We start from the raw sequence: 72,089 nt of genomic DNA, 5'->3' as shown, positions 1-72,089 counted from the left end.
TTCACCCCCACGATTAGACCGTAGGAACTTGATCTTCTTGTTACGATGATTTTCCACTTCACTCTGAAATTGCTTGAACTTTTCAAATGTTTCAGACTTGTGCTTCATCCAGTAGACATAACCATATCTACTTAAATCGTCAGTGAAGGTGAGAAAATAACGATATCCGCCGCGTGCCTCTACGCTCATTGGACCACACACATCGGTATGTATGATTTCCAACAAGTCACTTGCACGCTCCATTGTTCCGGAGAACGGAGTCTTAGTCATTTTGCCCATGAGGCATGGTTCGCACGTGTCAAGTGAATCAAAGTCAAGTGACTCCAAAAGTCCATCAGCATGGAGTTTCTTCATGCGCTTTACACCAATATGACCCAAGCGGCAGTGCCACAAAAATATGGCGCTATCATTGTTTACTCTTACTCTTTTGGTCTCAATGTTATGTATATGCGTATCTCTATCAAGATTCAATATGAACAATCCTCTCACATTCGGTGCATGACCATAAAAGATGTTACTCATAGAAATAGAACAACCATTATTCTCAGACTTAAAAGAGTAACCGTCTCGCAATAAACAAGATCCAGATATAATGTTCATGCTCAACGCAGGCACTAAATAACAATGATTTAAGTTCATCACTAATCCCTATGGTAGTTGAAGTGACACTGTGCCGACGGCGATTGCATCAACCTTGGAACCGTTTCCTACGCGCATCGTCACTTCGTCTTTCGCCAGCCTTCGTCTATTCTGCAGTTCCTGCTTCGAGTTGCAAATGTGAGCAACAGAACCGGTATCGAATACCCAGGCACTACTACGAGAGCTGGTTAAGTACACATCAATAACATGTATATCAAATATACCTGATTTTTCTTTGCCCGCCTTCTTATCTGCCAGATACTTGGGGCAATTGCGCTTCCAGTGACCCATACCCTTGCAATAGAAGCACTCTGTTTCAGGCTTAGGTCCAGCCTTGGGTTTCTTCGGCGGATTGGCAACAGGCTTGCCGCTCTTCTTCGAATTGCCCTTCTTGCCTTTGCCGTTTCTCTTGAAACTAGTGGTCTTGCTCACCATCAACACTTGATGCTCTTTACGGAGTTCAGACTCTGCGACTTTCAGCATCGCAAACAACTCGCCGGGAGACTTGTTCATCCCTTGCATGTTGTAGTTCAATACAAAGCCTTTGTAGCTTGGTGGCAGTGATTGAAGGATTCTGTCAGTGATAGCTTCTTGCGGGAGTTCAATCCCCAGTTCAGCTAGACGGTTTGAGTACCCAGACATTTTGAGCACATGTTCACTGACAGACGAGTTTTCCTCCATCTTGCAAGCATAGAATTTATCGGAGGTCTCATACCTCTCGATCCGGGCGTTCTTCTGAAAGATAAACTTCAACTCCTGGAACATCTCAAATGCTCCATGACGCTCAAAGCGACGTTGAAGTCCCGGTTCTAAGCCATACAAGACTGCACATTGAACTATTGAGTAGTCCTCCTTACGCGCTAACCAAGCGTTCTTAACATCCTGATCAGCCGTAGCGGGTGGTTCATCTCCTAGCGCAGCATTAAGGACATAATCCTTCTTTCCAGCTTGTAAGATTAGCTTAAGATTACGAGCCCAGTCTACAAAGTTGCTTCCATCATCTTTCAACTTAGCTTTCTCTAGGAACGTATTAAAATTCAGGATGACACTTGCGTGAGCCATGATCTACAACACAAATATATTCAAAGTGGACTTAGACTATGTTCAAGATAATTAGAGTTCAACTTTAATCAAATTATATGCTAAACTCCCACTCAAAAAGTACATCTCTCTAGTCATTTGAGTGGTTCATGATCCACTTACACTATCCCAAGTCCGATCATCACGTGAGTCGAGAGTAGTTTCAGTGGTAAGAATCCCTATGCTAATCATATCAACTATATGATTCATGATCGACCTTTCGGTCTCATGTGTTCCGAGGCCATGTCTGCACATGCTAGGCTCGTCAAGCTTAACCCGAGTGTTCCGCGTGCGCAACTGTTTTGCACCCGTTGTATGTGAACGTTGAGTCTATCACACCCGATCATCACGTGGTGTCTCGAAACGACGAACTGTAGCAACGGTGCACAGTCGGGGAGAACACAATTTCGTCTTGAAATTTTAGTGAGAGATCACCTCATAATGCTACCGTCGTTCTAAGCAAAATAAGGTGCAAAAAGGATTAACATCACATGCAATTCATAAGTGACATGATATGGCCATCATCACGTGCTTCTTGATCTCCATCACCAAAGCACCGGCACGATCTTCTTGTCACCGGCGCCACACCATGATCATCCATCAACGTGTTGCCATCGTGGTTGTCGTGCTACTTATGCTATTACTACTAAAGCTACATCCTAGCAAAATAGTAAACGCATCTGCAAGCACATATGTTAGTATAAAGACAACCCTATGGCTCCTGCCGGTTGCCGTACCATCGACATGCAAGTCGATATTTCTATTACAACATGATCATCTCATACATCCAATATATCACATCACATCGTTGGCCATATCACATCACAATCATACCCTGCAAAAACAAGTTAGACGTCCTCTAATTTTGTTGTTGCATGTTTTACGTGGTGACCAAGGGTATCTAGTAGGATCGCATCTTACTTACGCAAACACCACAATGGAGATATATGAGTTGCTATTTTAACCTCATCCAAGGACCTCCTCGGTCAAATCCGATTCAACTAAAGTTGGAGAAACCGTCACTTGCCAGTCATCTTTGAGCAAAGGGGGTTACTCGTAACGATGAAACCAGTCTCTCGTAAGCGTACGAGTAATGTCGGTCCAAGCCGCTTCAATCCAACAATACCGCGGAATCAAGAAAAGACTAAGGAGGGCACCAAAACGCACATCACCGCCCACAAAACTTTTTGTGTTCTACTCGAGAAGACATCTACGCATGAACCTAGCTCTGATACCACTGTTGGGGAACGTCGCATGGGAAACAAAAAATTTCCTACGCGCACGAAGACCTATCATGGTGATGTCCATCTACGAGAGGGGATGAGTGATCTACGTACCCTTGTAGATCGTACAGCAGAAGCGTTAGAGAACGCGGTTGATGTAGTGGAACGTCCTGACGTCCCTCGATCCGCCCCGCGAACAATCCCGCGATCAGTCCCACGATCTAGTACCGAACGGACGGCACCTCCGCGTTCAGCACACGTACAGCTCGACGATGATCTCGGCCTTCTTGATCCAGCAAGAGAGACGGAGAGGTAGAAGAGTTCTCCGGAAGCGTGACGGCACTCCGGAGGTTTGTGATGATCTTGTCTCAGCAGGGCTCCGCCCGAGCTCCGCAGAAACACGATCTAGAGGAAAAACTATGGAGGTATGTGGTCGGGCAGCCGTGAGAAAGTCGTCTCAAATCTGCCCTAAAAGCCCCATATATATAGGAGGAGGGAGGGGGACCTTGCCTTGGGGTCCAAGGGATCCCCAAGGGGTCGGCCGAGCCAGCGGGGAGGACTCTCCCCCCCCCCAAACCGAGTCCTACTTGGTTTGGTGGGAGGGAGTCCTTCCCCCTTCCCACTTCTTCCTTTTTTTTCCTTTCTTTTGATTTTTTCTCCCTTGGCGCATAGGGGATTGGTGGGCTGTCCCACCAGCCCACTAAGGGCTGGTGTGACCCCCCCAAATGCCTATGGGCTTCCCCGGAGTGGGTTGCCCCCCTCCGGTGAACCCCCGGAACCCATTCGTCATTCCCGGTACATTCCCGGTAACTCCGAAAACCTTCCGGTAATCAAATGAGGTCATCCTATATATCAATCTTCGTTTCCGGACTATTCCGGAAACCCTCGTGACGTTTGTGATCTCATCCGGGACTCCGAACAACATTCGGTAACCAACCATATAACTCAAATACGCATAAAACAACGTCGAACCTTAAGTGTGCAGACCCTGCGGGTTCGAGAACTATGTAGACATGACCCGAGAGACTCCTCGGTCAATATCCAACAGCGGGACCTGGATGCCCATATTGGATCCTACATATTCTACGAAGATCTTATCGTTTGAACCTCAGTGCCAAGGATTCGTATAATCCCGTATGTCATTCCCTTTGTCCTTCGGTATGTTACTTGCCCGAGATTCGATCGTCAGTATCCGTATACCTATTTCCACCTCGTTTACCGGCAAGTCTCTTTACTCGTTCCGTAATACAAGATCCCACAACTTACACTAAGTTACATTGCTTGCAAGGCTTGTGTGTGATGTTGTATTACCGAGTGGGCCCCGAGATACCTCTCCGTCACACGGAGTGACAAATCCCAGTCTTGATCCATACTAACTCAACTAACACCTTCGGAGATACCTGTAGAGCATCTTTATAGTCACCCAGTTACGTTGCGACGTTTGATACACACAAAGCATTCCTCCGGTGTCAGTGAGTTATATGATCTCATGGTCATAGGAATAAATACTTGACACGCAGAAAAACAGTAGCAATAAAATGACACGATCAACATGCTACGTCTATTAGTTTGGGTCTAGTCCATCACGTGATTCTCCCAATGACGTGATCCAGTTATCAAGCAACAACACCTTGTTCATAATCAGAAGACACTGACTATCATCGATCAACTGGCTAGCCAACTAAAGGCATGCTAGGGACGGTGTTTTGTCTATGTATCCACACATGTAAATGAGTCTTCATTCAATACAATTATAGCATGGATAATAAACTATTATCTTGATACAGGAATTATAATAATAACTATACATTTATTATTGCCTCTAGGGCATAATTCCAACACTCTTAACCTTCTCTTTGAACAACTTGGCATTCTCATATGCCTGAGTTCTCCACTCATCAAGCGAGCTAATATCAAATAACCTCTTCTCACCGGCAAGTTTGAAATCAAAGTTGAGCTCTTTGATTGCCCAATAAGCTTTATGCTCTAGCTCAAGAGGTAAATGACATGCTTTACCATACACCATTTTGTACGGAGACATGCCCATGGGATTCTTATAGGCAGTTCTATAAGCCCACAGTGCATCATCGAGCTTCTTAGACCAATTCTTTCTAGACCTGTTGACAGTCTTTTGCAGAATCAATTTAATCTCTCTATTACTTAGCTCTACTTGACCACTGGACTGAGGGTGATAGGGAGACGCAATTCTATGGTTGACCTCGTACTTAGCAAGCATTTTACGGAAAGCACCATGAAAGAAGTGTGAACCACCGTCAATCATTAGATATCTAGGGATTCCAAATCTAGGGAAGATAACTTCTTTCAGCATCCTGATAGAGGTGTTGTGATCAGCACTACTAGTGGGGATTGTTGGGGAACGTCGCATGGGAAACAAAAATTTTCCTACGCGCACGAAGACCTATCATGGTGATGTCCATCTATGAGAGGGGATGAGTGATCTACGTACCCTTGTAGATCGTACAGCAGAAGCGTTAGAGAACGCGGTTGATGTAGTGGAACGTCCTCACGTCCCTCGATCCGCCCCGCGAACAATCCCGCGATCAGTCCCACGATCTAGTACCGAACGGACGGCACCTCCGCGTTCAGCACACGTACAGCTCGACGATGATCTCGGCCTTCTTGATCCAGCAAGAGAGACGGAGAGGTAGAAGAGTTCTCCGGCAGCGTGACGGCGCTCCGGAGGTTGGTGATGATCTTGTCTCAGCAGGGCTCCGCCCGAGCTCCGCAGAAACACGATCTAGAGGAAAAACCATGGAGGTATGTGGTCGGGCAGCCGTGAGAAAGTCGTTCCAAATCTGCCCTAAAAGCCCCATATATATAGGAGGAGGGAGGGGGACCTTGCCTTGGGGTCCAAGGGATCCCCAAGGGGTCGGCCGAGCCAGGGGGGAGGACTCTCCCCCCCCAAACCGAGTCCTACTTGGTTTGGTGGGAGGGAGTCCTTCCCCCTTCCCACTTCTTCCTTTTTTTCTCCTTTCCTTTGATTTTTTCTCCCTTGGCGCATAGGGGATTGGTGGGCTGTCCCACCAGCCCACTAAGGGCTGGTGTGACCCCCCCCCCCCCAAATGCCTATGGGCTGCCCCGGAGTGGGTTGCCCCCCTCCGGTGAACCCCCGGAACCCATTCGTCATTCCCGGTACATTCCCGGTAACTCCGAAAACCTTCCGGTAATCAAATGAGGTCATCCTATATATCAATCTTCGTTTCCGGACTATTCCGAAAACCCTCGTGACGTCCGTAATCTCATCCGGGACTCCGAACAACATTCGGTAACCAACCATATAACTCAAATACGCATAAAACAACGTCGAACCTTAAGTGTGCAGACCCTGCGGGTTCGAGAACTATGTAGACATGACCCGAGAGACTCCTCGGTCAATATCCAACAGCGGGACCTAGATGCCCATATTGGATCCTACATATTCTACGAAGATCTTATCGTTTGAACCTCAGTGCCAAGGATTCGTATAATCCCGTATGTCATTCCCTTTGTCCTTCGGTATGTTACTTGCCCGAGATTCGATCGTCAGTATCCGTATACCTATTTCCACCTCGTTTACCGGCAAGTCTCTTTACTCGTTCCGTAATACAAGATCCCGCAACTTACACTAAGTTACATTGCTTGCAAGGCTTGTGTGTGATGTTGTATTACCGAGTGGGCCCCGAGATACCTCTCCGTCACACGGAGTGACAAATCCCAGTCTTGATCCATACTAACTCAACTAACATCTTTGGAGATACCTGTAGAGCATCTTTATAGTCACCCAGTTACGTTGCGACGTTTGATACACACAAAGCATTCCTCCGGTGTCAGTGAGTTATATGATCTCATGGTCATAGGAATAAATACTTGACACGCAGAAAAACAGTAGCAATAAAATGACACGATCAACATGCTACGTCTATTAGTTTGGGTCTAGTCCATCACGTGATTCTCCCAATGACGTGATCCAGTTATCAAGCAACAACACCTTGTTCATAATCAGAAGACACTGACTATCATCGATCAACTGGCTAGCCAACTAGAGGCATGCTAGGGACGGTGTTTTGTCTATGTATCCACACATGTAAATGAGTCTTCATTCAATACAATTATAGCATGGATAATAAACTATTATCTTGATACAGGAATTATAATAATAACTATACATTTATTATTGCCTCTAGGGCTTCCAACAGTCTCCCACTTGCACTAGAGTCAATAATCCAGCCCTCACATCACCATGTGAATTACATTGTAATAAATCTAACACCCATACAGTTCTGGTGTCGATCATGTTTTGGCCGTGGAAGAGGTTTAGTCAGCGGGTCTGCAACATTCAGATCCGTGTGCACTTTGCATATATTTACGTCCTCCTCCTCGACGTAGTCGCGGATGAGGTTGAAGCGTCGTTTGATGTGTCTGGTCTTCTTGTGAAACCTTGGTTCCTTTGCTAAGGCAATGGCACCAGTGTTGTCACAGAACAAGGTTATTGGATCCAGTGCACTTGGCACCACTCCAAGATCCGTCATGAACTGCTTCATCCAGACACCCTCCTTAGCCGCCTCCGAGGCAGCCATGTACTCCGCTTCACATGTAGAATCTGCTACGACGCTTTGCTTGGAACTGCACCACCTTACTGCTCCCCCATTAAGAATAAATACGTATCCGGTTTGCGATTTAGAGTCGTCCGGATCTGTGTCAAAGCTTGCATCGACGTAACCTTTTACGACGAGCTCTTCGTCACCTCCATACACGAGAAACATCTCCTTAGTCCTTTTCAGGTACTTCAGGATATTCTTGACCACCGTCCAGTGATCCACTCCTGGATTACTCTGGAACCTACCTGCCATACTTATGGCCAGGCTAACATCCGGTCTAGTGCACAGCATTGCATACATGATAGAGCCTATGGTTGAAGCATAGGGGACGGAGCGCATATGCTCTCTATCTTCATCAGTTGCTGGGCACTGAGTCTTACTCAATCTCGTACCTTGTAACACTGGCAAGAACCCTTTCTTGGACTGTTCTATTTTGAACCTCTTCAAAACTTTATCAAGGTATGTGCTTTGTGAAAGCCCTATCAGGCGTTTTGATCTATCCCTATAGATCTTAATGCCTAGTATGTAAGCAGCTTCTCCTAGGTCCTTCATAGAGAAACTTTTATTCAAGTAACCTTTTATGCTCTCCAAAAGCTCTACGTTGTTTCCAATCAGTAATATGTCATCCACATATAATATTAGAAACGCCACAGAGCTCCCACTCACTTTCTTGTAAATACAAGATTCTCCAACCACTTGTATAAACCCAAATGCTTTGATCACCTCATCAAAGCGTTTGTTCCAACTCCGAGATGCTTGCACCAGTCCATAAATGGATCGCTGGAGCTTGCACACCTTGTCAGCATTTTTAGGATCGACAAAACCTTCGGGTTGCATCATATACAACTCTTCCTTAAGGAAACCGTTAAGGAACGCCGTTTTGACATCCATCTGCCAGATTTCATAATCGAAAAATGCAGCTATTGCTAACATGATTCTGACGGACTTAAGCATCGCTACGGGAGAGAAAGTCTCATCGTAGTCAATTCCTGGAACTTGTGAAAAACCCTTTGCCACAAGTCGAGCTTTATAAACGGTCACATTACCGTCAGCGTCCGTCTTCTTCTTAAAGATCCATTTGTTCTGAATAGCCTTGCGGCCCTCAGGCAGTATCTCCAAAGTCCACACTTTGTTCTCATACATGGATCCTATCTCGGATTTCATGGCTTCTAGCCATTTGTTGGAATCTGGGCCCACCATTGCTTCTTCATAATTTGCAGGTTCATTGTTGTCTAACAACATGATTGATAAGACGGGATTACCGTACCACTCTGGAGCAGCGCGTGATCTCGTCGACCTGCGTGGTTCAACAGAAACTTGAACTGGAGTTTCATGATCATCATCATTAACTTCCTCCTCAACCGGCGTCGCAATGACAGAGGTTTCCCCTTGCCCTGCGCCACCATCCAGAGGGATGAGAGGTTCGACAACCTCGTCAAGTTCTATCTTCCTCCCACTCAATTCTCTCGAGAGAAACTCCTTCTCGAGAAAAGTTCCGTTCTTAGCAACAAACACTTTGCCCTTGGATTTGAGATAGAAGGTGTACCCAACTGTCTCTTTTGGGTAACCTATGAAGACGCACTTTCCGCTTTGGGTTCCAGCTTTTCAGGCTGAAGCTTTTTGACATAAGCATCACATCCCCAAACTTTAAGAAACGACAACTTTGGCCTTTTGCCATACCACAGTTCGTATGGTGTCGTCTCAACGGATTTCGATGGTGCCCTGTTTAAAGTGAATGCAGCTGTTTCTAATGCATAACCCCAAAACGATAACGGCAAATTAGTAAGAGACATCATAGATCGCACCATTTCTAACAAAGTACGATTACGACGTTCGGACACACCATTACGCTGTGGTGTTCCAGGCGGTGTTAACTGCGAAACAATTCCACATTGTCTTAAGTGAGTACCAAACTCAAAACTCAGATATTCACCCCCACGATCAGACCGTAGGAACTTGATCTTCTTGTTACGATGATTTTCCACTTCACTCTGAAATTGCTTGAACTTTTCAAATGTTTCAGACTTGTGCTTCATCAAGTAGACATAACCATATCTACTTAAATCGTCAGTGAAGGTGAGAAAATAACGATATCCGTCGCGTGCCTCTACGCTCATTGGACCACACACATCGGTATGTATGATTTCCAACAAGTCACTTGCACGCTCCATTGTTCCGGAGAACGGAGTCTTAGTCATTTTGCCCATGAGGCATGGTTCGCACGTGTCAAGTGAATCAAAGTCAAGTGACTCCAAAAGTCCATCAGCATGGAGTTTCTTCATGCGCTTTACACCAATATGACCCAAGCGGCAGTGCCACAAAAATATGGCGCTATCATTGTTTACTCTTACTCTTTTGGTCTCAATGTTATGTATATGCGTATCTCTATCAAGATTCAATATAAACAATCCTCTCACATTCGGTGCATGACCATAAAAGATGTTACTCATAGAAATAGAACAACCATTATTCTCAGACTTAAAAGAGTAACCGTCTCGCAATAAACAAGATCCAGATATAATGTTCATGCTCAACGCAGGCACTAAATAACAATGATTTAAGTTCATCACTAATCCCTATGGTAGTTGAAGTGACACTGTGCCGACGGCGATTGCATCAACCTTGGAACCGTTTCCTACGCGCATCGTCACTTCGTCTTTCGCCAGCCTTCGTCTATTCCGCAGTTCCTGCTTCGAGTTGCAAATGTGAGCAACAGAACCGGTATCGAATACCCAGGCACTACTACGAGAGCTGGTTAAGTACACATCAATAACATGTATATCAAATATACCTGATTTTTCTTTGCCCGCCTTCTTATCTGCCAGATACTTGGGGCAATTGCGCTTCCAGTGACCCATACCCTTGCAATAGAAGCACTCTGTTTCAGGCTTAGGTCCAGCCTTGGGTTTCTTCGGCGGATTGGTAACAGGCTTGCCGCTCTTCTTCGAATTGCCCTTCTTGCCTTTGCCGTTTCTCTTGAAACTAGTGGTCTTGCTCACCATCAACACTTGATGCTCTTTACGGAGTTCAGACTCTGCGACTTTCAGCATCGCAAACAACTCGCCGAGAGACTTGTTCATCCCTTGCATGTTGTAGTTCAACACAAAGCCTTTGTAGCTTGGCGGCAGTGATTGAAGGATTCTGTCAGTGATAGCTTCTTGCGGGAGTTCAATCCCCAGTTCAGCTAGACGGTTTGAGTACCCAGACATTTTGAGCACATGTTCACTGACAGACGAGTTTTCCTCCATCTTGCAAGCATAGAATTTATCGGAGGTCTCATACCTCTCGATCCGGGCGTTCTTCTGAAAGATAAACTTCAACTCCTGGAACATCTCAAATGCTCCATGACGCTCAAAGCGACGTTGAAGTCCCGGTTCTAAGCCATACAAGACTGCACATTGAACTATTGAGTAGTCCTCCTTACGCGCTAACCAAGCGTTCTTAACATCCTGATCAGCCGTAGCGGGTGGTTCATCTCCTAGCGCAGCATTAAGGACATAATCCTTCTTTCTAGCTTGTAAGATTAGCTTAAGATTACGAGCCCAGTCTACAAAGTTGCTTCCATCATCTTTCAACTTAGCTTTCTCTAGGAACGTATTAAAATTCAGGATGACACTTGCGTGAGCCATGATCTACAACACAAATATATTCAAAGTGGACTTAGACTATGTTCAAGATAATTAGAGTTCAACTTTAATCAAATTATATGCTAAACTCCCACTCAAAAAGTACATCTCTCTAGTCATTTGAGTGGTTCATGATCCACTTACACTATCCCAAGTCCGATCATCACGTGAGTCGAGAGTAGTTTCAGTGGTAAGCATCCCTATGCTAATCATATCAACTATATGATTCATGATCGACCTTTCGGTCTCATGTGTTCCGAGGCCATGTCTGCACATGCTAGGCTCGTCAAGCTTAACCCGAGTGTTCCGCGTGCGCAACTATTTTGCACCCGTTGTATGTGAACGTTGAGTCTATCACACCCGATCATCACGCGGTGTCTCGAAACGACGAACTGTAGCAACGGTGCACAGTCGGGGAGAACACAATTTCGTCTTGAAATTTTAGTGAGAGATCACCTCATAATGCTACCGTCGTTCTAAGCAAAATAAGGTGCAAAAAGGATTAACATCACATGCAATTCATAAGTGACATGATATGGCCATCATCACGTGCTTCTTGATCTCCATCACCAAAGCACCGGCACGATCTTCTTGTCACCGGCGCCACACCATGATCATCCATCAACGTGTTGCCATCGTGGTTGTCGTGCTACTTATGCTATTACTACTAAAGCTACATCCTAGCAAAATAGTAAACGCATCTGCAAGCACATATGTTAGTATAAAGACAACCCTATGGCTCCTGCCGGTTGCCGTACCATCGACATGCAAGTCGATATTTCTATTACAACATGATCATCTCATACATCCAATATATCACATCACATCGTTGGCCATATCACATCACAATCATACCCTGCAAAAACAAGTTAGACGTCCTCTAATTTTGTTGTTGCATGTTTTACGTGGTGACCAAGGGTATCTAGTAGGATCGCATCTTACTTACGCAAACACCACAATGGAGATATATGAGTTGCTATTTTAACCTCATCCAAGGACCTCCTCGGTCAAATCCGATTCAACTAAAGTTGGAGAAACCGTCACTTGCCAGTCATCTTTGAGCAAAGGGGGTTACTCGTAACGATGAAACCAGTCTCTCGTAAGCGTACGAGTAATGTCGGTCCAAGCCGCTTCAATCCAACAATACCGCGGAATCAAGAAAAGACTAAGGAGGGCAGCAAAACGCACATCACCGCCCACAAAACCTTTTGTGTTCTACTCGAGAAGACATCTACGCATGAACCTAGCTCTGATACCACTGTTGGGGAACGTCGCATGGGAAACAAAAATTTTCCTACGCGCACGAAGACCTATCATGGTGATGTCCATCTACGAGAGGGGATGAGTGATCTACGTACCCTTGTAGATCGTACAGCAGAAGCGTTAGAGAACGCGGTTGATGTAGTGGAATGTCCTCACGTCCCTCGATCCGCCCCGCGAACAATCCCGCGATCAGTCCCACGATCTAGTACCGAACGGACGGCACCTCCGCGTTCAGCACACGTACAGCTCGACGATGATCTCGGCCTTCTTGATCCAGCAATAGAGACGGAGAGGTAGAAGAGTTCTCCGGCAGCGTGACGGCGCTCCGGAGGTTGGTGATGATCTTGTCTCAGCAGGGCTCCGCCCGAGCTCCGCAGAAACACGATCTAGAGGAAAAACCATGGAGGTATGTGGTCGGGCAGCCGTGAGAAAGTCGTTCCAAATCTGCCCTAAAAGCCCCATATATATAGGAGGAGGGAGGGGGACCTTGCCTTGGGGTCCAAGGGATCCCCAAGGGGTCAGCCGAGCCAGGGGGGAGGACTCTCCCCCCCCCCCAAACCGAGTCCTACTTGGTTTGGTGGGAGGGAGTCCTTCCCCCTTCCCACTTCTTCCTTTTTTTTCTCCTTTCCTTTGATTTTTTCTCCCTTGGCGCATAGGGGATTGGTGGGCTGTCCCACCAGCCCACTAAGGGCTGGTGTGACCCCCCCCAAATGCCTATGGGCTTCCCCGGAGTGGGTTGCCCCCCTCCGGTGAACCCCCGGAACCCATTCGTCATTCCCGGTACATTCCCGGTAACTCCGAAAACCTTCCGGTAATCAAATGAGGTCATCCTATATATCAATCTTCGTTTCCGGACTATTCCGGAAACCCTCGTGACGTCCGTGATCTCATCCGGGACTCCGAACAACATTCAGTAACCAACCATATAACTCAAATACGCATAAAACAACGTCGAACCTTAAGTGTGCACACCCTGCGGGTTCGAGAACTATGTAGACATGACCCGAGAGACTCCTCGGTCAATATCCAACAGCGGGACCTGGATGCCCATATTGGATCCTACATATTCTACAAAGATCTTATCGTTTGAACCTCAGTGCCAAGGATTCGTATAATCCCGTATGTCATTCCCTTTGTCCTTCGGTATGTTACTTGCCCGAGATTCGATCGTCAGTATCCGTATACCTATTTCCACCTCGTTTACCGGCAAGTCTCTTTACTCGTTCCGTAATACAAGATCCCGCAACTTACACTAAGTTACATTGCTTGCAAGGCTTGTGTGTGATGTTGTATTACCGAGTGGGCCCCGAGATACCTCTCCGTCACACGGAGTGACAAATCCCAGTCTTGATCCATACTAACTCAACTAACACCTTCGGAGATACCTGTAGAGCATCTTTATAGTCACCCAGTTACGTTGCGACGTTTGATACACACAAAGCATTCCTCCGGTGTCAGTGAGTTATATTATCTCATGGTCATAGGAATAAATACTTGACACGCAGAAAAACAGTAGCAATAAAATGACACGATCAACATGCTACGTCTATTAGTTTGGGTCTAGTCCATCACGTGATTCTCCCAATGACGTGATCCAGTTATCAAGCAACAACACCTTGTTCATAATCAGAAGACACTGACTATCATCGATCAACTGGCTAGCCAACTAGAGGCATGCTAGGGACGGTGTTTTGTCTATGTATCCACACATGTAAATGAGTCTTCATTCAATACAATTATAGCATGGATAATAAACTATTATCTTGATACAGGAATTATAATAATAACTATACATTTATTATTGCCTCTAGGGCATAATTCCAACAGGGATAGCTTCTACCCACTTAGCGACGTAATCAACAGCAACTAAGATGTGAGTATACCCATTGGATTTTGGAAAAGGTCCCATATAATCAAAGCCCCAGACATCAAATGGTTCAATGATAAGTGAATAGTTCATAGGCATTTCCTGACGTTTGCTAATAATACCTATTCTTTGACATTCGTCACAAGACAAGACAAACTTGCGGGCATCCTTGAAGAGAGTGGGCCAATAGAAACCTGATTGCAATACCTTGTGTGCAGTTCTATCTCCCGCATGGTGTCCTCCGTAGGCCTCGGAGTGACACTTCTGTAGGATCTATCCCTGTTCATGTTCAGGTACACAACATCTAATAACACCATCTACTCCTTCCTAATAAAGGTGAGGATCATCCCAAAAGTAGTGTCTCAAGTCAAAGAAGAATTTCTTCTTTTGGTGGTACGTGAAACTAGGTGGTATGTATTTGGCAACAATATAGTTTGCATAATCAGCATACCACGGTGCACTACGTGAAGCATTGATGACATTCAATTGCTCATTGGGAAAGCTATCATCTATAGGTTTTGGGTCATCAAGAACGTTCTCCAACCTAGACAAGTTATCCGCTACTGGGTTATCAGCACCCTTTCTGTCAACAACGTGCAGATCAAATTCTTGTAGCAAGAGAACCCATCTGATAAGTCTAGGTTTAGCGTCCTTCTTCTCCATGAGGTACTTAATAGCAGCATGATCAGTGTGAATAGTGACTTTGGAATCAACTATGTAAGACCTGAACTTTTCACATGCAAACACGACTGCTAAAAATTCCGTCTCCGTAGTAGCATAGTTTCTTTGGGCACTGTCTAGAGTTTTACTAGCGCAGTGAATAACATTCAACTTCTTATCATCTCTTTGCCCTAAAACAGCACCAACAGCATAATCCCTAGCGTCACACATGATCTCAAAAGGTAAGTTCCAATCAGGTGGTTGAACAATAGGTGCAGTTATCAAAGCCCTCTTAAGTATTTCGAAGGCTTCCTCACAATCATCGTCAAAGACAAAAGGAATATCCTTTTGCAAGAGATTGCTAAGAGGCCTAGAAATCTTAGAGAAGTTTTTAATGAACCTTATATAGAAACCAGCATGACCAAGGAAACTTCTTATCCCTTTGATGTTTGTGGGGTATGGCATTTTCTCGCTTGCATCAACCTTAGCCTTATCGACTTCAATACCTCTTTCAAAAAATTTATGTCCTAAGACGATGCCTTCATTAACCATAAAGTGGCACTTCTCCCAATTCAAGACAAGATTGGTGTCTTTACATCTCTGTAAGACTCGATCAAGGTTGATGAGGCAATCATCAAAGGAAGACCCGTAAACGGAGAAGTCATCCATGAAAACCTCGACAATCTTTTCACAAAAGTCAGAGAATATAGCCATCATACATCTTTGAAAGGTGGCAGGTGCATTACACAAGCCAAAAGACATACGTCTATAAGCAAAGGTACCGAAAGGGCAGGTGAAAGTGGTTTTCTCTTGATCAGATTGTGCAACTGGTATTTGGGAGAAACCAGAATAACCGTCTAGAAAGCAGAAGTGTGTGTGTGTTTGGACAACCTTTCTAGCATTTGGTCGATAAAAGGCAAAGAGTAATGATCTTTCCTAGTGGCTTTATTCAATTTCCTAAAGTCGATCACCATCCTATAGCCAGTAATAATCCTCTATGGGATCAATTCATCCTTGTCATTAGGGACAACGGTAATGCCTCCCTTCTTAGGGACGTAATGCACCGGACTCACCCAATCGCTGTGAGCAACAGGATAAATGATACTTGCTTCCAGGAGCTTTAGTATTTCTTTTATCACTACTTCTTTCATCTTAGGATTTAATCTCCTTTGATGATTAGCAACTGGTTTGAAGTCAGGATCAGTTTTGATCTTGTGTTGGCATAGGGTAGGACTAATGCCCTTAAGATCATCAAGAGTATATCCAATAGCAGCACGGTGCTTCCGTGGAGTTTTTAGTAACTTCTTTTCTTCATGCTCTGAGAGGCTAGCACTAATAATAACATAATATATCTCCTTTTCATCAAGATAGGCATACTTAAGAGTATCAGGCAACTGTTTAAGCTCGAACACAGGATCACCCTTTGGTGGAGGTGGATCTCCAAGCAGTTCAACAGGCAGATTATTCTTAAGGATAGGATATTGTTCTAAGACAACTCTATCTATTTCATCCCTTTCATCCATATGCATATCATTTTCATGCTCAAGCAAGTATTGCTCTAAGGGATCAGTAGGAGGCACGGCAATAGAGGCTAAGGCAATAGTTTCATCCCTACTAGGCAACTCCTTTTCATGAGGTTGTCTACCAAACTTAGAGAAATTGAACTCATGTGACACACCTTCAAAGCCAACAGTGACAGTTTGCTTCTCACAATCAATATGAGCATTGACAGTATTGAGGAAGGGTCTGCCAAATATGATGGGACAAAAGCTATCTTGTGCGGTAGCAAGAACGAGGAAATCAGCAGGATACTTCGTTTTACCACACACGACTTCAACATCCCTAACAATTCCCACAGGGCAGATAGTATCTCTATTGGCAAGCTGAATAGTGACATCAATAGATTCTATCTCAACGGGTGCAATCTCATCTTTGATTTCATCGTATAAGGATTGAGGTATTGCACTAACACTAGCACCCACGTCACATAAGCCATGATAACAATGATCTCCTATCTTAACAGAAACCACAGGCATGCCAACAACAAGCCTATGTTTGTCTCTAACGTGAGGTTTAGAAATTCTAGCACCATCTTCACAGAAGTGAATATTATGTCCCTCAACATCGTCGGACAGAAGATCTTTGATAATAGCAATGCTAGGTTCAACTCTAATTTGCTCAAGGGGTGTAGGTGTTCTAATGTAGCCTCTACGTATTACAGTTGAAGCTTTAGAATGATCCTTTATCCTAACAGGGGAAGGTGGTTTCTCAATGTAAGCACTTGGAACAACAGGATCATTATAGGCAATGACTTTCTCTTCAACTGGAGTGGGTTTAACTACATTGACTTCTAAAGGAGGATGATATTTAAACCACTTCTCTTTGGGGAGATCGATATGAGCAGCAAAGGATTCACACAATGAAGCTACTATCTCAGAATCAAGTCCATACTTAGCGCTAAAATCACTAAAGGTATTTGTCTCAACAAAGGATTTAACGCAATCAAACGTGAAATTCATACCTGAATCCTTACCTTCTTCAAGCTCCCAATCTTCAGAGTTGCGTTTAATTCTCTCCAATAAATTCCATTTGAAGTCAATATATCTCTTCATAAAAGAACCGGTACAAGAAGTGTCAAGCATGGTGCGATCATCATGAGAAAGCCAAGCATAGAAGTTCTGAATGATAATTTCTCTCGAGAGCTCATGATTGGGGCATGAATATAGCATTGATTTAAGCCTCCCCCAAGCTTGAGCGATGCTTTCTCTGTCACGAGGCCAAAAATTATAAATATAATTCCGATCACGGTGTACTAAATGCATAGGATAAAACTTTTGATGAAATTCCAATTTCAACCGATTGTAGTCCCATGATCCAGTATCATCACATAGCCTATACCATGTCAACGCCTTATCCTTCAAAGATAAAGGAAAGACCTTCTTCTTGACCTCATCCTCGGGCACACCTGCAAGCTTAAATAAACCACAAACCTCATCTACATAGATTAGATGCAAGTGTGGATGTGATGTTCCTGTTGGAATTATGCCCTAGAGGCAATAATAATATAGATATTATTATAATTCATGTATCAAGATAATCGTTTATTATCCATGCTATAATTCTATTGAATGAAGACTTATATACATGTGTGGATACATAGACAAAACACTGTCCCTAGCAAGCCTCTAGTTGGCTAGCCAGTTGATCAAAGATAGTCAGTGTCTTCTGATTATAAACAAGGTGTTGTTGCTTGATAACTGGATCACGTCATTAGGAGAATCACGTGATGGACTAGACCTAAACTAATAGACGTAGCATGTTGATCGTGTCATTTTGTTGCTACTGTTTTCTGCGTGTCAAGTATTTGTTCCTATGACCATGAGATCATATAACTCACTAACACCGGAGGAATACTTTGTGTGTATCAAACGTCGCAAGTAACTGGGTGACTATAAAGATGCTCTACAGGTATCTCCGAAGGTGTTCGTTGAGTTTGTATGGATCGAGACTGGGATTTGTCACTCCGTGTGACGGAGAGGTATCTCGGGGCCCACTCGGTAATACAACATCACACACAAGCCTTGCAAGCAATGTGACTTAGTGTAAGTTGCGGGATCTTGTATTACGGAACGAGTAAAGAGACTTGCCGGTAAACGAGATTGAAATAGGTATGCGGATACTGACGATCGAATCTCGGGCAAGTAACATACCGAAGGACGAAGGGAATGACATACGGGATTATATGAATCCTTGGCACTGAGGTTCAAACGATAAGATCTTCATAGAATATGTAGGATCCAATATGGGCATCCAGGTCCCGCTATTGGATATTGACCGAGGAGTCTCTCGGGTCATGTCTACATAGTTCTCGAACCCGCAGGGTCTGCACACTTAAGGTTCGACGTTGTTTTATGCGTATTTGAGTTATATGGTTGGTTACCGAATGTTGTTTGGAGTCCCGGATGAGATCACGGACGTCACGAGGGTTTCCGGAATGGTCCGGAAACGAAGATTGATATATAGGATGACCTCATTTGATTACCGCAAGGTTTTCGGAGTTACCGGGAATGTACCGGGAATGACGAATGGGTTCCGAGAGTTCACCGGGGGGGCAACCCACCCCGGGGAAGCCCATAGGCATTGGGGGTGGCGCACCAGCCCTTAGTGGGCTGGTGGGACAGCCCAAAAGAGCCCTATGCGCCATAGGAAGAAAACAAAAGAGAAAAGAAAAAAAAGAGGAGGTGGGAAAAGGGGGAAGGACTCCTCCTTCCAAACCTAGTTGGACTCGGTTTGGAAGGGGAGGGCTGCCCCCCATGGCTCGGCCGAAACCCTTAGGGGTCCTTGGACCCCAAGGCAAGGCTCCCCCTCTTCCCCTATATATACGGAGGTTTTAGGGCTGATTTGAGACGACTTTTCCACGGCAGCCCGACCACATACCTACACAGTTTTTCCTCTAGATCACGTTTCTGCGGAGCTCGGGCGGAGCCCTGCTGAGATAAGATCACCACCAACCTCCGGAGCGCCGTCACGCTGCCGGAGAACTCTTCTACCTCTCCGTCTCTCTTGCTAGATCAAGAAGGCCGAGATCATCGTCGAGCTGTACGTGTGCTGAACGCGGAGGTGCCGTCCGTTCGGCACTAGATCGTGGGACTGATCGTGGGACGGTTCGCGGGGCGGATCAAGGGACGTGAGGACGTTCCACTACATCAACCGCGTTCACTAACGCTTCTGCTGTACGGTCTACAAGGGTACGTAGATCACACATGCCCTCTCGTAGATGGACATCACCATGATAGGTCTTCGTGCGCCTAGGAAAATTTTTGTTTCCCATGCGACGTTCCCCTTCAGTGGCATCATGAGCTTGGTTCATGCGTAGATGTCTTCCCGAGTAGAACACAAAAGTTTTTGTGGGCGGTGATGTGCGTTTTGCTGCCCTCCTTAGTCTTTTCTTGATTCCGCGGTATTGTTGGATCGAAGCGGCTCGGACCGACATTACTCGTACGCTTACGAGAGACTGGTTTCATCACTACGAGTAACTCCGTTGCTCAAAGATGACTGGCGGGTGTCAGTTTCTCCAACTTTAGTTGAATCGGATTTGACCGAGGAGGTCCTTGGATGAGGTTAAATAGCAACTCATATATCTCCGTTGTGGTGTTTGCGTAAGTAAGATGCGATCCTACTAGATACCCATGGTCACCACGTAAAACATGCAACAACAAAATTAGAGGACGTCTAACTTGTTTTTGCAGGGTATGCTTGTGATGTGATATGGCCAATGATGTGATGTGATATATTGGATGTATGATATGATCATGTTGTAATAGATAATATCGACTTGCACGTCGATGGTACGGCAACCGGCAGGAGCCATAGGGTTGTCTTTATAGTAACGTTTGTGCTTGCAGATGCGTTTACTATTTTGCTAGGATGTAGCTTTAGTAGTAACAGCATGAGTAGCACGACAACCCCGATGGAGACACGTTGATGGGGATCATGGTGTGGCGCCGGTGACAAGAAGATCGTGCCGGTGCTTGGTGATGGAGATCAAGGAGCACGTGATGATGGCCATATCATGTCACTTATGAATTGCATGTGATGTTAATCCTTTTATGCACCTTATTTTGCCTAGAACGACGGTAGCATTATGAGGTGATCTCTCACTAAAATTTCAAGACGAAATTGTGTCCTCCCCGACTGTGCACCGTTGCTACAGTTCGTCGTTTCGAGACACCACGTGATGATCGGGTGTGATAGACTCAACGTTCACATACAACGGGTGCAAAACAGTTGCGCACGCGGAACACTCGGGTTAAGCTTGACGAGCCTAGCATGTGCAGACATGGCCTCGGAACACATGAGACCGAAAGGTCGATCATGAATCATACAGATGATATGATTAGCATGGGGATGCTTACCGCTGAAACTATGCTCAACTCACGTGATGATCAGACTTGAGCTAGTGTAAGTGGATCATGAACCACTCAAATGACTAGAGAGATGTACTTTTTGAGTGGGAGTTTAGCGAGTAATTTGATTAAGTTAAACTCTAATTATCTTGAACATAGTCTAAGTCCACTTTGAATATATTTGTGTTGTAGATCATGGCTCACGCGACAGTCACCCTGAATTTTAATACGTTCCTAGAGAAAGCTAAGTTGAAAGATGATGGAAGCAACTTTGTAGACTGGGCTCGTAATCTTAAGCTAATCTTACAAGCTGGGAATAAGGATTATGTCCTTAATGCTGCACTAGGAGATGAACCACCCGCTACGGCTGATCAGGATGTTAAAAACGCTTGGGTAGCACGTAAGGAGGACTACTCAGTAGTTCAATGTGCAGTCTTGTATGGCTTAGAACCGGGACTTCAACGTCGCTTTGAGCGTCATGGAGCATTTGAGATGTTCCAAGAGTTGAAGTTTATCTTTCAGAAGAACGCCCGGATCGAGAGGTATGAGACCTCCGATAAATTCTATGCTTGCAAGATGGAGGAGAACTCGTCTGTCAGTGAACATGTGCTCAAAATGTCTGGGTACTCAAACCGTCTAGCTGAGCTGGGGATTGAACTCCCGCAAGAGGCTATCACTGACAGAATCCTTCAATCACTGCCGCCAAGCTATAAAGGCTTTGTGTTGAACTACAACATGCAAGGGATGAACAAGTCACCCGGCGAGTTGTTTGCGATGCTGAAAGTCGCAGAGTCTGAACTCCGTAAAGAACATCAAGTGTTGATGGTGAATAAGACCACTAGTTTCAAGAGAAATGGCAAAGGCAAGAAGGGTAAATCAAAGAAGATCGGCAAGCCTGTTGCCAATCCAACGAAGAAACTCAAAGCTGGACCTAAGCCTGAAACAGAGTGTTACTATTGCAAGGGTATGGGTCAGTGGAAGCGCAATTGCCCCAAGTATCTGGCTGATAAGAAGGCGGCCAAAGAAAAATCAGGTATATTTGATATACATGTTATTGATGTGTACTTAACCGGCTCTCGTAGTAGTGCCTGGGTATTCGATACCGGTTCTGTTGCTCATATTTGCAACTCGAAACAGGAACTGCGGAATAGACGAAGGTTGGCGAAAGATGAAGTGACGATGCGCGTAGGAAATGGTTCCAAGGTTGATGCAATCGCCTTCGGCACAGTTTCACTTCAGTTACCATTAGGATTAGTTATGAACTTGAATGATTGTTATTTAGTGCCTGCGTTGAGCATGAACATTATATCTGGATCTTGTTTATTGCGAGACGGTTACTCTTTTAAGTCAGAGAATAATGGTTGTTCTATTTCTATGAGTAACATATTTTATGGTCATGCACCCAATGTGAGAGGATTGTTCATATTGAATCTTGATAGCGATACACACATACATAACATTGATACCAAAAGAGTTAGAGTTAACAATGATAGCACCATATTTTTGTGGCACTGCCGTTTAGGTCATATTGGTGTAAAGCGCATGAAGAAACTCCATGCCGATGGACTTTTGGAGTCACTTGACTTTGATTCACTTGACACGTGCGAACCATGCCTCATGGGCAAGACGACTAAAACTCCGTTCTCCGGAACAATGGAGCGTGTAAGTGACTTGTTGGAAATCATACATACCGATGTGTGTGGTCCGATGAGCGTAGAGGCATGCAGCGGATATCGTTATTTTCTCACCTTCACTGACGATTTGAGTAGATATGGTTATGTCTACTTAATGAAGCACAAGTCTGAAACATTTGAAAAGTTCAAGCAATTTCAGAGTGAAGTTGAAAATCATCGTAACAAGAAGATCAAGTTCCTACGGTCTGATCGTGGGGGTGAATATCTGAGTTTCGAGTTTGGTGCTCTCTTAAGACAATGAGGAATTGTTTCACAGTTGACACCGCCTGGAACACCACAGCGTAATGGTGTGTCCGAACGTTGTAATCGTACTTTATTAGAGATGGTGCGATCTATGATGTCTCTTACCGATTTGCCGTTATCGTTCTGGGGTTATGCATTAGAAAGAGCTGCATTCACTTTAAATAGGGCACCGTCAAAATCCGTTGAGACGACACCATACGAACTGTGGTATGGCAAAAGGCCAAAGTTGTCGTTTCTTAAAGTTTGGGGATGTGATGCTTATGTCAAAAAGCTTCAGCCTGAAAAGCTGGAACCCAAAGCGGAAAAGTGCATCTTCATAGGTTACCCAAAAGAGACAGTTGGGTACACCTTCTATCTCAAATCCGAGGGCAAAGTGTTTGTTGCTAAAAATGGAGCTTTTCTCGAGAAGGAGTTTCTCTCGAGAGAATTGAGTGGGAGGAAGATAGAACTTGACGAGGTTGTCGAACCTCTCATCCCTCTGGATGGTGGCGCAGGGCAAGGGGAAACCTTTGTAGTTGCGACGCCGGTTGAGGAGGAAGTTAATGATGATGATCATGAAACTCCGGTTCAAGTTTCTGTCGAACCACGCAGGTCGACGAGACCACGTGCTGCTCCAGAGTGGTACAGTAATCCCGTCTTATCAATCATGTTGTTGGACAACAATGAACCTACAAATTATGAAGAAGCAATGGTGGGCCCAGATTCCAACAAATGGCTAGAAGCCATGAAGTCCGAGATAGGATCCATGTATGAGAACGAAGTGTGGACTTTGGAAGTACTGCCTGAGGGCCGCAAGGCTATTCAGAACAAATGGATCTTTAAGAGGGAGACGGACGCTGACGGCAATGTGACCGTTTATAAAGCTCGACTTGTGGCAAAGGGTTTTTCACAAGTTCAAGGAGTTGACTACGACGAGACATTCTCACCCGTAGCGATGCTTAAGTCCATCAGAATCATGTTAGCAATAGCTGCATTTTTCGATTATGAAATCTGGTAGATGGATGTCAAAACGGCGTTCCTTAACGGTTTCCTTAAGGAAGAGTTGTATATGATGCAACTCGAAGGTTTTGTCAATCCTAAGAATGCTAACAAGGTGTGCAAGCTCCAGCGATCCATTTATGGACTGGTGCAAGCATCTCGGAGTTGGAACAAACGCTTTGATGAGGTGATCAAAGCATTTGGGTTTATACAAGTGGTTGGAGAATCTTGTATTTACAAGAAAGTGAGTGGGAGCTCTATGGCGTTTCTAATACTATATGTGGATGACATATTGCTGATTGAAAACAACGTAGAGTTTTTGGAGAGCATAAAGGATTACATGAATAAAAGTTTCTCTATGAAGGACCTAGGAGAAGCTGCTTACATTCTAGGCATTAAGATCTACAGGGATAGATCAAAACGCCTGATAGGACTTTCACAAAGCACATACCTTGATAAAGTTTTGAAGAGGTTCAAAATGGAACAGTCCAAGAAAGGGTTCTTGCCAGTTTTACAAGGTACGAGATTGAGTAAGACTCAGTGCCCAGCAACTGATGAGGATAGAGAGCATATGCGCACCGTCCCCTATGCTTCAGCCATAGGTTCTATCATGTATGCAATGTTGTGCACTAGACCGGACGTTAGTCTGGCCATAAGTATGGCAGGTAGGTTCCAGAGTAATCCAGGAGTGGATCACTGGACGGCGGTCAAGAATATCCTGAAGTACCTGAAAAGGACTAAGGAGATGTTTCTCGTGTATGGAGGTGACGATGAGCTCGTCGTAAAAGGTTACTTCGATGCAAGCTTCGACACAGATCCGGACGACTCTAAGTCGCAGACCGGATACGTATTTATTCTTAATGGGGGTGCGGTAAGCTGGTGCAGTTCCAAGCAAAGCGTCGTAGCAGATTCTACATGTGAAGCGGAGTACATGGGTGCCTCGGAGGCAGCTAAGGAGGGTGTCTGGATGAAGCAGTTCATGACGGATCTTGGAGTGGTGCCAAGTGCACTGAATCCAATAACCTTGTTCTGTGACAACACGGGTGCCATTGCCTTAGCAAAGGAACCACGGTTTCACAAGAAGTCCAGACACATCAAACGACGCTTCAACCTCATCCGCGACTACGTCGAAGGGGAGGACGTGAATATATGCAAAGTGCACACGGATCTGAATGTAGCAGACCCGCTGACTAAACCTCTTCCACGGGCAAAGCATGATCGACACCAGAACTGTATGGGTGTTAGATTTATTACAATGTAATTCGCATGATGATGTGAGGGCTAGATTATTGACTCTAGTGCAAGTGGGAGATTGTTGGAATTATGCCCTAGAGGCAATAATTATATAGATATTATTATAATTCCTGTATCAAGATAATCGTTTATTATCCATGCTATAATTGTATTGAATGAAGACTTATATACATGTGTGGATACATAGACAAAACACTGTCCCTAGCAAGCCTCTAGTTGGCTAGCCAGTTGATCAAAGATAGTCAGTGTCTTCTGATTATAAACAAGGTGTTGTTGCTTGATAACTGGATCACGTCATTAGGAGAATCACGTGATGGACTAGATCCAAACTAATAGACATAGCATGTTGATCGTGTCATTTTGTTGCTACTGTTTTTTGTGTGTCAAGTATTTGTTCCTATGACCATGAGATCATATAACTCACTAACACCGGAGGAATACTTTGTGTGTATCAAACGTCGCAACGTAACTGGGTGACTATAAATATGCTCTACACGTATCTCCGAAGGTGTTCGTTGAGTTAGTATGGATCGAGACTGGGATTTGTCACTCCGTGTGACGGAGAGGTATCTCGGGGCCCACTCGGTAATACAACATCACCCACAAGCCTTGCAAGCAATGTGACTTAGTGTAAGTTGCGGGATCTTGTATTACGGAACGAGTAAAGAGACTTGCCGGTAAACGAGATTGAAATAGGTATGCGGATACTGACGATCGAATCTCGGGCAAGTAACATACCGAAGGACGAAGGGAATGACATACGGGATTATATGAATCCTTGGCACTGAGGTTCAAACGATAAGATCTTCGTAGAATATGTAGGATCCAATATGGGCATCTAGGTCCCGCTATTGGATATTGACCGAGGAGTCTCTCGGGTCATGTCTACATAGTTCTCGAACCCGCAGGGTCTGCACACTTAAGGTTCGACGTTGTTTTATGCGTATTTGAGTTATATGGTTGGTTACCGAATGTTGTTCGGAGTCCCGGATGAGATCACGAACGTCACGAGGGTTTTCGGAATGGTCCGGAAACGAAGATTGATATATAGGATGACCTCATTTGATTACCGGAAGGTTTTCGGAGTTACCGGGAATGTACCGGGAATGACGAATGGGTTCCGAGAGTTCACCGGGGGGGCAACTCACCCCGGGGAAACCCATAGGCATTGGGGGTGGTGCACCAGCCCTTAGTGGGCTGGTGGGACAGCCCAAAAGAGCCCTATGCGCCATAGGAAGAAAAGAAAATAGAAAAGAAAAAAAAAGAGGAGGTGGGAAAAGGGGGAAGGACTCCTCCTTCCAAACCTAGTTGGACTCGGTTTGGAAGGGGAGGGCTGCCCCCCTTGGCTCGGCCGAAACCCTTAGGGTCCTTGGACCCCAAGGCAAGGCTCCCCCTCTTCCCCCTATATATACGGAGGTTTTAGGGCTGATTTGAGACGACTTTTCCACGGCAGCCCGACCACATACCTACACGGTTTTTCCTCTAGATCGCGTTTCTGCGGAGCTCGGGCGGAGCCCTGCTGAGATAAGATCACCACCAACCTCCGGAGCACCATCACGCTGCCGGAGAACTCTTCTACCTCTCCGTCTCTCTTGCTGGATCAAGAAGGCCGAGATCATCGTCGAGCTGTACGTGTGCTGAACGCGGAGGTGCCGTCCGTTCGGCACTAGATCGTGGGACATATCGCGGGACGGTTCGCGGGGCGGATCGAGGGACGTGAGGACGTTCCACTACATCAACCGTGTTCACTAACGCTTCTATTGTACGGTCTACAAGGATACGTAGATCACACATCCCCTCTCGTAGATGGACATCACCATGATAGGTCTTCGTGCGCGTAGGAAATTTTTTGTTTCCCATGCGACGTTCCCCTTCAGTTCCATCTCCTGTAAAAGGATTAGCCAGCAGTTTCTCAAGCATACCCGAAGGAAATTCAAAGCAAATATTTTTAGTAGGTGCAGCAACTTGAGGAGCAACTCTTTGTGCTTCCGTTTGAGGTGAAGATACCCCGAACAAGCCCCTGAAAGGATTAGTATCCATAGTGACAAGTGACAACAAATTTCAACACACTATATGAATGTTTCCTTACCAAGTTCCACTTACCAAAGGCGCTTCACTCCCCGACAACGGCGCCAGAAAAGAGTCTTGATGACCCACAAGTATAGGGGATCAATCGTAGTCCTTTCGATAAGTAAGAGTGTCGAACCCAACGAGGAGCACAAGGATCTGGCAAGTGGTTTTCAGCAAGGAAAAATCCGCAAGCACTGAAATTGTCGGTAACGAGTGATTGTGTAGTGAGATGATTTGTAGCAAGCAACAAGTAACAAAAGTAGCAACGGTGCAGCAAAGTGTCCCAATCCCTTTTGTAGCATGGGACAAGCCTGGACAAAGTCTTATAGGAGGAAAAACGCTCCCGAGGACACACGGGAATTTCTGTCATGCTAGTTTCATCATGTTCATATGATTCATGTTCGTTACTTTGATAGTTTGATATGTGGGTGGACCGGTGCTTGGGTACTGCCCTTACTTGGACAAGCATCCCACTTATGATTAACCCCTCTCGCAAGCATCCGCAACTACGAAAGAAGAATTAAGACAAAGTCTAACCATAGCATTAAACTAGTGGATCCAAATCAGCCCCTTACGAGGTAACGCATAAACTAGGATTTAAGCTTCTGTCACTCTAGCAACCCATCATCTACTTACTACTTCCCAATGCCTTCCTCTAGGCCCAAATAATGGTGAAGTTTTATGTAGTCGACGTTCACATAACACCACTAGAGGAAAAACAACATACAACATATCAAAATACCGAACGAATACCAAATTCACATGACTATTATTAGCATGACTTATCCCATGTCCTCAGGAACAAAAGTAACTACTCACAAAGCATAATCATAATCATGATCAGAGGTGTAATGAGTAGCATCAAGGATATGAACATAAACTCTTCCACCAAGTAATCGAACTAGCATCAACTACAAAGAGTAATCAACACTACTAGCAACCTTACAAGTACCGATCGGAGTCGCGAGACGGAGATTGGTTACAAGAGATGAACTAGGGTTTGGAGATGAGATGGTGTTGATGAAGATGTTGATGGTGACGAGTCCCCTCCGATGAGAGGAGTGTTGGTGATGACGATGGCGACGATTTCCCCTTCCGCGAGGGAAGTTTCCCCGGCAGGATCGTCCTGCCGGAGCTCTAGATTGGTTCTGCTCAAGTTCCGCCTCGTGGCAGCGGCGAAACCACGGAAAAGCTCCCTTCTGATTTTTTTTTCCTGGACGAAACCCTCCATATAGCAAAAGAGGGTGGCCAGTGGGCCAGTGGGCTGCCCACAAGCCCCCATGGCGCAGCCTAGGGGGGTGGCCGCGTCGTGCAGGCTTGTGGGCACCCCCTGGTGCCCCTCCGGCACTTCTTCGGCCCTGTATTTTTTATAAATTGGGAAAAAAATCTACGTTGATTTTCACGGTGTTTGGAGTTGCGCAGAATAGGTATCTCAAATTTGCTCCACTTTCAGGCCAGAATCCCAGTTGCCGGTATTCTCCCTCGTCATGTAAACCTTGCAAAATAAGAGAGAAAAGGCATAAGAATAGTACCGTGAAGTGAAATAATAGCAAAATAAGCGATAAATACCAACATGAAAACATGATGCAAAATGGACGATGAAGATGCAGGCGACGGAGCACGGGGCGAGTTTGTGAGGAGAAATTTCCACCACGCTAGGATAAGAGAGGCATCCAAAAATGCGCAGACCCTCATAGGAGGGTGGCATACCAAAGAGTAAATGGTGGGTGCATAGTTCCATCACGGACAATAGGGCCGAAGGTTAAGGAGAAGAGACGCGGTAGCGAGAGCATCCGGCCAAAAGCAGGGCGGCATATGGGCATGAAAGAGGAGGGTGCGGACGCAGTCGTTGAGAGTGCGAAGGACACGTTCGGCACGATCGTTTTTCTGGGAGGTGTACGGGCAAGTGAGACGAAAAATTATGCCATGCTGCGAAAGAAAAGAACGGAATGCGAGATTGTAGACTCTTTTCCATTGTCAGTCTAAAGAGCAAGAATGGGACGCCCAAACTGCATGCTGACATACGAGTAAAAAGTCGTCAAAGTGGAGAGTGCATCCAACTTTCGTCGCAGTGGAAAAGTCCACACATAATGGGAGTAATCGTTAAGGATAACGAGATAATATAGGAAGCCCGAATTACTAGCAACTGGAGAGGTCCACATATCACTATGGATTAACTGAAAAGGAAAAGTAGCAATGGTGGTGGAACCAGTAAACGGAAGGCGAACGTGTTTGCCAACACGACATGCATGACAAGTATGATCCTCAATCTTATTATAGATGAAACTGTAACTCTTAAGAATATGACGGAGAGTGACGGGGTTGGGATGACCCAAACGAGCGTGCCAGAGGTCGACACCGATGGAGAGAGCAACTGGAGCGGTGGTGACGAAGGACTTTGGCTGGACCTAATAGAGATCCTTGTCGGGACTATCACACCAGTGGAGTACCATCCTGGTTGGAGCGTCCTTGACACAAAAAACCAAACATGTCAAATTCAACAGTCAGAGGATTCTCATGAGCAAGGTAACAAATGGAAACATGATTTTTAATGAGGTCGGGTGAAACAAGAATGTTAGATAAGGACAATGGCGTGGGAGTAGAAGGAAACAAAGTGTGACCAATATGAGTGATCAGGAGGGTGGAGCCGTCACCGACAGTGATGCGGGTGGTGGTGTTGACGGGAGAGAAAGAGGTAAGATTACAAGTATCCGCGAACATGTGAGCAGTAGCCGCAGTGTCCATGTACCAATCACTGCCACCAGTATAAGTGTTGGGTGAAGGTGCGTTGTGGAGCGCGGCAAGAAGCGATGGGTCCCATGGTGCTGGAGGCAGCGCGAGCGGCGGTGGAGGAGTCTCCGTGGGAAAGTTGTATGCACCGGTGAGTTGTGGTGGCGGAGGAGCATACCCACCGTACGGCTGTGGTGCGGCAAAGTACGCGTGATGCGCCTGGGGTCGTGGCACGGGGAACAACGACGCCGGGGCCCGAGGGACCAGCATCGAGTACGCATGCATGACGCCCGTCCGGGGGTTGTAGCCACCGGTCCAAGGCGGGTGGGCTGCTGCTGCTGTTGTGGTCGAGGGGCGCCACCCGCCTGTTGCTGTTGTTGCTGATGACTACCACGCCGGCCGCCGCGGCGATGCCCCTTGGTGGGCGCGGGAGGCGGTGGGGGCACGTGGGAGGCCGCCTGTGGAAGGGGCAGCAGCAGATATTGCTGCGTAGGTGATGCGTCTCAAACGTATCTATAATTTTTGATGGTTTCATGTTGTTATCTTGTCAACTTTGGATGTTTTATATACCTTTTATATCTTTTTTGGGACTAACTTATTAATTCAGTGCCAAGTGCCAGTTCCTGTTTTTTCTGTGTTTTTGACTCTTTTCAGATGTGATTTTGAACGGAGTCCAAACGGAATAAAATCCCCGAAATGAATTTTTCCAGAACAGAAGAAGATCGGGGGACTTGAGGGCCAAGGCAGGAGGCCCACAGGAGCCCACAAGCCCTGTGGCCGCGGCCAGGGGGGCCCGCGGCGACCGGGCTTGTGGCCTCCGTGGAGCTCCCCTGCCCTATCTCTTTGGCCTATATATTCCCTAAAATCCCAGAAAAAATAAGGGCGTCCACGAAACCACTTTTCCGCCGCCGCAAGCTTCCGTTTCCACGAGATCTCATCTGGAGACCCTTCCCGGTGCCCTGCCGGAGGGGACTTTGGAGCTGGAGGGCTTCTACATCAACATTATTGCCTCTCCAATGACTCGTGAGTAGTCTACTTCAGACCTACGGGTCCGTAGTTAGTAGCTAGATGGCTTCTTCTCTCTCTTGGATCTTCAGTACAAAGTTCTCCATGATCTTCATGGAGATCTATCCGATGTAATCCTCTTTGGCGGTGTGTTTGTCGAGATCCGATGAATTGTGGATTTGTGATCAGATTATCTATGATTTATATCTGAGTCTTTGCTGATTTCTTATTTGCATGATTTGATATCCTTGTAAGTCTCTCCGGGTCTTGGGTTTTGTTTGGCCAACTAGATCTATGATTCTTGCAATGGGAGAAGTGCTTGGTTTTGGGTTCATACCGTGCGGTGACCTTTCCCAGTGACAGAAGGGGCAGCAAGGCACACATCATGTTGTTGCCACCAAGGGTAACAAGATGGGCTTTCATCATAGATTTGAGATTGTCCATCTACATCATGTCATCTTGCTTAAGGCGTTACTCTGTTCTTATGAACTCAATACACTAGATGCATGCTGGATAGCGGTCGACGTGTGGAGTAATAGTAGTAGATGCAGAAAGTATTTGTCTACTTGTTTTGGACGTGATGCCTATATGTATGATCATTGCCATAGATAACGTCATGACTTTGCGCGGTTCTATCAATTGCTCGACAGTAATTCGTTCACCCTCCGTCTACTTGCTTTCATGAGAGAAGCCACTAGTGAACACTACGGCCCCCGGGTCTACTCACAACTATCATCTTAGCTTTCACTTTTACTTTGCTTTGTTTACTTTTTGCTTTCAGTTCTCACTTTGCAAACAATCTATAAGGGATTGACAACCCCTTCATAGCGTTGGGTGCAAGCTCTTTGTGTTTGTGCAGGTACTTGTGACTTGACGCGATCCTCCTACTGGATTGATACCTTGGTTCTCAAACTGAGGGAAACTCCTCCCTCCCCTGCCCTACATCATCCTTTCCTCTTCAAGGGAACACCAACGCAAGGCTCCAAGGCCGCGGGGGAATCCTTTGCATATTTGCCAAGGAAATCCCTATAGGCATAGCCTGCAGCAGAAGGATTTCTGGCGCCGTTGCGAGGGAAGGTCTTTTGTTGCCGTAGCAGTAGGCGCGGGAGCCCCCTGCAGTGTAGGAGGGCCACCGCGGGTGGTGCCGACGACAAGAGCGACGTGCACGGCCCGGCTCTTGACCTGCTGCACATGGTGTCGACGAAGGAGTTGTCCTGGTGGCACCCATAGAACTCTTGCTGCAGAAAAATGAGACGTTGAAGGCGATTGTCGGTGGAGAGCCCGTTCAGTTTGGTCCAGACGGCACACGCACCGTCATCGTCGTGCACGACCGTATGGAATAGGTCGGGCGAGATGGTGAGGAAGAACCAGCGGATGAGTGTGGCATCGATGGCGGACCACTCATGATGGTCAGGCACGAGGCTGGAGTCAATGGAGCCATCCATGTGGTCGAGGAGGTTGTACTCCCGGAACACAAGGGAGAAGTAGGTCTTCCAAGCGTCGTAGGAGGAGTCGGTCTGGGCAAGACGAACGAGAACCCGCTTGTGGATGTTGAGGTTAGGGATGTCGGCGGCGTCGGGAGGGTTGGCGTCGGTGAATAGGTTGGAGCCGGTCATGGACGACATGAGGAGGGCGGCGGGGGAGGCGTGGCAGTAGCGGCAGAAGAAGAGGCGGCAACGACGCGAGTGACGCGTGGCGACAGGGGCAGCGGCGTCGGCAGGTGGAGATGCGGCGGCGGCGGCGGATGAAGATGCGGCGGCGGCGATGCGACTGGAGAGAGGCGCGGCGACGACAGGTGGTGATGCAACGACGGCGACGCGACGGGAGAAAGGTGTGGCGGCGACGACGGGTGGAGCGGCGGCGGTAGCGGCGCGACCGGGTGAGGCGCGGTGGAGGCGGCGGCTCAATGAAAGCTACGGTTGAAACCTAAAAACTGATACCATGTATGATGATGGAATTGCACGATATATTGATCAGGTGCAATCCTACGTATATATGATGTACAAGGTGAGTCATGACCTCAACTATACAAAATTAAGAGGTGGACCAAATACATAATATATACATAACACATATACTCAACAGGAAGAACCTTCATTAGGTGTCAAAGAAAACAATGAGCAGTACAATGATGTCCTTTGGGTGTCTTTATTCTAAAAAGAAAACATTTGTTAGGTGTCCGAGCGGTCACATGTTCCAAGTTGGCTCGCCCCAGCGCATATCTGATTGGTTTTTCTTCGGCTTTTCTTAGATTTCATGGTTATTCTGGTTTTTATTTACGCTTTTGAATTTTTTTTATTTTTTTTTCCTTTTTTGTTCTTTTTTTGTGTCATTTTGTTTTTTCTTTTGTTGTTTTGTGTATCGGGCGCATGAAAAGCACAACAATACTTCGTGTCAAGCACGGTTATGTTTTCGCTTGAAAAGCAATTGTGCTTCTCATGTCAAAGCACAATTGTGTTCTTCTCAAGAAAAAATTTGAAGAACACCGCTTGAAGCACTTATCATTAAAGTAAAGTGTGGTTGTGCTTCTCTAAGAAAGTGAAGCATGGCTGTGCTTCCGCGAGAGTGAGATAGTTAGGTTCATATTTTTTCTAGGTCATTAATGGTAAACAGACCTTTCGTCAGGACCTTTAGTCCTAGTCAGGTTTGGGCCAAAAACTAATATGAGCATTAGTCTCAGTTCCAACACCTTGGAGCGGACGGGGGACACAACCATCTTTAATCCCGGTTCGAATGGATCTTTATTTTCGATTGGTGATACCAACCGAGACTAAAGGGGATGCGGTAGGGTGGAGTGCGTGCAAGCCTCTTTGGTCCCGGTCGATATCACAAACCGAGACTAAATATAGACCTTTAGTCCCGATTGGTGATACAAACCATGACTAAAGTCTTCCCTATATAAAACTCTCCTTCTTCCAGCTCGAGTCCAAGCTTTCTCTTCTCTATGTTTCCTTCCCCAACTAGCCTCGAGTTGATCCTTCATTTCTCCAAAGATTTGTTAGGATTTGAGGCACCCATCTACCCAACTGTTCTAAAAGATTAACAACTTCATCCTTTCATCTTTCATTGCTAGTTTAGCTCATTTCATGCTCCATATAAGTGGGTTTGTGGGTTTTAGTTTGGAAGTAATTATGTGAGGGTTTTATTTGATTTATATGCAATTTGAGCTCAAACTAACTTCTTAGTTTGCATATGGGTAGGTGTGGCTTACTTATCGTCTTCCGTCCCCGTCCTCACCGTCATCGATCGCCTGCGTAGTCCCGTCGTCGGCACCATCTTGGTGAGCCTCTTGTTCTTATCCTTTCTTTATTAAAAAAAATCTAATTTGTATGATTTAGATAGTTACTTATATAATTTTCTTACTTGTATGCTTTTTTGTTTCATATATATATAGAGAAACTCTATTCATCACCCAGGGTGCAGAATAGTTTATTTTTCACCCGAGATAATCTTACGATCAATTTACAAAAAAATTACTTTTGAAATACAAATAGTTACATTTATATTGATGAACAACGTAAAATTTGACAAAAAAAACATATGCCACAAGACTAGAAAAAATTGAATTTCTTGCATTTTTTGCACTATATTTGTATGTTCGTAATTTTACTGACATAAAATATTTTTACGTTGATTATATTTTTTTACGTTCTCTTTTTACATATAAAATAAGACAAAATATATGAAACGTAAAATTATGATGCATTGATATTAAAAATAGAGGGGGGTGAAGAATAATTATTCCTCACCGAGGATGACGAATAGCTATGGTTTTGATATCCGTCCCTGTCGGCCCTCGTCTAGTTTATGATTCGGATGTGGTATATTATCTTTTATAACTATTTGTTTCATTTCATATTTATGAAAATTATGCCATCAAGTTGATATAGATATTTTTATCTAGGAGGTATGTGAACCAAAAATTGCAACCGACCCTCTTGTTGCGAAGTTAAATTTAGTTAAAAAATGATTATTTTAAAGAAAAATTGAAAATAATTGAAGATGAAATTGGAGTTGTAAGTTGCCGATATCGTGGAGGAAACTGATACATGTAGAAGATTAGCTTTAGGCTGTGCAACTCTCAATATTGATTGGGTGCACTAGGCACGTATATATAGGTACAAGAAAGACCTCTACCTCAACTATACACGGGACTAGAAGGAGCGTCCAATAACACAATATACATGCACAAATATATATTCTACAATTTGCAATCAGGGTAGGTGTCGGTACGAAAAAATGGACCGTGCACTACTAATTAAGGTTGTGTCCTAAATAGCATTTTTGAATTGTTTAACAGGTAAAATAATGTCATATTCACATTTTACACATTTTTCTAATTAAATTTCATATATAACATGTTAGAATTGAAGTTAGAATTTTAAAGATATTATTTTTTTAAAGTACTATTTGTTTTTAATGGACTATGGGTTAATTACAAAAATGACAGGGTGTTTTCCACTAAAACAGAAAAAGATGATTGGTTTCCTTCCATGGAGTGTGGGTCATTTATAAAAAAAGCGAGGAAGTTTTCTGTAAACTATACAAAACGATTTGTTTTCCCAGATAAAGGTAAAATGTGGGTTAATTACAAGAAAAAAGAGGTAATTTCCTGTAAAATTGTATGCCGGACGAGCAGAAACAAATGTATACATTTGTTTTTCCTTTTATCTATGTTTCTTGTTGAATTTCATTGAAAACATGCTTAACTTCCCTCGTGAGGTAACATGCTAGAATACCGTCTCATGAACTAATGTGTTACTTCCTCTGTACCATAATATTTGTTGTTGGGAAGAACTAGCCTAGTTTTCTCCAACAACAAATATTTAGAAACAGAGGGAGTAGAATTTTATACTCGTTGTAATGTGCGGGAATATGGGTTGATTAATTTGGATTGGAGGGGGTAGTTAATTTGGCATCGGCATTTTTCCTGAATTTGACACCTCACCTCGCTAAAATGCCGCACCTGAACTACAAGTACAACAGGGCAACAATCATCTGCGTTTCTCCGCCTAATTCCTGCGTGCCAGCACACAGCTGGGCAGCTCACACGACTCCAGCCCCCAAACCCAACGGCCCCGCAGCCCCGCACCAACCCTCCTCCCCCTCCTCGCCCCATCCGCCGCCCTCCTCGCCTCCACCGGAAGAGCTGCTCCCCACGCAACCGGGCGGATCCCGCTAGGCGTAGGCGGGGATCCAGCAGCCGCCATGGCGGCGAGCGACGTGCCCATGAGCCCCGAGCTCGAGCAGATCGACGGCGAGATCCAGGACATCTTCCGCGCCCTACAGTGAGCCAGATCTCTCTACCCTTTTTTTTTTCCGCCGCAATGCTGTCGTTTCCTCAAACTCTTTAGTCCCGATTTCGTCCGTAGTTTTCTGTATACGAAAGTTAAAAGAACGCTTGCTGGCATCAGATTTCGCCTACCCGTGCTCAAACCATGACTGAGTTGCCCCCCGTGCTGGGTTAGTTGATTCTGAATTTCTGATGGGTGACTGTTTGCTGCAGAAATGGGTTCCAGAAGATTGACAAGATCAAGGACTCCAACAGGCAGTCCAAGCAGCTGGAAGAACTCACTGGGAAGATGAGGGAGTGCAAGCGGTAGGTCTTGGTGTTGAACACCGCCGTCTGCTGTTCCTACTTGCATGCAATTTCAGATCTTCTTCATGGGCATGATGAGTTTTTGCTACCTCTTTACCTGGAGAATGTACCACTGCCGAGTTCTCGCACGATGTCTTCAATTTATCTAAATATGCCGCGGCTTCTTGCAGCTTAATCAAAGAATTTGATCGTGTACTCAAGGATGAGGAGAAAAGGAATACCTCCGAGGTCAACAAACAGCTAAATGACAAGAAGCAATTTATGGTTGGTAGTTTCCTTCATTCTTGTCTTTGTTGTGTGATGTTCCACTTCCACACATGTATAATTTGTATCTTTGTGGGTTATGACAGATCAAGGAGTTGAATTCATACGTCACCTTGAGGAAGACGTGAGTACAATTTTTTCCTGTGCTGTCTATAGATTTGAAGGATGTGATTTCACAAACGTTCACTGATAAATCTCCTGAAACTGCAATGTTTTCTGTCCCATTTAAATCTCTTGGTGCTAATAGATGTGCTCTTCGGTCGTCATGGTGTTGCAGGTACCAAAGCAGCCTTGGTAATAAGAGGATTGAACTATTTGATGCTGGTAATGACCAGGTAGCTGAAGATAACGTTCAAATGGCATCAGGTAAAATTAAGTGCTCTCTCCGATCCATATCAATATTAATATGGATCGGAGGGAGCATCATAGTTTTGTGTTATTGTTAGTCTTCTCATGAAAGGTTAACATTCTCATCCAAGTACCTCATTAATTTTTGCAGAAATGTCAAATCAACAACTGATTGATTCTGGAGTGAGACAAATGGACCAAACAGACCAAGCTATTGAGCGTTCGAAAATGGTGCACTGCTAACTTACAATTTCTTTTGTTGTTACACTCTTTCATAAGGTATTTTACAGAAGAGTCGCAAAGAAAGGAAATTTACAGAAATTTATTGTTGTAGGTTGTTGCACAAACTGTTGAAGTTGGAGCTCAAACTGCTACAACTCTAACACAGCAAGTAAGTTTTTTGGAAAAATGAAATTGCGTGAAATTGACGCAATTTCATTTGGATGTTTCTTGATTTCAATTAATGGGAGTTAGAGCACTATATTACGCCCTTTTTATGCCTAAGGGATAAGTTCAATTGTGGCTCCGACTCTATTTCTCCATTTCAAGTATATTCACTACACCTCTGTAAACCAAAGGCAACATCACACCCCTCCAGTTTCTTTATACTCAAGGAACTGTAAGGTGTATCGATCAATCTGTACTCTCCTGAGCAAGCTGAAGTTCAGTATTTAATAAATAGAAAACAGCAAAAACAGGACCAGTGGATCTGTTTAAACTGGAGACTGTTCTCTGGCTAGCTTTGTAAATCCTAAGTAGGTTGTGTAAACCTTGCTAGGTTAAAGAATCTTGTTTATTGATCTGTTATAAATTATGGTTTGAAGTTCGGCTTTTATAAGCTTTACGTGGTGCCATGCCCTGGTTCTCATAAGTTATCTATGATTTTTCAGACTGACCAAATGAAGAGAATTGGCAATGAGCTAGATTCTGTTCACTTCTCATTGAAGAAGGCTAGTCAAATGGTGAAAGAGATTGGTCGTCAGGTTATCTCTCCCAGTCCATACATGTCTTTGTTTGGTCTATGTGAAGAGACAATGGCTGAGACTTGCAATATATGTTGTTGCAGGTTGCAACTGACAAATGCATCATGGCATTTCTATTCTTGATAGTTTGTGGTGTGATTGCCATCATTGTTGTCAAGGTATGATATGCACTGTGTTCGTATTTGTATTGGACTTGAATAGGATTAGTAGTTTTAGAGGCTGTGGCTAGTTAAGGAACAAGGCCTCCATACTTGCATGTTCAACTAAAAGCCGAGCCCCTCCAAAGAACGGAAATACATGTATTGTCAGTTGAGTTAGCTCCTGCAATTAGCTCATTTCCTGGTAGGAGCATACATTGGAGATAAAATATGGATGAAAAAGTTGGGATAATGAAGTTCTGTGGTGGAGTCAGCTGCTGCACTTAAGTTAATTTTGTGATAAGAGGATGCAGAGAAAATGTCCAATGAAAAAGTAGGGATAACTTAGTCAGTAAAGTTAAAATGACTTTGCATCATTTTTGTGAAATAAAGGAGGCAAAGCAAAATCCCCTTTGGTAGTTTGGTGGAGTCAGCTCCTGCGTCTATCTGAATTCTTGATAAGAATATGATGGGAGATAAAGAGTCCCATGACATGTGTGAAATTTCATTAGATAGCAACACTGAAACAAATATAAGATGTCATCTGTCGTCCCAAATTGGCAAAGCGAAATTTGATTTTGATTTTACAACACTTGTTTTCCTGCTTGTGAACGATAATCTGACCTTGTCTTTCTCCCAGATCGTCAACCCGCATAACAAAAGCATACCAGACATCCCGGGACTGGCACCTCCTGCACCTCCTGCGCAGAACCGGAAACTGCTTTCCATAGATGCTTTCAGAATGCTCTGAACATTCGGAAATGGAAGTCTCGTGCAGTACAGGTCTCTCTCGCGGAAGCCAAAACACACGATGTCAACTGTTCCATTGGTGCTTGCTTGTACATTATCCCCGTATGTAATTTTCTTTGATTGCTTTTAGCTTTGGATTGTTAGTAGCACTTCGGTCGTGTGGTGTTTAAATTGCCTGGCCTTCTTGGTTGTGTACATGCGTTAGTGGTGACCAGTGAGAGTAATGCGATTATTCTTTGCTCGTATACCTTCCTAAAACCTGCCGATTCTATTCATTATGAGCATGTGAATGTTGTCCATCCATTATCCTTGCCTTCTCAGCATATTTCAGTAATTCATTTTGCTGCTGAAATGCTCTGTCAGATCCCAGTTTTTGTGGCAAGATGTGACAGTATAAGCGTAAATGTTAGTAGAAATTGGGGATAACCAGCCGATTTGTAATGTATTCTAGGCCTGGGGCCAGAAATAGGGGAATAATTCTTGATACCTATCCAGCCTTGACCCTTTTGACAAATGTAATGAAACTGCTTTTGGAGGCCGGTTTTTGAAAAATTCAAAATTAATATTTTTACATTTTGAGAAAATCTTCAAAAAATTACAGATATACAAGGAGTCATATAACACACGTGTGTAAGTTTTCAGGACGAACTACGTGGTTGTGCAAAAATAAAAATAACATGCCTTATTAGTACATGATAGTGTCCATCCCCAAAGTCCATGAATTTATTTATTTTCTGCACAGATCGCATTTCAAAGTATCTCATCCTGAAATTTTACACACATACACATCACATCTTTGTATACTTTACAATTTTTTCATATTTTTTTGAACTGGAAAGTTTGAGTTTTGAAGTTCTCAAACATTTCGGCCTGCATGGAGGCCAAGCGCTGATGGCCGTCCGATTCCACAAAGCGTTTTCAGAACTGATACAGCTAACTGAAGAAACTCGACGCTTCATCAGGTTCAGGTTCTGACATGCTTGCTCGCTGAAGTACATTAATTTTGTTGTTGAATGGTTGCAGCTGCATATAACAGCTTTTAAAAGATATATTCAAGTAGTATTACAAGCAACAGCAGCCATATTACATACTCCCTCCCTTCCAAAATAAATGTCTCGAGCTAAGTACAACTTTGTACTAGCTCACTTATTTTGGGACAAAGGAGTACAAGTCTTTCTAGAGATTCTACTACGGACTACATACAAAGCAAAATGAATGAATCCAATCTAAAATATGTATATATACATCCATACGTAGTTTGAAATAAAATCTTAAAAAAGTCTTATATTTAGGAACGGAGGGAGTAGTTAGACAGCAAGCTCTCTTGCATGCCATGCGGGGGCGAATAAACATGTGGGTTCAATCTCTAGTGCCCACCATGTTTCTAAACCCTAAACCCGAAACCAACGAAATGGTTAGTCCACTGATGGATGCAACTAGAGGAGAGGCATTGCTGAGGGCATATCCTCCTCTTCCAACAGCAGATCGCTGAAAATGGGATCGGCGAAGCAATCTCTAGCAGAACTGCATGAGGAAAGCCGTTTCTTGAACGACCGGAGCTCCCTCTCATCTTTGGAGTTGCAAGCCTGGCAAAGTGTTTGCAAAGTTAGAGGATCTCGCAAATTTGACCTGCCGGGATTCACAAAACCGATGTGAATTTACGAGTCGTCAGAAAAGTAGCGACTCACCTCATATTTCTTCTGCAGCACAATATCTACAAGGTAAATTAGCCAGACAACATTTGTCTTTGGGAAGCTACAATAACACAGGTACATGATTAGCACGTGTCATGTCAACAAATTTTGCATTTCAGAAGAAATAGCTAATTCATTTGTAATTTCCTATCCTGGGCTTTTCTTTTGTTCCATTTGATAGTTCATTACGCATTTATGCACAACAGTTTTGCAACTGAAGAACCAAGATGGTCATTCATGTTCCATTACAAACAAGGAAGAATTTGGACGAAGAAAACTCTGTTGTAATATGCAATTTACCTGCCTTCCCAGCATTCCTTGGTAATCTGTTTCATCTTGCGATAAGTTTCTGCCTGCATATACGAGAACCATGCATTACAATAGCTCAAAAGGGTTTATCATGGTTATCTGAATATTGATCATCTGAAAACCTGCTTGTCCCCTTTTTTTCCTTCAAATAATTCAGGGTCCTCAGACAGGTCAAGAAAGAGGATGGCATTCCCTGGAGATTGACATTACAAAGATAAACCATTATCAAGGTATCGGAAACATACGAGGAGCAATATGATTTTCTAAAATTTTCTATCATCACATTGCTTTAGGGGAAGGGTGTTGCATTTGACAAACAAACTTTAAACTTTTTATGAGGCGAAGTAGCTAAGTGAGTGGTTCTTAACAGGTTATCCTGGTGACACCCACCCACCTTCATTCCGCATGAGGCATATATTGCCTAGTAATTAAGCAAATAACTCTAGCATTTGGTTCTCCATGAAAGCAGTAAACATACTTGGACAATTCAGAAGGTTGACATGTGCAGCTTTTGCGGATTTCTCAGACCCATTAAGGAATACTGGGACCAGCAAGTATTTGTAAATTCCGTTCTACTGTTGTACAAATTTGGCTTTCTATGGCTGAGATAGTTGTATGATTCTCACAGCTCGCAAATGTATAAAAAAGAAATTCACCAGTTTCACTTTTTTTGCATGGTTCTAGGAAACTTAATCCATATCAAAATGTATATCACAGAGCAAACAAAAATTGCACAAAGAGAATAAAAAAATGTAGTTCTGGGAAACTTAATCCATATCAAAATGTAAATTGCACAAAGAAAATAAGCACAATGTGTTCCGAATGAAAGGTCAATGTAAGCACCTGTATTGATCCGAGAAAGAGTGAAGTCAATTATGGAGATGGTCAAACCAAAAGTTCTAGCACGAATCCTCTTCCCTTGAAGAGTGATGCTCATTGTATGATCCCTGTTTGACATTTCATCACGAGCCAGAAGAATATTACCCCTGCCATGCACCTTATGGTGGTAAGTGGCCATTAACAGCTAATACTGTATATCAACGAGAAAGAATAAAGTGGAATCCTAGACTAGACATGAATAAGAAGCAGCATTGAAAGGACAAACCAATGCAAATCTCGATGTTCAAATTCGCAGGCACTTTCAGCTACAGCTAAGGAGGCAGTAACCTGCATCAAGGATGTAACTTAGTTATGCTAGCAACTTTATAGTTCAAGTAAAAAATGTAAGAGCTTAGGGGATGCGAAGTGCATACTTGTAGCAGTAGACTGCGAGCCTCATTATAGTCGAGCAAAGCAAATTTTTCAAGGTCTCTTCCACCGTCTGCTTGTACAAAGATAATATAACACTGAAACGAAAGTTACATGTATGAGTGTAGGTAATTGAGGAACATGGTCCTCAGTCCTCGCTGATGCGCCAACAAAATGAGTAAATGATAAGTCATCTATTTGATCTAGATTCTTACCTGATCATTTGAAAAGTCATGTGGATGATCATTCTCAGATCCATGTTTGGCATCCCAATCTTCCCAAGCACTAATCAGTGAAGGGTCATATGCTCCCCGACAGACCCAAAAGCTGCATACACGCAAAAGTGAGGGCTATTCATGATTTCATACTAACTGTTATGCATGATCCTGTGCAGATATAATCAAACATCTTACATGTTGTGACACATAGGCTTCATCATTTTTTTATGGTTTCTACAAAACACCGAGTTGTAACATTTCTTAGGGATATATAGCATACAAATTCTTCAGACGAGTGCTATGGGTATGTTTTGATGGTGGCCAAAACCCACCACACCAATTCTTTGGCATCCCAATGCTTCTTTGTCTACCCTAGTTCAATTTTTCTTGCTAATGTTGGTCAACTTATGGGCAAGCAAAAGCTTCACCAAATATTGGGTAGCCAACTATTTGGTAGGGCAAAGGGCTGAAACCAAACATGTCTAGTAATTCCGGTAAAAAAACATGTGCGGCAAATATATGTGCATTTTTTTTAACAGAAAGGACATACTCTTTAGTTTCAATGAAGCCATTGCATGAATAGTCTTTTCCTTTATCTCCTTGGTCCGCTCTTAAATTATTAAGTGTTAGACAAAGCAAAGCTTCCTCGAGTACTTCTTCGGATTTCTACAAAACAGAAATATCTAATGAGTAATACAACATTTCAGAGTTGAGAACAACAGAAATGAATGAAATAAACCTTCTGGGTCTCTCCATTGACCAATAAATCCCCATCGAAGGGTACCACTTTACAAACAGTGCTTCCAGCCCTGTAGGCCTCGCCATAAGTTCCTTCACCAAGCTTCACTATGCTGCCTAACTTGCTGTTTTCACAAATATCTTTGTCAATTGATAAATAAAAGCAACAGTGCAGGAAACTCATTTTAACATGTTATGGCAAACTGATCTTCTAGCTGCCCAAAAAACAGAGTAACGACAAATTTATGTGTAAAGTTGAAACACCTACCAGTAAGCAGAAAAAACTTCTGCTAAAGTAATTGGTGCAGATTGCCTGCAAACCGTGAGAAGTTGTGCAAAGGCAGTCAGAGCTTCACCACTTGATGAGGGAATGCTGGTGCGGGGGGTTTCCTCAATGTTAAGCTCACTAAAGGACGTGACAATGCTGGTTTCGCTTGCAATGTTCTTTGTACTATCATTAGTGTATGATGAAAGGATTGTCCTTGTTGGGTGCATCCCTGACCCTCTGTCCTTTTCAGGTGTCCTATAACCTTTTTCTGAATAATTTTCCGTACTGCAGTTACTGATGACTGATGGGATAAGTGGGGTCTCCTTGATATCAAACAATGGATTGGATGCTGCACATCTTGCAAGCTTGAAGATTTTCCATCTCTCCAATATTGCAGACAGATCATGCAAAGTGGTACTCTGCTCCATTCCTCCTGCCCATGTGCCAAAGTTCTTGGGCGAAGGACTCTCTTCCATCAGCTCAAAAGCATCAATTTCTTCAAAATAAGCCTTTTCTTTACTCAAGTCGGGTGGCCCTCCAAGATGTTTTTTCTGATAAAAGAGAATCAAGCTTAGAAGGCAAACAACTTCAACATGATCAGTAAGTATGCCTTAAAAATGTTAGCCGCACCACTCTGTTACACGGTTTTGGTGGTCGTTGGAGTGCTCTGCAGGGTTTCTGTTGAGGCTGAAGATTTGTCCCGGGAGCAAAAAATATACTTTCCCGCCCTCTATCAAGTTTCACCAAAACAATGTCAGAGGCAAAAAAAAAAAACTACAGCAGAATTTCAGTAATTAATGGGGAAAATCCTTACAAAGCAAACAAAGGAGATAATGCACACAGAAACAAAAACTCTCCAGCCTCATGTATTCTATTGTGAACGACATGTAAAAGGCTGAGAGAATGCCAGGTTTAGCTTACTACACTCCAATTTGATTGATGCAGAAAAATGCTAACAGGAAGTAAGCCTAGCTCAGTTGAGTGGGGGAGTGGATGCACAATCAGACCCAGGTTCAACAAATTTGGGCCCTAATTTTGCTCTATTAGCAGAAACATGTGGTTCCTCCTGCAAGTTCCTTAAAAAATACGTAATGGAATTTATTTCAAGAGAACGCACAACATCTTTTCAGTCAAAAGAATGTAGCAACAGCAATATATTTTGATAAATTATTTTCTGTAACAGAACATAGTGATTGCACTAAAAGTTCCAATCTTGATAGTTTTTGCTTAAAAGAAGACCATAAAACCAGCTTGCTTTTGCCACTTAAAGTAATTTTCTCCATCAGTTAAACAGTAACGATGACATCCCAAGGAAATGGGATCCCACAAAGCTCAAGGTAATTTCAAAGTCCACTATATTGACACATATATAACAGCAGATTCGCAGGTCTAGGATAAAAATTCACTCATTCATGGAACAAAAGAGGTAAAAAAATAGGCATTTTTCTCTTTTAGGATAAAGCCTCTGTAAATAAGGTTGAATTCTCCTTAAGACCGGTGTAAAACTAGTGGTATAAGTGGGATCCCACGAAGCAAAGCAATTAAACAGTTGCCAACTTCAGGTGAGAAAAATCACTTGGTATCAATGGCAGTTCCAGATACAAATAATACAGTACATTAGATGCATTGATTCGTTAAAATTGCAATGTTTCTTCTTGAACAGCGGAAATCCGCCAAAATTCAGTTCTGCAATAATAAAAATAATAAAAGAGAATGGAAACACGTCAACGTTTGGATTCAAACACCACAGAACCACATCAGAAAGGGATGGAAAGGAATTGCTAAAGGAAAGAACGGGAATGAAAACCTTAATCACATGCTAACTCATATGAAGGGCATGCTTTCTCTAGCTTCACTACTGAACTATCCAGTATCCACTGACAAAACCGACTCCACTCCTGGGAGGAGAACGAACAAGCCTTTCAGAAGGCTTCTGTGCGAAGTTAAGCCTCACACATAAGGCTTCCCTTATAAGCTAGGCTCCTCACATAAGGTTCAAAGGTTGTTTCACTGCCTACGTGGAAAAATACAGAAGTTGGCAGTACATACAGGGTAGAGTACTGAAGTGACCTCATTTACTTCCTTATGGTACTACTGTTGACCAGGCACATAGAAAGTCCTTGTATTTTGTGCCAAACTTTGACCTTAGATTTAATAAATAAAATGTTAATCCATATCACAAAAAAAAAAACAATATCATTGAGAACTATTCAAATACGAATCCAACGATACAAATTTTTATGACATGCACAAACATTTTATTAGTTAAATCTATAGTCAAAATTTAACACAAAATACGAAGGGGGCCAATCAACGAAGATGGTAAAACACAATCAAGGAACCAAATACTCTTTTCTTTAGGAAAAATGAGAGAGAATAACAATTGGCTGTGCGTAAGTGTTTACAAGGGAAAACAAAATGAATAAGACAAGACAAGATCACAATCAATATAATATTCACTGAAAAAGAAACTTGTAAAAGAGAAATGAAGGGGAGCAGTAATAAAATTTCAACTTGGTATGCAAAGCAAGGCACGAGTACCATCTACATGCGGGTAATGGCCGTAGTTACAGCAGATCAAAGATTCCAGTGCATCCACAAAATGCAACGGGCTGGCTGAAGCAAACGCGGGTTTCCACGCGGACGCACCTGATGGAGAGCGCCCGTTTCCAGCTGGTCCGCTTGATGGGCGCGAAGCTCGGCCGGTTCTCGCCCGCCGCCGGCAGGCCGCCTCTCCTGGGCGCAGCAAAAAAAGGAAAAAAAAACACGGCGGGGTCAGCGAAACCCTAGGACCGACCAAACCCCCCCCCCCCCCGCGCCCGCCGCCGGTGACCCCCGGGCACTTACGCATCCGCGACCCTCTGCCTCGACGCCTCCTGCGCCCGACGGCGCTCGTACACCGCGCCGATGCGAGGCCAGGCGGCGCCGCTGGCCAGGATCTCCGCCCACGCGTCGCCGCCGCCGCCGCCGCGAGCGCCTGCGGGAGAGAGAGCGCGGTCGGGTTAGTGAGGGAGGCGTAGAGGGCGGGCGCGGCCGGGGCTCGCGGTTCGTACCTTCCCGTGCGGCCACGGCCATGGGGTTCCGCCTCGTCAGAGGAGAGGGCGAGGGGAATGCGGGGTACGGACGCGGAAGACGAGGGTTTCAGAGTGGAGCGAGCGAGTTTGAATTTTGAGTTGGACTTCTCCGGCCGTTGCGAATTTGCGATGCCCCGGAGACCGAACGCGTGCGTACTGCCTAAATATCACTAGTAAAAGTTTGCTTGCACGTTTCAATCAAGACAGCCTGTGAAATTCATATGGACATGGGACTGATCTGCGCCGGCGTACAGGTCCAAACTTTCGGCCGGCCGCGCGCGTGCCGCAGGATCCACCAACCCCGCGTCATTCGCACCGTTGGATCCGTATGCACAATTTTTTTCCCTATGCAGCAAATTTCAATTCGATGCAGCAATTTTTTCAACGGTTGCAACAAAATATAAAATTTGTAGCAAAAAAATATCTACGTGATCGTAGCGAAAAAATAAAGCTGATGGTGCGTGGTAGCAAAAGTCAAACGCCGGTTGTAGCAAATATTTACATGACGTGTATGCAATTTTTTTAGTGAACGGTTTGCAGCAAAATATGATGCCGGTTGTAGCAAAAATTAACACAGTTGCAGCAAAAGTAAAAAAACATCGATTGTAACGAAAAATTCGACGAAGTGGAGTTGCAACCAAACGTATATGCAGTTTTTTTACTCGGACAAAAAAATAGTAAAAAACGCTTGCAGCAAATATAACGTTGGTTGCAACATATTTAAACGAAAAAGTTGCATCCACTGACAGCGAAGCACGCGGGTGGGAAAAATGTTGCATGGATCCACGCGCGAGGGGGCAACCGGCGCGTCGGTTCGGCCGGCGCGCCTAATGAAAACGATTCCCTATGGACATTGTATTCCAAGTTCATATTGAGACTAGTTAGCTTTCATGTCAATTACCTCACAAAAAGTACATCTCACTTTAGTTCAAGTGTTTAGGTGCACGACAATTGAAGTGTGCATGTGTCTAATAACATCATCAACGATCATATACCCAAATTAATCTAGGATTCGTATAAATAAAACAATCTATTGCAACCTTTGGTGTTGTGAGGAACACCATCCTATGTCATCACATCACTGAAGTACAAATTTGTAGATTGAGAAACAATGCTTCTACTGCGTTTATTGCACCGTCTCTTAAAAAAAGGGGATAAAAAATTCCAAGTAACTTCTTTCACGGTTTAAGCCAAGTAACTATAAACAAATCTTTCAATTTATCATAGATTTAAAGGAAAAATGAATTATATACCCAAACTAATCTATGATTCATATAAATAAAATAAACTACTGCAACCTTTCATGTTGCAAGAACACCATCATATGTCATCACACCATTGTACCACAACTCTGGAGCTAAAAAAATCCAAGTAACTTCTTTCACGGTTTCAGCCAAGAAACTGTAAGCAAAATTTTCAACTTATCCTAGATTTAAAGGGAAAATGCAATATCATTCTTTTCTTGACACACACCCCATCAATGAAAAGGCCCATGCTATCATATTATGTGTTACATCGTAGCCAAATGAGGTAAGGTTTCATAGGATCAGCCTACTTGAGCCTCCTATACTTTTCCACCTATTTTTTTTGCCATTAGAGTATGGTTTTCTTGAGCCTCCATTATTTTTCTGCCATTAAAGTTTTCTTTGTTAAAGAAAATATGTGTTTCGTTTGTATAAATCAAGGGTACAAGTCATGTACTCCCTCGGTCTTCAAGTAAATGTGCGTTTAGCCTTCAAAATTTATGTAAAAAATGTACTTCTATCTTTTCGATGCATTTTAAAATTATAAAAAAAAATCTCTCTCATCATAAGAGAATCAAGAGCAATAAATTTTCAACACATGGTCCCTTATTTCTTACATGCACTTAGCTTATTGAAAGTGAGGTAATTAAAGAGAAGAAATATGCTGGCTTGCATCTTTTTCGGTGCATTTCTATTCCACTTCATATTTTTTCTTAAAATATTTATATGTACAGTTATTTAAGGACGGATGGAGTGTTCCCTCGGTCTACGAACCGAAGTTTGCCCACAAGAGAGTGTATTATATCTTTTCAATGCACTTTAAAGTAGAAAAAACCTTTTTTTATCACACGATAATCAAAACCAATAATATTCTATACATGATCTTCTCACTTTTGTACATGCACTTAAAGAGGAGAGAGATGGGGTAATTAAAGAGGAGAGAGATGGTGACTTGCACCTTCCTAATGCATTGTTTACTCCACCACATAATTTGTCCTAATATTTCTATATGTGCACTTATTCATGTACGGATGGAGTAGACACCAACCAAACAAAATTTAGAAATAAAATAAAACACTACCATATCCCAAATAACTCATATGCAAGCGTACATGGAAGACATTGACCATGTTGGCTCCAGAAGACGATCTTTGTGAGGATGGCTTAACCAAAAACTACAAGTTCTACGCTCCTCCTCCATCCATGGAGAAGTGGCGTAAGACCCCATCTCTCAAAGAAAGTGACTACTCTTCGTGTGCATAGACAATTCATGCAAATCTGACACATGATGAAGTTGAAGATGTCACTTCTCCGTCAGCCCCTACTCAACGCAACAACATTGCATCACGCCCATCTGCACCGCCCTATGACGCCCCTGCCGCACCAACATTGAAAGGACGTGGATGTCGCCTAGAGGGGGTGAATAGGCGCTTTAAAATAATTACGGTTTAGTCTTGAACAAATGCGGAATAAAACTAACGTTTAATTTGTCAAGCACAAAACCTAAAACAACTAGGCTCACCTATGTGCACTAACAACTTATGCTAAGCAAGATAAACAACTAAGTGATAGCAAGATATATGACAAGAAACAATAAGGCTATCACAAAGTAAAGTGCATAAGTAAAGGATTCGGGTAAGAGATAACCGAGGCATGCGGAGACGACGATGTATCCCGAAGTTCACACCCTTGCGGATGCTAATCCCCGTTTGGAGCGGTGTGGAGGCACAATGCTCCCCGAGATGCCACTAAGGCCACCGTAACTCCTCACGCCCTCGCACAATGGAAGATGTCGTGATTCCACTAAGGGACCCTTGAGGGCAGTCACCGAACCCGTACAAACAAGGTTGGGGCAATCTCCACACCTTAATTGAAGGCTCCCAACAACACCACGAAGCTTCACCACAATGGCATATGCCTTTGAGGTGACCATAAATGCTTGGGGCAATCTCCACAACTTAATTGGAGACCCCAACACTTGCCCGGAGCTTTACACCACAATGATTGAGCTCCGAGGCACCACCAAGCTTCTAGGGGTACCAAGTACCCAAGGGTAATAAGCTTCTCAACTTCTCACTTCCACGTATCACCATGGAGAACTCAAACCGATGGACCAAATGCAATGGCAAGAGCAAACGAAGTGGTCAAGTACCTCACACTCAAATCCCTCCACAACAACAAAAGCTATGGAGAAATATGAGAGGAAGAACAAGGAGCTCAAAAAGAACTCCAAAATCAAGATCCAAGGGGTTCCCCTCACATAGAGGAGAAAGTGATTGGTGGAGATGTGGGTCTAGACCTCCTCTCTCTTTTCCCTCAAGAACTAGCAAGAATCATTGGAGGGATTGAGAGTTAGCAAGATCGAAGAAGGTCAACAATGGGGAAGAAAACGAGCTCAACGGATAGATCAGATCCAATGGGGAAGAAGAACCCCTTTATATAGTGGGGGAAAGAATCTGCCCGTTACCCTCACTTTCAGCCCGAGCACAGCGGTACTACCGCTTCTAGGAGCGGTACTACCACTGCTAGGGACGGTACTACCGCACGGTAGATCCACCAACCACGGAAGTAAAAAAATTACTTCCGTGCCTACCACCGCTGAGGCTGCAGAAGTGCAAAAGCCCGACCCGGTACTACCTCCACACAGCGGTAGTAAAAAACTACTACCGCTCCTAGAGCGGTACTACCGCTGGCGCCTGTGGTACTACAGTTGTCCACTGAAACTGTCATAACTTTCGCATACGAGCTCTGAATCGAGCAAACTCAAGCTTGTTGGAAATCTTAAGAACATGCAGTTATGAAAATGCCAATGATATAGAGATGTGAGACCTCTATGAATGAAGAACCGGCAAAAACTTCCAACATCGAAAACATCATAGAAGATGCATATGGACTCCGTTTTCGATGAACTCGAGCTTGTCATGAAGATGATCATAAGCTCTAAAACTCACAAAGAGAAACACCAAACAAGAACCAAGAAATATGATGCAAGGATGCAAATGGTTTGAGATCTCAACGAACGATACGATCAAGCTACTCACTTGAGAGCCCCCCTTGACAGTACGTCAATCTATCCTAAAATAGAAAAACCTATCAAGGGCAAACATATACTTTGCACCTAGTCCCCTTAAGCTAGATGACAATGATCTTGGATTCCTCAAGATGGACCACCTTTCTTGATTGTGTTGGTTTGATGAAGACTAGTTGATTGCTTCCCCCATACTCACTATGGGCGAGCCACTCTTCAGCACATCTTCACAAGTCCATTGCCACCACAATGGACGACAAGCTTCAAGCATGATATCTTCGTGATGCTCCACTTGAACTTGCACACCACAATCTTGATGACGATCACCACTTGATGTCATCCTTCATAGGTTGAATGAGATCTTCCTCTTGACGCAAACCCATGGAGACACACCTAACCCCACATAGAAATCTCACGAAGACCATGTGTTAATACACAAAAGCGTTATGGACAATGCTTACCATACCACACTTAATCCCTCTCGGTACATCTTGTACACTTTGTGTGTTGATCATCTTGATTTACTCTTTGCTTAGTCTTGATCAACCCCGTGCCTTTATGACCAATCTTTGGATAATACTAATACCACCTTGGTCATCATATAAACTCCTTGAAACCAACAGATGGACTTCAAGAAGTGCCTATGGACAAATCCTTCGAATATAACTTAAGGCAACCATTAGTCCATAGGGATTGTCATCAATTACCAAAACCACATACAGAGAAATATGCTCTAACAAACGTCTTCGACTCAAGATGAGGACGTGTAGTGCCTCAATGTCTTTGCCATTTTTGGTCACTCGATGACAAAGCGGGAGAAGCATTGGGATTGATAGTCTTCAAATGGGTCAATGGGTTGGGTTGATACTATTTTGTTAAGTTTATAACTCCCATTCACAATATTTGCTATTTTGGGTTGTAAAACTTAAGTCCTGGTGGACATCTACACATTTCGTTGTTTTACCATACTTTTAGTGTGCTTCCAAAATTTCTATCTTATGCGCCCAAAGTCGTTCTGCAGATGCCCATTTTTCACTATGCACTTCATTATCTTCATAGTATCCTTTAAATGCATTGTGATTAGGTTTCAAGATATAGGGGAGATCTCCACAAATGGAGACATGCCATATGCTTTTGCATTGAAAGCAAAATCTTCATAAGAACATCTTCATGGGGAGCTCCTTATACCTTGTAATCATAATCTCCAAGTCTTTATCTTCAAATATTTTATCCCCGTTGAAAACTACAACCAGTTTGTCATCAATCTATTGGAAATATGCCCTAGAGGCAATAATAAATTAGTTATTATTATATTTCTTTGTTCATGATAATCGTTTATTATCCATGTTATAATTGTATTGATTGGAAACTCAAATACATGTGTGGATACATAGACAAAACACTGTCCCTAGTAAGCCTCTAGTTGACTAGCTCGTTGATCAAAGATGGTCAAGGTTTCCTGACCATAGACAAGTGTTGTCACTTGATAACGGGATCACATCATTGGGAGAATGATGTGATGGACAAGACCCAAAATATAAACGTAGCATATGATTGTGTCAGTTTATTGTTACTGTTTTCTGCATGTCAATGTATCTGTTCCTATGACCATGAGATCATGCAACTCCCGGACACCGGAGGAATGCCTTGTGGGTTATCAAACGTCGCAACGTAACTGGTGACTATAAAGGTGCTCTACAGGTATCTCCAAAAGTGTCTGTTGGGTTGGCATGGATCAAGACTGGAATTTGTCACTCCGTGTGACGGAGAGGTATCTCGGGGCCCACTCGGTAATACAACATCACAATAAGCCTTGCAAGCAATGTGACTAAGGAGTTAGTTACGGGATCTTGTATTACGGAACGAGTAAAGAGACTTGCGGGTAACGAGATTGAACTAGGTATGATGATACCGATGATCGAATCTCAGGCAAGTAACATACCGAAGGACAAAGGGAATAGTATACGGGATTATATGAATCCTTGACATAGAGGTTCAACCGATAGAGATCTTAGTAGAATATGTAGGAACCAATATGGACATCCAGGTCCCGTTGTTGGTTATTGACCAGAGAGTGTCTCAAGGTCATGTTTGCATAGTTCTCGAACCCGCAGGGTGTGCACACTTAAGGTTCGGTGACATTTCGGTATAGTTGAGTTGTATGTGTTGGTGACCGAAGGTTGTTCAGAGTCCCATATGAGATCACAGACGTCACCAGGGTTTCCGGAATGGTCCAGAAACGAAGATTGATATATAGTATGGTTTCATTTGGTCGCCGGAAAGATTTCGGGCATTACCGGCAGTGTACCGGGAGTGACGAATGGGTTTCGATTTTTCACCGAGAGGGGACCACTCACCCGGGAGAGAGACTAATAGCCCAAGGGTGGCGCACTAGCCCTTAGTGTGCTGGTGAGGCCGGCCCAAGTGGGCTATGGCACCTCAAGAGAAAAAAACCAAAGAAAAAAAAGGGGAGGTGGGAAGGAAGAGGAGGACTCCTTGATGGGGTTATAGTCCTAGGGTAGGGTCATAGGCCTGTCATGTAGGTCCTACCCAAGGACTACCCCTCACAAAGGACAAGGCCCTTAGTCAGTTCCGACTGAATTAAGGAGTCCTCATCATCTAGTCGGTAACAGGTCTTCGACCATCCAGTCGGAGATTAACATTCGGAGGATATCAAGCTAACTGACTGGATACCACTCGGTACATCGTAACCCCCCTAGAGGGAAACGGTCGTACGTTTCCAGGTGCATTTATTAGCATTTAGGGCGTACGTTACCTGTAACGTACACATTCAATCCCCACTACTCCACCCCTGTACCGGAACCGTTGTGGAGGGCAGCGCACTCTATATAAGCCACCCTCCCCCACTGGTAGAGGGGTTAGCAACTCATTGTATTCGATATTTCCACTCGACAACAAGCTCCCTGAGCACTGAGACATAGGGCTATTACCTCCACCGCAGAGGGGCCTGAACTCATACATTCTCGCCGTAGCTAGGACTCTGCCCATCCTTTTCGTACCCTACACATCTACTGTCAGGCTTATACCCACGACAGTTGGCGCCCACCGTGGGGCAGGCGTCTAAGCGACTTCTGGCGAGTTTGCGACTACTTCCTTTCGTCATGTCGTCCGGTGGAGATTCGAGCATGGGTCACCAGATCTTCTTCGACGCTCTCTCCTTCATCGTCGACGATTCGGCGTGGCTTCGGGATGCGCCCCTCGACGTTGAAGCGCTTCCCCGTCGCGGGGCTACGCACTTCCGTGCCGGCGCCCGCGGCATTCTTCTTCTCCAGCAGTCGGCTCCGGTGTCGACCTACACCGTCGTCACGCGCCGCGTCAAGCGGTCCCGCCGTCCGCGGCTCCAGCGTTGGGTGCAACACGCCCAGGCGCGCCAGAACGCATCTTCACAAGTGGCGGTTCTAGAGTCAGTTGTGGTTGCCTCGCCGTCCCAGCGCTCGGGCTCGGTTCCGACTGAGTTTCCTTCCGAGTACGCGGGTCGCGGGCCTGCAGCAGAAGTATACATGGCTAATTCCCATGAATACCCCCGTCAAGCTGACCGGAACGAGCACGAGATTGGCGAAGCGTCCGGCGCGCGTGTCCACCTCGCCGTTCCGCCAGTCGGCACACTCGGCGGAGCAACGTGGAGCTGTTCCGCACACCCCTCCTCAACTTGGCTGCAGCTGCCAAGATAGCCGATTCCCTCCAGCCGACTGATTCAGAGGCTGGTAGAGGGATCGAGCAGATCCGAGCCCTGTTACACACGGCGCAGCAGCAGAATTCGGCGGTCTCCCAGTCGCACAACATGATCTATAATAGTTCTGTTCATGCGAATACGCATCGGTCGGTTCACAGCCCAGGTTCCCATCAGCAGCACAGAGGAGGCAGCCGTTCCATAAATCACGAAGATCGCCGCCGTTCACGCACCCCTCCGCGGGGTGGGCCCTACGGGCTCCGACATTATGATGATCGGTGTTCAGTCGATGACACTTACGACCCAAGGCCCGACGCAAGAGGGCATATCGCCCAGCGGAGGGTCGACAGGGGCCGGGCGCACCGCGATGGTCGCGATATTGACCGTCCGAGTGGAAGCAGGGCCATCGTTTCTGGTCCCGAGTGTTTCAGTCGAGCCATCCGTTCGGCTGACATCCCTCCCAACTTCCGATTGGCGACGGGAATTAGCAAGTTTACAGGAGAGTCCAAGCCAGAAACGTGGCTGGATGACTACCGAGTGGCAGTCCAGATCGGAGGAGGGGACGACCATGTCGCCATGAAACACCTCCCTCTGATGCTCGACGGCTCGGCGCGAGCGTGGCTGAACCAGTTGGCCCCCTCAAGCATCTACAGCTGGGCAGATCTGGCCCGGGTGTTCATCAGGACCTTCGAAGGGACGTGCAAGCGCCCTGCTGGCCTCGTGGAGCTCCAGCACTGCGTCCGGAAGGAGAACGAGCCCGTGCGCGACTTCATCCAGCGTTGGACAACTCTCTACCACACGGTGGAGAACGTCACCGAGCATCAAGCAGTCTGCGCCTTCAAGGCAGGCGTGCGGTACAGGGATCTGTACCTGAAGTTCGGCCGAACAGGCGACATCTCCATGAGCAAGATGATGGAGATAGCAACACGCTATGCAAATGGCCAAGAAGAGGACCGCATCCGAAGAGGCAAGCACAAAATGGTCGCTGATGGAGATGGGGGCAACACTCGGAAGCAGAAGCAGAAAGCTCCGACCGCTCCGCAAGCAGAAGCTGCAGCCGTAACCAATGCCAAGTTCAAGGGCAAAGGGAAGGCACAGTTCACCCCCAAGAAGAAGCAGTTCAATAACCCCATCCTGGACCAACCATGTCCGGTTCATACGAAGATGGATGAAGAGGGCAACCCCATATATGCGAAGCATACCACTCGACAGTGTCGCCTCCTGATCCAGGGGTTCAGCGAAGGGCAACCGAGTGAGAAAGGCCATGAACAGGATGAGGAGGATAAGGAGGATTCGTTCCCCCAAGTCCATGCAACCCTGATGATCTTTGCTAACGTCGAGAGCAAGAGCCGACTGAAGCTGGTGAACAAAGAGGTGAACATGGCCACCCCTACCAACCCCAAGTTCCTCAAATGGTCTCAGACTGCGATCACTTTCGACCAGTCGGATCATCCGGCACATGTACCCACCCCGGGGAGACAGGCTCTGGTCGTCGACCCGGTGGTAGAAGGAGTCCGACTGCGCAAAGTCCTCATGGATGGCGGCAGCGGCTTGAACATCATGTACGCCGACACACTCAAGGGGATGGGCAACCCAATGTCCAAACTCAGCGAGAGCAGCATGCAGTTCCACGAAGTCGTCCCTGGATGGAAGGCCAAGTCACTCGGCCAGATCGCGTTGGACGTCGTTTTCGGCTCCGATAAGAACTTCCGCAAGGAAAAGCTGACGTTCGAAGTGGTTGACTTCCAGATCACTTATCACGCAATTCTGGGTCGCCCAGCGTATGCGCACTTCATGGCCCGTCCATGTTACGTATATCTGAAGCTGAAGATGCCAGGCCCGAAGGGTGTAATCACCATCACAGGCAATCGGCAGCGGGCTGAAGAGTGTCTGCAGCAGGGATCAAGAATCGCCGACCAGCAGATGGTCGTCCTCGAGCTGGACGAGTACAAGAAAACAGTCGACCCCGCCGACCTGATGCGCTCGAAGAAGCCAGCTTCAGAGTCTACATTTCAGTCGGCGGGAGAGACGAAGAAGGTCAGCATCCACCCGACGGACACCACTGCTGCCCCGACGAACATCTCCACCACCCTCGATCCTAAATAGGAAGCCGAGCTCACCCAATTCCTCCGTGAGAACTGGGACATCTTCGCATGGAAACCCTCTGACATGCCAGGTGTACCCAGGGAGTTGGCTGAGCATCGACTGCATGTGGATTCCACTGCTCGGCCTGTCCGGGAGCGCCTGCGCCGGTCCGCCGCGCACAAGAGGAAGGCAATCGGGGAAGAGGTGGCCAAGCTGTTGGCAGCCAACTTCATTCGCGAGGTTCACCACTCCGAGTGGCTCGCCAATGTTGTCATGGTGCCCAAGAAGGACAAGTTGCTCCGAATGTGCATCGACTTCAAGCATCTCAATAAGGTCTGCCCGAAAGACCATTTTCCGCTCCCCTGTATAGATCAAATTGTCGATTCGACTGCGGGCTGTGAGCGTCTGTCATTTCTTGATGCCTACTCGGGCTATCATCAGATCCGTATGTATGGTCCCGATGAGTTAAAAACAGCCTTCATCACCCCATTCGGGTGCTTCTGCTACATCACTATGCCATTCGGTTTGAAGAATGCAGGAGCTACCTTTATGCGCATGATCCAAAAATGTCTCCTCGACCAGATCGGTCGGAATGTGGGGGCGTACATGGATGATATCGTAGTCAAGTCACGCAAAGGTTCCGACCTGCTGACTTACTTGGCAGAAACATTCGCCAACCTTCATAGGTACGATATCAAGCTCAACCCCGCCAAATGTTCATTCGGCGTTCCCAGCGGAAAGTTACTCGGTTTTTCGTTTCCGAACGAGGGATCATTGTCAACCCCGAAAAGATCGGGACCATCGTTCGAATGGAGAGGCCGGTCAGAATACACGACGTTCAACGGCTCACAGGTTGCCTAGCGGCTTTGAGCAGGTTCATCAGTCGACTCGGCGAGAAAGCGCTTCCTCTGTACCGACTCATGAAGAAATCAGATACTTTCGAGTGGACAGATGAAGCCCAAGTCGCATTCGACGACCTCAAAGTCCTACTTTCCACCCAGCCGGTTCTTACTGCTCCGCTCAGTAAAGAGCCCCTTCTTCTGTATATCGCGGCTACAAATCAAGTCGTCAGTACTGTTCTTACAGTCGAACGAGAAGAAGAAGGCAAAGCATACAAAGTTCAGCGGCCAGTGTATTACGTCTCCGAGGTCCTGACTCCTTCCAAGAAGAGGTATCCCCACTATCAAAAACTTATCTACGGGATTTACATGACTGCGAAGAAGGTGGCCCATTATTTCCAAGACCACTCGGTGTCTGTCGTTTCTGATGCTCCATTGTCGGAAATTCTCCACAATCGAGACGCGTCAGGCCGAGTGGCGAAGTGGGCGATGGAGATGCTGTACTGTGACATCAAGTTCGAGGCCAAGAAAGCTATTAAGTCTCAAGCTCTGGCTGACTTCATAGCAGAATGGGTAGATCAACAGCAACCGACCCACATCTACTCGGCCCATTGGACAATGTTCTTCGATGGGTCCAAGATGTTGAATGGCTCCGGCGCTGGTGTTGTGATCATATCGCCAAAGGGCGACAAGCTCAAGTACGTGCTACAGATACACTTCGATTCCTCCAACAACGAGGCAGAGTATGAAGCTCTCCTCTACGGGTTGCGTATGGCCATCTCACTCGGCGTCCGTCGCCTGATGGTCTACGGCGATTCGGATTTGGTGGTCAATCAAGTGATGAAAGAGTGGGACATCAGGAACCCCACCATGACTACATACTGCAATGCAGTGAGGAAGCTTGAGAAGAAGTTTGAAGGTCTAGAACTTCACCATGTTCCAAGACTGAAGAACCAAGCAGCTGATGAGTTGGCAAAACTCGGATCCACTCGGAGACCAGTCCCGAGTGACGTCTGCCTCGAGCACCTCCACCTTCCTTCAGTCAAAGAAGATCCTTTCACAGAGGAGCCAGTACAACCAAAGAGTTCAACGGATCCGACTGAAGTCGATGTACCTGCTGTGGTTGACCTGGTCATGGAGATTCTTGCCGTCATCCCCGATTGGACTGTGCCGATCATTGCATATATCCTGAGGCAGGAACTACCAGAAGACGAAGTCCAGGCCAGGCACATAGTCCGCAGGTCGAAGTCGTTCACTGTCATTGATGACCAATTGTACAAAGAAAGTATCTTAGGCGTTCTTCAACGATGCATCTCCCCAGAGGAGAGGCAGCTGATTCTGGAGGATATTCACTCGGGGACCTGCGGTCATCACGCTTCTTCGAGAGCAATCGTCGCCAAGGCATTTAGGGCTGGTTTCTTCTGGCTGCAGGCTAACGAGATGGCTAAAGATATGGTTGACCGATGTGAGGGCTGCCAGTTCTACTCCAACAAGTCCCATAAGCCGACGTCTGCGTTGAAGACGATCCCTCTTGTTTGGCCATTTGCAGTGTGGGGATTAGATACAGTCGGCCCATTCGAGACAGGCCAAGGTGGATACACACATCTGTTGGTGGCAGTCGACAAGTTCACGAAATGGATCGAAGCGAAGCCCATCAAGAAGCTCGACGCCTCAACAGCCGTCAAGTTTGTCAGGGACATCATCTTCAGATTCGGTGTACCTCACAGCATAATCACGGACAACGGGACAAACTTTGACTCGGACAGATTCAAAGGTTTCTGTACAAGCCAAGGCATCCGAGTGGATTTTGCTTCCGTGGCGCATCCTCAGTCCAATGGACAAGCAGAGCGGGCAAACTGACTTATTTTGCAAGGTTTTAAGCCCCGACTCCTGCGAGAGATAGGACATGCCGCTAGCGCTTGGGTTACCGAGCTACCTTCAGTGCTTTGGGGACTTCGCACAACCCCGAACAGATCTACAGGGCGATCACCATTCTTCCTCGTTTATGGAGCAGAAGCGGTCCTTCCGAGTGACTTGCTTCACAATGCGCCACAAGTCGAACTCTTCTCCGAAGACGAAGCAGAACAAGCAAGGCAAGACGGAGTGGATCTTTTAGAGGAGGAGCGCGAGATGGCACTGACTCGCTCAACCATTTATCAACAAGATCTGCGGCGTTTTCACGTGCGACATGTCAGGAGTCGTACGTTCCAAGCAGGCGACCTGGTGCTCCGAGTAGATCAGCAAAGACCTCACAAGTTAGCTCCTGCCTGGGAAGGACCCTTCATCATCTCCAAGGTGCTGAACAATGGGGCATACAGACTCTACAACGTCGACAGGGAGACAAACGAGCCGCGAGCATGGAACGGAGATCTCCTCAAACGCTTCTACACATGACCGTCGACTGAAGCAATGTAAAGAACAAGTATTGGTGAAATAATGTAAAGCAGATTGAGTTTTTTGTAGGTTCAAAGTCGCAGACTCCAGTCTCAAAAAAAAACTTAGCTGCATCCTGAATTGCCTATGTATTAACCTTCTCCGAGTGTGCACTTCACGTCACACTCGGGGGCTTAGCTGCGATCCAGAATCGCCTAAGTATTAACCTTCTCCGAGTGTGCACTTCACGTCACACTCGGAGGCTTAGATACGATCCAGAATCGCCTAAGTATTAACCTTCTCCGAGTGTGCACTTCACGTCACACTCGGGGGCTTAGCTGCGATCCAGAATCGCCTAAGTATTAACCTTCTTCGAGTGTGCACTTCACGTCACACTCGGGGGCTTAGCTGCGATCCAGAATCGCCTAAGTACTAACCTTCTCCGAGTGTGCACTTCACGTCACACTCGGAGGCTTAGCTGCGATCCAGAATCGCCTAAGTTTTAACTTTCTCCGAGTGTGAACTTAACGTCACACTCGGGGACTTAGCTGCGATCCAGAATCACCTAAGTATAAACTTTCTCTGAGTGTGCACTTTACGTCACACTCGGGGGCTTAGCTGCGATCCAGAATCGCCTAAGTATAAACTTTCTCCGAGTGTGCACTTTACGTCACACTCGGGGGCTTAGCTGCGATCCAGAATCGCCTAAGTATAAGCTTTCTCCGAGCGTGCACTTAACGTCACGCTCGGGGACTTAGCTGCGATCCAGAATCGCCTAAGTATTAACTTTCTCCGAGTGTGCACTTAACGTCACACTCGGGGGCTTAGCTGCGATGCAGAATCGCCTAAGCACCCACACGCCTCTGACTGTATCCTACAGGTACACTCGGGTAATCGGAAATTCCACGGACCCTCAATGAGGCTCATGCAGATGTCAAGACAATTGACATGTTCCGAATGTTTGCCGTTGGCTTCACCAAGAAACGCCAAACAAAAACTCGAGTCAAAATTGCAACAGAAGAGCAAAAGATTCGATTCAAAGTTCAACCAAAGATAGTGGCTCGGCGTGGATCAAGCTTACCCACACCGAAACAAGAATGTGATGGCCAACAGCAGTGGCCAAAGTTTCTTACAGATAAACACTCGGCGTACCGAGGATAAAAGTGTTCTTACGCATCATCTGGATTAACACCAGGACTGGAGGGCTCTACAAACATGTCCAAATCAATACCGTCGGCGATGCGAGTGGCACTTTCAAGGAAGGTTTCCATGAAGTCTTCGAAACGAAGTTTCTTCGTGTTGGCGACCTTCAACGACTTCAGTTTCTCCCCGCGCACCTCCTTGCAATGGACTCGGACCAGGGACAGAGCAACATCTGCACCACAATGAGCTGCAGATTTCTTACGACTGCACTCGGTTCGGAATCTCCTCCAGTCGGGTCATCAGGTTCTCCATCTCCTTCTGCGACTCATCTTCTGGCAAAAGCTCCTTGTCGATTCGGCCGACGACTTCTCTCAGTCGACCGATGAAAGGACCAACTTTGCCCACGCGGATGTGTGCACGGAGCAGATCCCGATTGGCATCCTCGCCGAGTGGAACGTTCTCGAGAATCGACCGCTCCACATCAGCCGCTTCAGCTTCAGCGTCAAAGCAAAAATCTGCGACAACAGGACAAGCAGACAAATAAGCGCCGAGTGTGACGCGCATAACACAAGCACTCGGAAAAAGCAGAACTTACCAGCCAGACGAGTCATCATCTGCCGAGCCCAGTCGCTGACGTATTTCTCCTGTGCTCTGCACCATTTGTTCAACACGTCCATTTGTCCCATCAGAGCAGTCCTTTGTTTCCCCATCTTTTCAACTTCTTCAGTCAACACCTTGTTCGCTTCAGGCGCCTGCTCCAATGACTTCTCTCGTCCCGCCAGAGCATCCTTCATGCCAGCTATTGCAAGCAGCACCGCATCAAGCTCACCAGCTAACTGATTCTTCTCCGCCCTGAGAGTCTCATAGGCTGTTCCCATTTCACAAGTTTTCTGCCAGCAAACACCAAGGGGCAATCAGAAAAGTCAACAATAAAAGTCTAAGTTCTACAGACCCCTGCCGACGCAAGCAGTCGACAGCGGTCTCGGGGACTACACCCAGTGGGTTCACTAAGAGTGACCCCACTGGCATGCAACTCAAGCAGGCCCGCCCTATTGAGATGCATGTTACCACCTACGCCTACGAGGCCAATACTACCCGACCTGAGTAAAAATTACTCTCGGGGACTCTTACAGTAAGTGCACTTCGAGTGCCACAACTACTCGCACTCGGTCATGTTATTTACAGACCTGACCAAAGCAAAGACAATATGTATAAAGACAACTGCCGGTGCAAGCACTCGACAGAAGTCTCGGGGACTACACCCACTGGGTTCACTCAGAGTGAACCCATTGCAAACAACAGATGCTATCCAAAAACACCCACTGGGTTACAAGAGAAAAGTAAATACTTACTAGCCCACTTACTCGGATATCATCCCGCAGCTCCAAGCTCCACTGGTACAAGGACGCGACGGAATCATAGGCCCTCTTGGCTTCCCCAGCCATCAGCCCCGCCTGCACCATGGCTCCCTTGGCCGGTCCCACCTGCTCCTCCGGGAGACGCTGGATGTTAAACTCGACATTCGACGAGCCTGGCATCGTCTGAACTTCTTGAGGCATCCCAAGGTCCGCTCCAGTCGGCACCTCAACCACCAGCGCCGGTTCAGTCGGCGGCAGCGCCTCAGTCGGCGGCGCGTCGGCGGCGAGAGCAGCAACAGGTGGAGCAGCCTCAAGAACGGGCTCCGCAGCCTGTTCAGTTCTCCCCTGATCGCCCTCGTCCATGCAAATCGCCCCTGATAGACCGAACGATGCAAGATCTCAGAAAAAGAAAGAGGCAGAACCTATGATAGAACAGAACACTCGAAGTCACTACAACACACCTGGCTGGGACGAGACGACGTTGTCCGTGTCCATGGGGATCCTCCTGGCGCGCCGGAGAGGTGGCAGAAGTAGCGACTCTGTCGAGTGAAATCCATTTGACCAATGGACAGGAATTCACTCGGATATCAGAAGAAATTAGAAGATTGATACACTTACATGGAGGTGACGGGGACAACAACCCTCATCCGCGGCAGAGCCTTCCAAGGTTTGTACCCACTCGGTTTGGCCGCCTTGGAAGACTGACTCGCAGGCTCAGCGGCAGCATCCCTGGCCCTCTTGGTGCTCCGAGCACTCGGGACCACCGGAGCAGTGGGCGGAGCACTCGAAGATGCTGGAGGGGCCGAGGGAACGGCAGGCTTGTGTCGGCGCTTGGTCCGATGCTCTGTTTGCGGAGGCGGCGAGTCCTGCTCTTCGTCTTCCTCCTCTTCCTCGATAGTCTCTTCCTCCGACTCCCCGTTGTCGGAGACATATTCAGCGCTATCCATGCTGCCTTCATGGCTGCCTTCCTCCTCCTCGGCCGGGTTCCCGTTCGAGACGGGAGAAAACCAGTTGGTCCACTCCTGCATAAAATTCAGTCGGCGACGTCAGACGTCACACAGAGATTCAAGCAAACGATAAGATTAAGACAGTTAGGGGCACTCGACAAGTGCCACTCACCTGATTCGGAGGAGGATTATCCGCGCAGAAAGGCTTCACTCGCCGAGATCCTTTTGGATTCTCACAGGGCCCTGTGATCTGGAGCACCCATGAGGTCACCTTCTCCTCAGTCACGCCCACAACGTTGGTCCGAGTAGAATCCTCGGGCCCCGTATAATGCCACATGGCGTGGTCGCGAGCCTGCAGGGGTTGGATACGCCGACCGAGGAAGACCTCCAGCAAGTCTATGCCAGTGACCCCCCCTCCTGACGACATCTACGAGTGCCCCGACCAGAGGCTGGATATCGTTCTTCTCCGCCCTCGTGAGCGCGAGTTGCTTAGGTGGGGCGGGCCGATCTAAGCTAAAGGGAGGCAGCCCTGTTGAAGCATTCGGACAGGCGATATCCTGGCAGTAGAACCACGTCGACTGCCAGTTCCTGACCGACTCACTTAGCTGGAGGGCAGGATAACTGCTCTGACTCTTTTTCTGGAAACCTAGGCCCCCGCAGAGCTGGAGAAGATGTGTTTTATCATCCGACTGGCTGAGTCGTTTGATGGTTTGGGATCTAGCAGAAAATATGTGCTTGAACAGCCCCCAATGGGGAGGACAGCCAATGAAACACTCGCACAGAACTATAAAAGCAGAGAGATGGGCAATGGCGTTCGGGGGAAAGTGGTGAAGTTGTGCCCGAAGTGATTCATGATGCCCCTGAAGAAAGGATGCGGGGGCAAGGAGAAACCTCGATAGATGTGGCTGAGCAGCAAGACGCGCTCCCCCTCCCGGGGCGCCGGCTCGACCTCGTTCTCCGCCGGCAGCCTCCAAGACTTGTGCACGATCATCCTGTTCTCAACCAGCTGCAGCAGATCCCCCTCCGTCACCGTGGAGGGGAGGAAGTCGCCTTGAATCCACCCCGCCGGCAGCGGCCGCTGCCGCCGCTGAGCAGGAGCCGCCGCCTTCCCCTTCTTCTTCCTCGCCTCCATCTTGCTGGTCTGACCCTTGGTCATGGCGGAAACGGTGAACCCGCGGGAGGAAGGAGGAGGTAGGAGTGTAGAGGTGCTGGAGGTGGTGAGGGAGATGGAGCAGGCGAAGGCAAGAGATTCGGCGAGCGTAACGAAGAACCCTCGCCGCCGAGATTTAAGTAGGGCTCCGACTAGGTCGCTGGCAGGTGGGCCCGAAACCTTATCCCCCGACCCACCGCGGCGATAGTAGTGGAGAGGTTGAAGGCGCGAGAATCGAGGCGTTAGGCGCTACTCGAGCGCGATGGCGTCATCCCCGCTGAGCGCGCGGAACCCGAAATTTGATATCCCGGAAAATCCGCCGCTGTCAGTTGACCGGTCGCGTCAAAAGATACCGCAGAAGCACTCGGCTTCCGACAGTCTGTTTCGCGAGTACTTCCACTCGGATCATTGGTCAGAAAAGATAAAATGGATTGAGGCAAGCAACGCCCAAGCCAAGCCCGCTCTAGTCGGATCCAAACTTCAAGCATCGCTTCGTCGTTTCAACCCCAATCCATTCGGGGACTAATGATGGGGTTATAGTCCTAGGGTAGGGTCATAGGCCTGTCATGTAGGTCCTACCCAAGGACTACCCCTCACAAAGGACAAGGCCCTTAGTCAGTTCTGACTGAATTAAGGAGTCCTCATCATCCAGTCGGTAACAGGTCTTCGACCATCCAGTCGGAGATTAACATTCGGAGGATATCAAGCTAACCGACTAGATACCACTCGGTACATCGTAACCCCCTGGAGGGAAACGGTCGTACGTTTCCAGGTGCATTTATTAGCATTTAGGGCGTACGTTACCTGTAACGTACACATTCAATCCCCACTACTCCACCCCTGTACCGGAACCGTTGTGGAGGGCAGCGCACTCTATATAAGCCACCCTCCCCCACTGGTAGAGGGGTTAGCAACTCATTGTATTCGATATTTCCACTCGACAACAAGCCCCCTGAGCACTGAGACGTAGGGCTATTACCTCCACCGCAGAGGGGCCTGAACTCATACATTCTCGCCGTAGCTAGGACTCTGCCCATCCTTTTCGTACCCTACACATCTACTGTCAGGCTTATCCCACGACACTCCTCCTTCCCCAAACTGAATTGGAGTTGGAGTCATCCTCTCCTCTCTCGGCGGGCGCCCTTGGGGCTCTCTTGATCCCCAAGGCTATCCCTCCCCTCCTCCTATATATACTAGAGGTTTTAGGGTTTTTGGGACACAACTTTTGCCACGTGCAACTCAAACCTCTACCTCGTAGTTCTTCCTCTAGATCAGTTTTCTACGGAGCTCGGGCGTAGCCGTGCAGGAATAGATCATCACCATCACCGGCACGCCGTCATGTTGCCGGAGAACTCATCTACTTCCCTGCCCCTCTTGTTGTATCAAGAAGGCGGAGATCGTCATCGAGCTGTACGTGTGCGGGACGCGGAGGCGTTGTCCGTTCGACACTTGATCGGGACGGATCACGAGATGGTTCGTGGGACGGATCGTGAAGACATACCACTACATCAACCGCGTTCATTAACGCTTCCGCTTAGCGATCTACAAGGGTATGTGGATCCGATCTCCCTCTCGTAGATGAACATCACTATGATAGGTCTTCGTGTGCGTAGGAATTTTTTTGTTTCCCATGCAACGTTCCCCAAGAGTGGCATCATGAGCTAGGTTCATGAGTAGATGTAATCTCGAGTAGAACACAAAAGTTTTTGTGTGCATTGATGTTCGATTTGCTGCCCTCCTTAGTCTTTTCTCAATTCGACGGTATTGTTGGATTGAAGCGGCCCGGACAAACATTACTCGTACGCTTATGAGAGACCGGTTTCATCGACTAACATGCAACTTGTTGCATAAAGATGACTGGCGGGTGCCTGTTTCTTTTAGTTGAATTGGATTTGACCGAGGCGGTCCTTGGATAGAGGTCAAATAGCAAATTGCACATCTTCGTTGTGGTTTTGCGTAAGTAAGATGCGATCATACTAGATACCCATAGCAGCCACGTAAAACATGCAACACCAAATTAGAGGACGTCTAATTTGTTTTTGCAGGGTATGAATGTGATGTGATATGGCCAAAGACATGATGTGATATATTGGATGTATGAGATGATCATGCTGTAATAGTTAAATATCGACTTGCACGTCGATGCTATGGCAACCGGCAGGAGCCATAGGGTTGTCTTTAAACTAATGTTTGTGTTTGCAGATGCGTTTACTATATTGCTAGGTTGTAGCTTTAGTAGTAATAGCATAGATAGCACGACAACCTCGATGGCGGCACGATGATGGAGATCATGGTGTGGCGCCGGTGACGATGAATATCATGCCGGTGCTTCGGTGATGGAGATCAAGAAGCACAAGATCATGGCCATATCATGTCACTTATGAATTGCATGTGATGTTAATCCTTTTATGCACCTTATCTTGCTTAGAACGACGGTAGCATTATAAGGTGATCCCTCACTAAAATTTCAAGATAAAATTGTGTTCGCCCCGACTATGCACCGTTGCGACAGTTCGTCGTTTCGAAACACCACGTGATGATCGGGTGTGATAGACTCAACGTTCACATACGACGGGTGCAAAACAGTTGCACACGCGGAACACTTGGGTTAAACTTGACGAGCCTAGCATGTACAGACATGGCCTCGGAACACAAGAGACCGAAAGATCGAGCATGAATCATATAGTTGATATGATCAACATGGAGATGTTCGCCACTGAAACTATTCTCAACTCACGTGATCATCGGATTTGAGTTAGTGGATTTGGATCATGCGCCACTCGAATGACTAGAGGGATGTCTATTTAAGTGGGAGTTCTTAAGTAATATGATTAATTGAACTAATTATCATGAACATAGTCAAAAGGTCTTTGCAAATTATGTTGTAGCTTGCGATGTAGCTCTACTGTTTTATATGTTCCTAGAAAAATTTAGTTGAAAGATAATAGTAGCAACTTTGCGGACTGAGTCCGTGAACGGAGGATTGTCCTCATTGCTACGCAAAAGGCTTATGTCCTTAATGCACCACTCAGTCTGCTGCACCTCGAGCATCGTCTGTGGATGTTGCGAACATCTGACATACACGTTTTTGATGACTACGTGATAGTTCAGTGCGTACTACTTAACGGCTTAGAATTGAGGCAGTGAAAACGTTTTTAACGTCACGGAACATATGAGATGTTCTAAAAGATGAAATTGGGATTTCATGCTCGTGCCCTTGTTGAGAGGTATGAGACCTCCGACAAGATTCTTTGTCTACAAAGTAAAAGGAGAAAAGCTCAATCATTGAGCATGTGCTCAGATTGTCTAAGTACAACAGTCGCTTGAATCAAGTGGGAGTTGATCTTCAAGATGAAATAGTGATGGTTCTCCAAAGTCACTACCACCAAACTGCTAAGAGCTTCGTGATGAACTATAACATATCAAGGATAGATATGATGATCCTTGAGCGATTCACAATGTTTGACACTGCAAAAGTAGAAATCAAGTAGGAGCATCAATTGTTGATGGTTAGTAAAACCACTAGTTTCAAGAAGGACAAGGGCTAGAAGGGATACTTCATGAAACGGCAAACCAGTTGCTGCTCTAATAAGAAACCCAAGGTTGAACCCAAACCCGAGACTAAGTGCTTCTGTTATGAGGGGAACGATCACTGAGGCGGAGCTACCCTAGATACTTGGTAGACGAGAAGGCCGGCAAAGTCGATAGAAGTATATTTGATATACATGATATTGATGTGTACTTTACTAGTACTCCTAGTAGCACGAGGGTATTAGATACCGTTCAGTTGCTAAAGTGTAATAACTCGAAATGAAAGCTACGGAGTAAACGGAGACTAGCTAAAGGCGAGGTGACGATTTGTGTTGGAAGTAATTCTAAGGTTGATGTGATCAAACATCGCACGCTCCCTCTACCGTCGGGATTAGTGTTAAACTGAAATGATTGTTATTTGGTGTTTGCTATGAGCATGTACATGATTAGATCGTGTATATTGTAATACGATTACTCATTTAAAGAGAATAATGGTTATTCTATTTGCTTGAATAAATACCTTCAATGGTTTACTGAATCTCGATTGTAGTGATACACATGTTCATAATATTGATGCCAAAAGGATACAAAGTAGTAATGATAGTACCACTTACTTGTGGCACTGCCGCTTGAGTCATGTCGGTATAAAATGCATGAAAAAGCTCTATAGTGATGGATCTTTGTACTCACTCATTTTTTGAAACGTTTGATACATGCAAACCATACCTATTGGCATTAATGCATGAAGAAACTCCATGCAGATGGATCGTTTGGACTCACTTGATTTTGAATCACTTGAGACATGCAAATCATACCACATGGGCAAGATGACTGAAGGCCTCGTTTTCCAGTGAGATGGAACAAGAAAGTAACCTTTTGGAAGTAATACATTTTTATGTGTGCGGTCCAATGAGTGCTGAGGCACGCAGTGGATATCGTTATGTTCTTACTTCACTGACGATTTGAGTAGATACAGGAGTATTTACTTGACGAATCACAAGTCTGAAATATTGAAAAGTTCAAAGCTATTTCAGAGTGAAGATCGTCTTGACAAGAGGATAAACTGTCTATGATATGATCATAGAGATGAATATCTGAGTTGCGAGTTTTGGTACACAGTTAAGACAATGTGGAAATTGTTTCGCAATTCATGCCACCTAGAACACCGTAGTGTGATGGTGTGTCCGAACGTCATAGCCACGCCCTATTTGATATGGTGCATACTATGATGTCTTTTATCGAATTACCACTATCATTTATGGGTTATGCATTAGAGACAACCGCATTCACTTTAAATAGGGCACCGCGTATTTCGTTGAGATGACACAATATGAACTATGGTTTGGAGAAACCTGAGCTATCGTTTCTTAATAGTTTGGTCAAAAGGTTTCAGTCTGATAAGCTCGAACCCAAAGCGGATAAATGCATCTTCATAGGATATCCAAAACAGTTGGGTACAACTCCTATATCAGATCTGGAAGCAAAGTATTTGTTTCTAGAAATGGGTCCTTTCTCGAGGAAAGTTTTCTCTCGAAAGAATTGAGTGGGAGGGTGGTAGAACTTGATGAGGTTATTGAACCGTCACTTCAACCAGTGCATAGCAGGGCGCAGGAAGTTGTTACTGTGGCGCCTACTCCAATTGAAGTGGAAACTGATGATGGTGATCATTAAGCTTCGGATCAAGTTACTACGAACCTTGTAGGTCGACAAGGTCGCGTACTACTGCAGAGTGGTACGGTAACCCTATCCTTGAGGTCATTTTGTTGAACAAACAATGAATCTACGAGCTATGGAGAAGCGATGGTGGGCCCGGATTCCGACAAATGGCTAGAGGCCATGAAATCCGAGAGAGGATCCATGAATGAAAACAAAGTGTAGACTTTGGAAGGACTACTTGATGGTCGTAAGACTATTAAGTAAAGGTGGATCTTTAAAAGGAAGACAGACGATGATGGTGAAAAGTCACCATTAATAAAAGCTTGACTTGTCGCAAAGATGTTTCCGACAAATTCAAAGAGTCGACTATGATGAGACTTTCTCACTCGTAGCTATGCTAAAAGTCTATTGGAATTATGTTAGCAGTTACTACATTGTTTATGAAATATTGCACATAGGATGTCAAAACATTGTTTCCTCAACGGTTTCCTTGAGGAAAAGTTGTATGTGATACAACCAGAAGGTTTTGTCGATCCTAAGGATGCTAACAAGAATGCAAGCTCCAGCGATCCTTCTATGGACTGGTTCAAGCATCTCGGAGTTGGAATATATGCTTTGATGAGATGATCAAAGCTTTTGGGTTTATACAAGGTTTATGAGAAACTTGTATTTCCAAAGAAGTGAGTGGGAGCACTATAGAATTTCTGATAAGTATATGTAGTTGACATATTGTTGATCGGCAATAATATAGAATTTCTGAAAAGCATAAAGGGTTGTTTGAAAGGAGTTTTTCAAAGGAAGACCTAGATAGAGCTACTTGAACATTGAGCATCAAGATCTATAGAGATAGATCAAAACTCTTAATAGAACTTTCAATGAAATGCATGCATTGACAAGTTTTTGAAGGAGTTCAAAATAGATCAACAAAGAAGGAGTTCTTAGCTGTGTTGTAAGGTGTGAATTTGAGTAAGACTCAAAGCCCAACCACGGCAGAAGAAAGAGAGAGGACGAAGGTAGTCCCCTATGCCTTAGTCGTAGGCTCTAAAGTATGCCAAGTTGTGTGCCGCACTTGATGTGTGCCTTGCCATGAGTCTGTCAAGGGGTACAAAGAGGAATCCAGGATTGAATCACTGAACAACGGTCAAAGTTATCCTTAGTAACTATTTGACTAAGGAATTTTTCTCGGTTATGGAGGTGATTAAAGAGTTCATCGTAAAGGGTTACCTTGATGCAAGCTTTGACACTAATCTAAATAACTCTGAGTAGTAAACCGGATTCGTATAGTAGAGCAGTCATTTGGAATATTTCCAAATAGCACGTAGTAGCAGCATCTATAGGATGACATAAAGAATCATAAAGCACACATAGATCGAAAAGGTTCAGACTCGTTGACTAAAACCTCTCTCATAAGCAAGACGTGATCAAACCCCAGAACTATATGGGTGTTGGATTCGTTAAAATCACATAGTGATGTGAACTAGATTATTGACTCTAGTGCAAGTGGGAGACTATTGGAAATATGCCCTAGAGGCAATAATAAATTAGTTATTATTATATTTCTTTGTTCATGGTAATCGTTTATTATCCATGCTATAATTGTATTGATTGGAAACTCAAATACATGTGTGGATACATAGACAAAACATTGTCCCTAGTAAGCCTCTAGTTGACTAGCTCGTTGATGAAAGATGGTCAAGGTTTCCTCACCATAGACAAGTGTTGTCACTTGATAACGGGATCACATCATTGGGAGAATGATGTGATGGACAAGACCCAAACTATAAATGTAGCATATGATCATGTTGGTTTATTGTTGCTATTTTTTTGCATGTCAATGTTGTTGGGGAACGTCACATGGGAAACAAAAAAAATTCCTACGCGCACGAAGACCTATCATGGTGATGTCCATCTACGAGAGGGGATGTGTGATCTATGTACCCTTGTAGACCGTACAGCAGAAGCGTTAGTGAACGCGGTTGATGTAGTGGAACGTCCTCACGTCCCTCGATCCGCCCCGCGAACCGTCCCGCGATCAGTCCCACAATCTAGTGCCGAACGGACGGCACCTCCGCGTTCAGCACACATACAGCTCAACGATGATCTCGGCCTTCTTGATCCAGCAAGAGAGACGGAGAGGTAGAAGAGTTCTCCGGCAGCGTGACGGCGCTCCGGACGTTGGTGATGATCTTGTCTCAGCAGGGCTCCGCCCGAGCTCCGCAGAAACGCGATTTAGAGGAAAAACCGTGGAGGTATGTGGTCGGGCTGCCGTGGAAAAGTCGTCTCAAATCAGCCCTAAAACCTCCGTATATATAGGGGGAAGAGGGGGAGCCTTGCCTTGGGGTTCAAGGAGCCCCAAGGGGGTTGGCCGAGCCAAGGGGGGAAGGTCTCCCCCCCAAACCGAGTCCAACTTGGTTTGGTGGGTGGAGTCCTTCTTCCCTTTCCCACCTCCTCCTTTTTTTTCTTTTCTCTTTGATTTTCTTCCAATGGCGCATAGGGCCTTCTTGGGCTGTCCCACCAGTCCACTAAGGGCTGGTGTGCCACCCCCAAGGCCTATGGGCTTCCCCGGGGTGGGTTGCCC

The 72,089-nt window shown here is 45.6% G+C and overlaps 2 protein-coding genes across 2 annotated transcripts; one reads left to right on the top strand and one right to left on the bottom strand.

Moving 5' to 3' along the window:
• Positions 1-35,844: 35,844 nt before the first annotated feature.
• On the top strand, positions 35,845-39,162 carry LOC123425104 (novel plant SNARE 13-like). Its single transcript, XM_045108773.1, has 10 exons — positions 35,845-36,124; positions 36,343-36,435; positions 36,606-36,699; positions 36,786-36,823; positions 36,977-37,065; positions 37,199-37,278; positions 37,382-37,438; positions 37,938-38,030; positions 38,114-38,188; positions 38,808-39,162. Exons 1-10 carry the CDS (start codon positions 36,045-36,047, stop codon positions 38,916-38,918), a joined length of 810 nt encoding a protein of 269 aa, XP_044964708.1. The 5' UTR covers positions 35,845-36,044; the 3' UTR covers positions 38,919-39,162.
• A 748-nt stretch (positions 39,163-39,910) lies between these two features.
• LOC123425103 (serine/threonine-protein kinase haspin homolog) lies at positions 39,911-46,597 on the bottom strand. Its single transcript, XM_045108772.1, has 15 exons — positions 46,446-46,597; positions 46,240-46,369; positions 46,042-46,128; positions 44,023-44,122; positions 43,393-43,943; positions 43,126-43,249; positions 42,937-43,052; positions 42,384-42,495; positions 42,174-42,266; positions 42,026-42,087; positions 41,764-41,906; positions 41,043-41,113; positions 40,912-40,964; positions 40,606-40,672; positions 39,911-40,503 (listed from the first exon to the last, which is right to left on the bottom strand). Exons 1-15 carry the CDS (start codon positions 46,465-46,467, stop codon positions 40,354-40,356), a joined length of 1,881 nt encoding a protein of 626 aa, XP_044964707.1. The 5' UTR covers positions 46,468-46,597; the 3' UTR covers positions 39,911-40,353.
• Between the last annotated feature and the right edge of the window lie 25,492 nt (positions 46,598-72,089).

The sequence above is a fragment of the Hordeum vulgare genome, chromosome 2H (assembly GCF_904849725.1).
Source record: "Hordeum vulgare subsp. vulgare chromosome 2H, MorexV3_pseudomolecules_assembly, whole genome shotgun sequence".
Taxonomy (NCBI): Eukaryota; Viridiplantae; Streptophyta; class Magnoliopsida; order Poales; family Poaceae; genus Hordeum; species Hordeum vulgare.
Note: the sequence above shows the minus strand (reverse complement) of the source record. Positions and strands in the feature narration are given on the sequence as shown.

Excerpts from the sequence above, each read along its gene's own strand:
- LOC123425104 (XM_045108773.1), top strand. The coding sequence starts at position 36,045 with ATGGCGGCGAGCGACGTGCCCATGAGCCCCGAGCTCGAGCAGATCGAC. Across the intron at positions 36,125-36,342 it reads GACATCTTCCGCGCCCTACA|AAATGGGTTCCAGAAGATTG; the intron begins GTGAGCCAGATC and ends TGTTTGCTGCAG. Across the intron at positions 37,066-37,198 it reads TAACGTTCAAATGGCATCAG|AAATGTCAAATCAACAACTG; the intron begins GTAAAATTAAGT and ends TAATTTTTGCAG.
- LOC123425103 (XM_045108772.1), bottom strand. The coding sequence starts at position 46,467 with ATGGCCGTGGCCGCACGGGAAG. Across the intron at positions 43,944-44,022 it reads CAAAACCGTGTAACAGAGTG|AAAAAACATCTTGGAGGGCC; the intron begins GTGCGGCTAACA and ends CTCTTTTATCAG. Across the intron at positions 43,053-43,125 it reads TCAATGGAGAGACCCAGAAG|AAATCCGAAGAAGTACTCGA; the intron begins GTTTATTTCATT and ends TCTGTTTTGTAG.